At 45.7% G+C, this 71,064-nt stretch overlaps 2 protein-coding genes across 3 annotated transcripts; one reads left to right on the top strand and one right to left on the bottom strand.

Moving 5' to 3' along the window:
* Positions 1-38,094: 38,094 nt before the first annotated feature.
* On the top strand, positions 38,095-41,711 carry LOC123182497 (uncharacterized). The gene is made up of 3 exons (XM_044595077.1): positions 38,095-38,792; positions 39,686-39,790; positions 39,893-41,711. The coding sequence occupies exons 1-3, from the start codon at positions 38,478-38,480 to the stop codon at positions 41,444-41,446; spliced, it is 1,974 nt and encodes a 657-aa protein (XP_044451012.1). The 5' UTR covers positions 38,095-38,477; the 3' UTR covers positions 41,447-41,711.
* A 1,025-nt stretch (positions 41,712-42,736) lies between these two features.
* Positions 42,737-44,654, bottom strand: LOC123182496 (protein translation factor SUI1 homolog). Of its 2 annotated transcripts, none has more exons than XM_044595075.1 (5): positions 44,482-44,654; positions 43,681-43,788; positions 43,217-43,428; positions 43,087-43,140; positions 42,737-42,995 (listed from the first exon to the last, which is right to left on the bottom strand). In XM_044595075.1, exons 2-5 carry the CDS (start codon positions 43,715-43,717, stop codon positions 42,951-42,953), a joined length of 348 nt encoding a protein of 115 aa, XP_044451010.1. In that variant the 5' UTR covers positions 43,718-43,788; positions 44,482-44,654; the 3' UTR covers positions 42,737-42,950. The 2 variants fall into 2 exon arrangements, with proteins under 2 accessions (XP_044451010.1, XP_044451011.1); XM_044595076.1 differs by lacking the exon at positions 44,482-44,654 and adding an exon at positions 44,254-44,448.
* Positions 44,655-71,064: the final 26,410 nt, after the last annotated feature.

Raw genomic sequence — 71,064 nt, 5'->3', positions numbered from 1 at the left:
TGTCCTCATTGCTGCACAGAAGGCTTATGTCCTTAATGCACCGCTCGGTGTGCTGAACCTCGAGCGTCGTTTGTGGATGTTACGAAACATCTGACATACACGTTTTAATGACTACGTGATAGTTCAGTGCGTAATGCTAACGGTTTAGAATTGTGGCACCAAAGACGTTTTTGAAACGTCGCAGAACATATGAGATGTTCCAAAGACTGAAATTGGGATTTCAGACTAGTGCCCACGTCAAGAGGTATGAGACATCTGACAAGTTTCTTAAGCCTGCAAACTAAGGGAGAAAAGCTCAACCGTTGAGCACGTGCTCAGATTGTCTGAGTACTACAATCGCTTGAATCGAGTGGGAGTTAATCTTCCAGATGAGATAGTGATGGTTCTCCATAGTCACTGCCACCAAGCTATTAGAGCTTCGTGATGAACTATAACATATGAGGGATAGATATGATGATCCTTGAGATATTCGCGATGTTTGACACCGCGAAAGTAGAAATCAAGTAGGAACATCAATTGTTGATGGTTAGTAAAACCACTAGTTTAAAGAAGGGCAAGGGAAAGAAGGGATACTTCATGAAACGGCAAATCAGTTGCTGCTCTAGTGAAGAAACCCAAGGTTGAACCCAAACCCGAGACTAAGTACTTCTGTAATGAGGGGAACGGTCACTGAAGCTGAACTACCCTAGATACTTGGTAGATGAGAAGGCAGGCAAGGTCGACAGAAGTATATTGGATATACATTATATTAGTGTGTACTTTACTAGTTCTTCTAGTAGCACCAGGGTATTAGATACCGGTTCGGTTGCTAAGTGTTGGTAACTCGAAATAAAAGGCTATAGAATAACCGAAGACTAGCTAAAGGTGAGATGACGATATGTGTTGGAAGTGTTTCCAAGGTTGATGTAATCAAACATCGTACGCTCCCTCTACCATCGGGATTGGTATTAAACCTAAATAATTGTTATTTGGTGTTTGCGTTGAGCATAGACATGATTGGATTATGTTTATCGCAATACAGTTATTCATTTAAGGAGAATAATGGTTACTCTGTTTATTTGAATAATACCTTCAATGGTCTTGCACCTAAAATGAATGGTTTATTGAATCTCGATCGTAGTGATACACATGTTCATGCCAAAAGATATAAGATAGTAATGATAGTACCACATACTTGTGGCACTGCCATTTGAGTCATATTGGTATAAAACGCATGAAGAAGCTCCATGTTGATGGATCTTTGGACTCACTCATTTTTGAAAAGATTGAGACATGCGAACCATGTCTATTGGTAGATATGCATGAAGAAACTCCATACAGATGGATCGTTTGGATTCACTTGATTTTGAATCACTTGAGACATGCAAATCATACCACATGGGCAAGATGACTGAAAGGCCTCGTTTTCAGTAAGATGAAACAAGAGAGCAACTTGTTGGAAGTAATACATTTGATGTGTGCAATCCAATGAGTGCTGAGGCACGAAGTGAATATCATTATGCTCTTACTTCACAGATGATTTGAGTAGATTCTGAGTATATTTACTTGATGAAATACAAGTCTGAAGTAATTTCAGAGTGAAGTAGAAGATCGTCGTGACAAGAGGATAAGATGTCTATAATATGATCATATAGATGAATATCTGAGTTACGAGTTTGGTACACAATTAAGACATTGTGGAAATTGTTTCACAACTAATACCGCCTGGAACACCATAGTGTGATGGTGTGTCCGAACATCATAAATGCACCCTATTGGATATGGTGCATACCATGATGTCTCTTATCAAATTACCACTATCGTTTATGGGTTATGCATTAGAGACAACCGCATTCACTTTAATAGGGCACCACGTAATTCCGTTGAGATGACACCTTATGAAATATGGTTTAGAGAAACCTAAGCTGTCGTTTATTAAAAGTTTGGGGCTGCGACGCTTATGTGAAAAAGTTTCAGGCTGATAAGCTCGAACCCAAAGCGGATAAATGCATCTTCATAGAATACCCAAAACAGTTGGGTATACCTCCTATTTCAGATCTGGAAGCAAAAGTGATTGTTTCTAGAAACGGGTCCTTTCTCGAGGAAAAGTTTCTCTCGAAAGAAATGAGTGGGAGGATGGTGGAGACTTGATGAGGTTATTAAACCATGACTTCAACTAGTGTGTAGCAGGGCACAAGAAGTTGTTCCTGTGGCACCTACACCAATTGAAGTGGAAGCTTATGATAGTGATCATGAAACTTCGGATCAAGTCACTACCAAACCTCGTAGGACGACAAGGATGTGTACTACTTCAGAGTGGTACGTAATCCTGTCTTGGAAGTCATGTTGCTAGACAACAATGAACCTACGAGCTATGGAGAAGCGATGGTGGGCCCAGATTCCGACGAATGGCTCGAGGCCATAAAATGCGAGAGAGGATCCATGTATAAAAACAAAGTATAGACTTTGGAAGAACTACTTGATGGTCGTAAGGCTGTTGGGTGCAGATGGATTTAAAAGGAAGACGGACAATGATGGTAAGTGTCACCATTAAGAAAGCTCGACTTGTCGTTAAGATGTTTTCCGACAAATTCAAGGAGTTGAATACGATGAGATTTTCTCACTCGTAGCGATGCTAAGAGTCTGTTGGAATTATATTAGCAGTTACTGCATTATTTATGAAATCTTGTAGATGGGATGTCAAAACATTGTTTCCTCGACGATTTTCTTGAGGAAAGGTTGTATGTGATACAACCAGAAGGTTTTGTCAATCCTGAAAGATGCTAACAAGTATGCAAAGCTCCAGCAATCCTTCTAAGGACTGGAGTAAGCATGTCGGAGTTGGAATGTACGCTTTGATGAGATGATCAAAGATTTTGGGTTAATACAAAGTTTATGAGAAACTTGTATTTCCAAAGAAGTGAGTGGGAGCACTATAGAATTTTTGACGAGTATATGTTGTTAACATCTTGTTGATCAGAAATGATGTAGAATTTCAGGAAAGCGTACACGGTTATTTGAAAAGTGTTTTTCAATGGAAAACCTGGATTAAGCTACTAGAACATTGAGCATCAAGATCTATAAGGATAGATCAAAAACGCTTAATAGTACTTTCAAATGAATACATACCGTGACAAGATTTTGAAGGAATTCAAAATAGATCAGCAAAGAAGGAGTTCTTGGCTGTGTTACAAGGTGTGAGTATTGAGTAAGACTCAAGACCTGACCACGGCAGAAGAGAGAGAAAGGACGAAGGTCGTCCCCTATGCTTTAGACGTAGGCTCTATAGTATGCTATGCTGTGTACCGCACCTGAAGTGTGCCTTGCCATGAGTTAGTCAAGGGGTACAATAGTGATCCGGGAATGGATCACATGACAGCGGTCGAACTTATCCTTAGTAACTAGTGGACTAAGGAATTTTCTCAATTATGGTGGTGGTAAAAGAGTTCGTCGTAAAGTGTTGCGTCGATGCAAACTTTGACACTAATCCGGATGACTCTGAGTAGTAAACTGGATTCGTATAGTAGAGCAGTTATTTGGAATAGCTCCAAGTAGCGCGTGGTAGCTGCATCTACAAGATGACATAGAGATTTGTAAAGCACACACGGATTTGAAAGGTTCAGACCCGTTGACAAATAACCTCTCTCACAAGCGAGATATGAACAAACCCCATGGGTGTTGGATTCATTACAATCACATAGTGATGTGAAGTAGATTATTGACTCTAGTGCAAGTGGGAGACTGTTGGAAATATGCCCTAGAGGCAATAATAAATGGTTATTATTGTATATCCTTGTTCATGATAATTGTCTATTGTTCATGCTATAATTGTATTAACTGGGAACCGTAATACATGTGTGAATACATAGACCACAACATGTCCCTAGTAAGCCTCTAGTTGACTAGCTCGTTGATCAATAGATGGTCATGGTTTCCTGGCCATGGACATTGGATGTCGTTGATAACGGGATCACATCATTGGGAGAATGATGTGATGGACAAGACCCAATCCTAAGCATAGCACAAGATCGTGTAGTTCGTTTGCTAAGAGCTTTTCTAATGTCAAGTATCATTTCCTTAGACCATGAGATTGTGCAACTCCCGGATACCGTAGGAATGCTTTGGGTGTACCAAACGTCACAACGTAACTGGGTGGCTATAAAGGTGCACTACAAGTATCTCCGAAAGTGTCTGTTGGGTTGGCACGAATCGAGACTAGGATTTGTCACTCCGTATGATGGAGAGGTATCTCTGGGCCACTCGGTAATGCATCATCATAATGAGCTCAATGTGACTAATGAGTTAGCCACGGGATCATGTGTTACGGAACGAGTAAAGAGACTTGCCGGTAACGAGATTGAACGAGGTATTGGGATACCGACGATCGAATCTCGGGCAAGTAACATACCGATAGACAAAGGGAATTGTATAAGGGATTGATTGAATCCCTGACATCGTGGTTCATCCGATGAGATCATCGTGGAACATTGTAACGCCCCGAGACCGATACTTCAGAAGCCTTCCAGTTATTTCGTTGTTGCTGTGTGTTTTATTTGCTTGTTGCATTCATCATCGCATCATTCGCATTGCATCGGCACTCTGTTGTCGTCTTTGTTTTCAAACTTGCATCCCCTCGTAGTTGCGGCGTCCCCCTTGCTTACGTTGACCGTTCCGAGACCAACCTTGTTCTTCGTTTTCCCTCTTGCCTGGCTTCCTAACCTCTCTGCGCATCCCGCAAACCCCTCGAGTGTGTGTCCGAAAGTTGTCCCGAACCCGACCCGCTCTGTCGTTACCGATGGGTACGCGAGGGAAACGAGCGCCTCGCCCGCGTTGACCCCGTCCTCGACCGCGCCAGCGTGGCCAGCCTCCTGGGCCGCAAGCTCGCCCGAAGCCCAGATCTGCGCTGCTTGGACCGCCTCCTCTCCAGCTGGGCTTGGCCCATGGGTGAGCAGCTCCTCCAGCCCCTCTGCTCTGTTGTGGCCCAGCCAGTTTCGGCCCGTGTAGTTTTTTTTCCCAGATTTGCGATTTTAGCATTATCCGGAGAACTACAGTTTTACAGAAAAAGTCCTTCATGTTCATGCATTAATAACTCACAAACCGTGCATCAGATCAAAATGTTTTAAACATGTAAAGTGCTTAGAATTTCATCTAGTTTCATAATATGCAACTTTCATCCATGTTAAAATGTTTAAATTGCTGTTTGCTTTAATTTGCTCCAATGCCATGTTAAAATGATTTATTTCATAACTAAATAACCATAGCTCCAAATTTAATAAACTTTATATGTAAATGGGGTAGAAAAATGCCTAGTTTAACATGGTGCACTTTATTTGCTGTTTAACAACATTAAAATTGTGTTTAGGGCAGAACAGTAGCAAATTCAAAATATGCATATGGGGATTTTCCGGAATTGTTGTTTGTTGTTCCGGCCTCTTTTAAACTTGCCTAGATAGGTAGTATTATTATGCTTCACCTCTTGCCATGTTAACCAACTTTTAATCTTGTCTTGTTCCTAATCGAGAGAAAACTAAATAACTTGAATGTGGTGTTTCGTCAATATGCAACTCTTTGCATATTGAGCTCCACTTAACTTGTAGTATTGTTTGTTGCACTTTGCCATGCCATGCCTCATTAAACCGGACATGCATCATACTTGGTTGCGCATCATGCCATGTTTATGTGATGGTTGTTTACCATGTTGTTTGTTTCTTTTCGGGTTGCTTCTCTCGTTAGCTTCGGTTTCGTTCCGAAGTTGTGAGGATTCGTTTGACTACGTCCGTTTGTCTTCTTCACGGACTCGTTCTTCTTCCTAGCGGGATTTTAGGCAAGATGACCGTTACCCTCGATATCACTTCTATCTTTGCTTGCTAGTTGTTTGTTCTATTGCTATGCCGCGCTACCTACCACTTGCTATATCATGCCTCCCATATTGCCATGTCAAGCCTCTAACCCACCTTTCCTAGCAAACCGTTGTTTGGCTATGTTACCGCTTTTGCTCAGCCCCTCTTATAGCGTTGCTAGTTGCCGGCGAAGATGAAGATTGTTCCATGTTGGAACATGGATATGTTGGGATATCACAATATCTCTTATTTAATTAATGCATCTATATACTTGGTAAAGGGTGGAAGGCTCGGCCTTATGTCTGGTGTTTTGTTCCACTCTTGTCGCCCTAGTTTCCGTCATACCGGTGTTATGTTCCTTGATTTTGTGTTCCTTACGCGGTTGGGTGATTTATGGGACCCCCTTGACAGTTCGCTTTGAATAAAACTCTTCCAGCAAGGCCCAACCTTGGTTTTAACATTTGCCACCTAAGCCTTTTTCCCTTGGGTTCTGCAGACTCAAGGGTCATCTTTATTTTAAACCCCCGGGCCAGTGCTCCTCTGAGTGTTGGTCCAACCTGTCAGCCACCGGTGGCCACCAGGGGCAACTCTGGGCTTGCCTACCGGAAGTTTGGACAATCCGGTGTGCCCTGAGAACGAGATATGTGCAGCTCCTATCAGGATTTGTCGGCACATTCGGGCGGTTTTGCTAGTCTTGTTTTACCATTGTTGAAATGTCTTGTAAACCGGGATTCCGAGACTGATCGGGTCTTCCCGGGAGAAGGAATATCCTTCGTTGACCGCGAGAGCTTATAATGGGCTAAGTTGGGACACCCCTGCAGGGTATTATCTTTCGAAAGCCGTGCCCGCGGTTATGTGGCAGATGGGAATTTGTTAATGTCCGGTTGTAGAGAACTTGACACTTGATTTAATTAAAACGCATCAACCGCGTGTGTAACCGTGATGGTCTCTTTTCAGCGGATTCCGGGAAGTGAACACGGTTTTTGGGTTATGTTTGACGTAAGTAGGAGTTCAGGATCACTTCTTGATCATTATTAGTTGACGACCGTTCCATTGCTTCTCTTCTCGCTCTTATTTGCGTAAGTTAGCCACCATGTCTTGCTTAGTCGCTGCTGCAACCTCACCACTTATCCTTTCCATACCCATTAAGCTTTGCTAGTCTTGATACCCATGGTAATGGGATTGCTGAGTCCTCGTGGCTCACAAATTACTACAACAACAGTTGCAGGTACAGGTTTTGCGATGATCATGACGCGAGAGCGATGTTACTTGTTTTGGACTTCTTCTGCTTCTTCTTCGATCAGGGGATAGGTTCCAGGTCGGCAGCCTAGGCTAGCTGGGTGGATGTCGTTTGAGTTTCTGTTTGTGTTTCATCCATAGTCGGATGTTGATCTTATGTATGATGTATTCTTGCGGCATCTGTATGCCTTGTATGTATCCCCAACTATTATGTAATGTTGATGTAATGATATCCACCTTGCAAAAGCCTTTCAATATGCGGGTCTATCCTTGGTGGGACCTTCGAGTTCCTTGCGGATAGGGTCGCATATTGGGCGTGACAAGTTGGTATCAGAGCCATCCCCGACTTAGGAGCCCCCTGCTTGATCGAATCGCTGTCGTTGTTGAGTCTAGAACAAAATGTTTTGAGTCTTAGGATTATACATATCAGAGAGTAGGATTCTTTTTACTCCTCAGTCCCTTCGTCGCTCTGGTGAGGCCTCCTGACGTAGATGTTTTGTCTTTTCTCTCCTCAAATTTCACTAAAAAAAATTTTAGGATCACGCGGGTATCTTGGAATCGTTCCGATGGTTTTGTGACGAGAACATTGTTCTTGGTGCCTCCTGACATTTAGGGGTTGTGGCAGTGTCCCGGGGAGTTGAGCTCTGAGGTGTTGTCGTCACAATTTTATCGTTGCAGTTCTGGAATACCTGAGTTTTTTCCGCCGACATCGAAAATCTCTTTTATGCAGTTGTTGGTGAGATCACCTCGATGCCACCCAGTACTGGGGCGGGAGTTCGGGAGTAATGCCATAACTCGTATAACGGATGCTTTTCGAAGGTTGAGGTATACGATTTCCGGAGTTTTCTTGGTTATGTGTTGACGGATGGATACAGCTGGATCTAGGGATTGTTAGTTTGTGTGAGATATATTGCGTCCCCTGTATCCCCAACACCAGATTGCATAACCAGAAAGTTTCGGGAGTTTTATAGGTGGGAATTCAAGTAGCTCCTAGGATATCTTTTCGATGGATGTATGATTTGAGATTGGGGTCCAGCGTCTAGTGGTTCGCTTTTCACGGTCGATTTACAGTGGTCGCGAGGCGTCTTAAAGAATCCTTGGCTATGCCGATTCAGGGACGTCTTGTTTGTCATTCGTGACGTCCGTTGTACGTCGTGCCCATGGGGCCTCATCACGAACACTTTGGGCGAAATCTCTATCATATGTTTGTTTCCGGCTTATTCTGCGAGCCAATCCTTTGTTTTGTTTTGGTTTGTGGTATTCGAGTTGCTTCATTGTCTGGTGTTGATTCCATACCTTTTCTAAGTGGTGTTCTCATATTCCTATGTGGATACTAATCCTTCTTGATCATCGAGATTGCTGTCTTAATTCATTTTCCAACCGGTGCGTTTCTCTTCGAGATGATCCCATCATTCTCCCCATCCGCAAGATCAATTATAAGTTTTCTCAACGGTGTTTATTCCATATGCCCCAAGTTGCCTTTGTTTTTCCCGCCCTCCCACCCTCTTTCTTCAAGGACTCAGATTTCTTAATCATGTATCCATCTTATGGATGGGAAGTCTCTCCATTCTTTTCCGTCAATGTTCTTATCCGGTGATTTCCCATGAAGATGCTCAACAGTTTCGAGTTCATCATTCTTCGTTATTTTTCTTCTCTGATGGATTCAATTCAAGCTTTGTCGATCATATCCTTTCTCATTTCAAATGTTTTCTCATGCCGGTGCAACTCTTAATCATTCTTCGCGTGCTATTCAATTGTTCCGGAGTGCTGAAGATGCCTCAGGAGATTCGTGTTTTCATTCCTAATCCGTTCAAGCTATTTCGAGGTTGTTATCTCATTCAAGCCATTTAATTCAACCAGTGCAATCTCTCTTTTAAATCGTTCAACGGTGTTTTTTTAGTGGGCCCTAACCCACAGGTCTTTTCCCAGGATCTTACCTGACTCTTCTAATTCTTTTCGGAGTTATTCTCAAATTCATTGCAAAGTTTGACGTAAGAATGAACTATCATCATTCAAATGTCTTTCTCCAAGATCTTTCAAATTCTTTTCATCGTTGGTTCATCATTTCTATTATCCATTGTTCCGGAGTGTCTCAATAATTTTGGTGGTACTTCTCCTCGTCATTCTCGGATTTTGAAGACCGAAGAGGAGTTCCTCTTAAATCCTTAACCGTTCTTCCAAAGATTCATGGTTCTAGCTTCATGCCATCCTCTCATAATTGTTTCCGATTGTGAGAATTCTTTTCACCCATCCAGAGCAATTCAGGAGTCTTTTCATTTTGATTCTCCGGAGCCCATCATCTCAGAATTATTCATTCAAGCTTTCAGCTCTCGTTCTCCAAATCATACCGGTGCATCATTCAAGTATTATCTAATCAGCTCGGGATCTCTGCGTTCACTTGTATCTAAATTCTCTCAAGTATCGTCGTTCATTTTCTAATTCTTCCCGGTGTTTCTTTATCTTTTCTTCGTTCATTTTCAATTCTTACGGTGGTTCGTTCAAGAGTTCTCTTCCTTCGTTATCATATAGATTCATTCGTTCTTTCGAATCCTACCGGTGGTTCGTTGAAGACCTTCCCAAGTTTGCGCCATATATATCTTAATCCTTTCTACGAGAATAAGTAGTATGCCAAATCCATTGCTTGTCATCAATTTAATTGGTGAAGGATGAGCATAATGTAATTCTTATTCTTGTTTCATCGACTAAATTCAATTCCTTATTCCGGAGGTTCATCAAAATTCTTGATTTCAGATGCTTCATCTTTTCTTTCCCGGAGTTCCAAGTTTTCCGCTTTATCTCGTCGCGAAGCTCCACCTAAATCATTGCAAGGCTTCACCTTGTGTTTTCAACTTTTCTTTCTTTTTATCATCCTTTTATTACCGGAGTTCTTCATAGAGGCTCTACATGGTGCTTCGTCAAGGATTCCTTTCATTCTTCAATTGTTCTTCAAGATTTCTCTCGGAGTCAAGATCCGTCAAGCTATACTCTAAAATAAACATGGTGCTCAACACATGTTTGTCTTGAGGAGTTCAAGCATTCTTCATCTAGCATTCCGAAGTGCAATTCTTTCTTCCTTATCTTTTGAGGTGGTGTTATGTCCTCCTTGACAATTTCCATCCATGTTCCATGTTTCACATGTTGTCAAGAATGAGATATTTTAAATCCACCAATCTCTTCGTTGGAGTTATCTTGTGTCATGTTTCACCTAAAGTCTTCCCTAAGGAATGTTGCTATTATGGTGCTTATCAATGATCCAAGTTTTCTCCTATCCTCTTGGTGAAAGAAGGTTTTCATCGCCTTGGTGCTCTCACTCAAATCAATGGCTTCCTTTAGTGGCCGTTTGTCACCTCATACTTTTGAGATGTGTTCCATAAGCCCACAACAAGCTTGTTCTTTTCGTTGATGATTTTTTCCAAGAACTCCGGTCAATCCTTCCTTGCAAGGATGCTTTTGAAATTCAATTGTGGTGGAAGTTGATTTTCTTCTCCGTCCCTTTATCCCAACAACCTAGCTACTATTCTTTTGTTCCGGAGGCATTGTAAGGTTGCTCTCTTCGACCCATCATCTTGTTTTGTCAAGATCATGTTCTTTTATTGCTTATCCATTTAACCGGAGTGCTTGCATGTACTTCTTGTCCATCGTAACCATTTTTGTTTGTCTTTCAACCTACAGGGTTCTTGTAATGTTCCTTGTTCCTCTTTTCTAACGGAGTGTTTTCAACTTCGATCATCTCTGTTGCATTCTTTTCTCAAAATGGTTTAACCTCTCAAGGTTCTTTGGTTTCACTCGTTTGTCAAGAAGCAACTTTGGTTTACCTCTTCCTCTTCCGTTTCTCTCCAGTGCCATCCTAGATCTCGGGACGAGATCCTCTTGTAGTGGTGGAGTGTTGTAACGCCCCGAGACCAATGCTTCAGAAGCCTTCCAGTTATTTCGTTGTTGCTGTGTGTTTTATTTGCTTGTTGCATTCATCATCGCATCATTCGCATTGCATCGGCACTCTGTTGCCGTCTTTGTTTTCAAACTTGCATCCCCTCGTAGTTGCGGCGTCCCCCTTGCTTTCGTTGACCGTTCCGAGACCAACCTTGTTCTTCGTTTTCCCTCTTGCCTGGCTTCCTAACCTCTCTGCGCATCCCGCAAACCCCTTGAGTGTGTGTCCGAAAGTTGTCTCGAACCCGACCCGCTCTGTCGTTACCGATGGGTCCGGATCATCCCCAAACATCTATAAAATATCTCCGTTTTCTTATTTGGACTCGCGAAGCATTTTATTCTCGACAGCCCGATTATGATCGGATAAACGAGATAGCCCCTAACCTAATCCCACTACTATATAAACCGACCTAACCTAAAATCTCGGACGGCTGTCCCATCAATCCCCTCACTCGCCGCCGCCGCGCATCCCAAATCCTCCTCGGTTTCCTCAGCCACCCAACCAGCCTCCACCTTCCCGATCCACTCCACCCTAGCCAACCCGCAGCACCACCTACCTCCCTCGATCTGTGCGCCTGCCCAACCGGTGTTGCAGCTCTTCACCTGCTCGATCTAAGGAGAGGAGATCCTCCTCGCTCTCCCGAAGCCCCTGTCTCCTCCCGATCCAGGGAAGAGGAGCTTCTTCTGGAGCCCTTCCCGTATGCTTCCTCTGCATCGACCTCGAGCAGGAGGATCCCGCGCGCCACCTCAACCTCCCGAGCTCACGCCTGCGCCCCGCCGCCGTCCAGCCGACCGCCAGCACCAAGGCCGTGCCCCTGCCTCCTTCCCTCTTCCTCGAGTTCTCTCTCTCTCTGAATGCTCCCTCCCTGTCTTTCTTCCACAGGGAACTGACACCGCCCCTGAGCTCCACCCGCGCCGTTGTTGCACGGATCCGGCGCCGGCCAGCCGGATCCGCCCCGTCTCCACCTCGCCGGCCTTCCCTGCAGCCCGCTGCCGCTCGAGGCCGCCGTGCGCCAAGTCCCCGCTGCCGCCGTCGTGCCCTGCTTCTGCCTCGCCCGCTCATCTCTGTACGCGAGGGAAATGAGCGCCTCGCCCGCGTTGACCCTGTCCTCGACCGCGCCAGCGTGGCCAGCCTCCTGGGCCGCAAGCTCGCCCAAAGCCCAGATCTGTGCTGCTTGGACCGCCTCCTCTCCAGCTGGGCTAGGCCCATGGGTGAGCAGCTCCTCCAGCCCCTCTTCTCTGTTGTGGCCCAGCCAGTTTCGGCCCGTGTAGTTTTTTTCCCAGATCTGCGATTTTAGCATTATTCGGAGAACTGCAGTTTTATAGAAAAAGTCCTTCATGTTCATGCATTAATAACTCACAAACCGTGCATCAGATCAAAATGTTTTAAACATGTAAAGTGCTTAGAATTTCATCTAGTTTCATAATATGCAACTTTCATTCATGTTAAAATGTTTAAATTGCTGTTTGCTTTAATTTGCTCAAATGCCATGTTAAAATGATTTATTTCATAACCAAATAACCGTAGCTCCAAATTTAATAAACTTTATATGTAAATGGGGTAGAAAATGCCTAGTTTAACATGGTGCACTTTATTTTGCTGTTTAACAACATTAAAATTGTGTTTAGGGCAGAACAGTAGCAAATTCAAAATATGCATATGGGGATTTTCCGGAATTGTTGTTTGTTGTTCCGGCCTCTTTTAAACTTGCCTAGATAGGTAGTATTATTATGCTTCACCTCTTGCCATGTTAACCAACATTTAATCTTGTCTTGTTCCTAATCGAGAGCAAACTAAATAACTTGAATGTGGTGTTTCGTCAATATGCAACTCTTTGCATATTGAGCTCGACTTAACTTGAATTGTTTGTTGCACTTTGCCATGCCATGCCTCATTAAACCCGACATGCATCATACTTGGTTGCGCATCATGCCATGTTTACGTGATGGTTGTTTACCATGTTGTTTGTTTCTTTCCGGGTTGCTTCTCCCGTTAGCTTCGGTTTCGTTCCGGAGTTGTGAGGATTCGTTCGACTACGTCCGTTTGTCTTCTTCACGGACTCGTTCTTCTTCCTAGCGGGATTTCAGGCAAGATGACCGTTACCCTCGATATCACTTCTATCTTTGCTTGCTAGTTGTTCAATCTATTGCTATGCCGTGCTACCTACCACTTGCTATATCATGCCTCCCATATTGCCATGTCAAGCCTCTAACCCACCTTTCCTAGCAAACCGTTGTTTGGCTATGTTACCGCTTTTGCTCAGCCCCTCTTATAGCGTTGCTAGTTGCCGGCGAAGATGAAGATTGTTCCATGTTGGAACATGGATATGTTGGGATATCACAATATCTCTTATTTAATTAATGCATCTATATACTTGGTAAAGGGTGGAAGGCTCGGCCTTATGCCTGGTGTTTTGTTCCACTCTTGTCGCCCTAGTTTCCGTCATACCGGTGTTATGCTCCTTAATTTTGCGTTCCTTACGCGGTTGGGTGATTTATGGGACCCCCTTGACAGTTCGCTTTGAATAAAACTCTTCCAGCAAGGCCCAACCTTGGTTTTTAACATTTGCCACCTAAGCCTTTTTCCCTTGGGTTCTGCAGACTCAAGGGTCATCTTTATTTTAAACCCCCGGGCTAGTGCTCCTCTGAGTGTTGGTCCAACCTGTCAGCCGCCGGTGGCCACCAGGGGCAACTCTGGGCTCGCCTACCAGAAGTTTGGACAATCCGGTGTGCCCTGAGAACGAGATATGTGCAGCTCCTATCAGGATTTGTCGGCACATTCGGGCGGTTTTATTGGTCTTGTTTTACCATTGTCGAAATGTCTTGTAAACCGGGATTCCGAGACTGATCGGGTCTTCCCGGGAGAAGGAATATCCTTCGTTGACCGTGAGAGCTTATAATGGGCTAAGTTGGGACACCCCTGCAGGGTATTATCTTTCGAAAGCCGTGCCCGCGGTTATGTGGCAGATGGGAATTTGTTAATGTCCGGTTGTAGAGAACTTGACACTTGATTTAATTAAAACGCATCAACCGCGTGTGTAACCGTGATGGTCTCTTTTCGGCGGAGTCCGGGAAGTGAACACGGTTTTTGGGTTATGTTTGACGTAAGTAGGAGTTCAGGATCACTTCTTGATCATTATTAGTTGACGACCGTTCCATTGCTTCTCTTCTAGCTCTTATTTGCGTAAGTTAGCCACCATATCTTGCTTAGTGCTGCTGCAACCTCACCACTTATCCTTTCCATACCCACTAAGCTTTGCTAGTCTTGATACCCATGGTAATGGGATTGCTGAGTCCTCGTGGCTCACATATTACTACAACAACAGTTGCAGGTACAGGTTTTGCGATGATCACGACGCGAGAGCGATGTTACTTGTTTTGGACTTCTTCTTCTGCTTCTTCTTCGATCAGGGGATAGGTTCCAGGTCGGCAGCCTGGGCTAGCAGGGTGGATGTCGTTTGAGTTTCTGTTTGTGTTTCATCCGTAGTCGGATGTTGATCTTATGTATGATGTATTGATGTATTCTTGCGGCATCTGTATGCCTTGTATGTATCCCCAACTATTATGTAATGTTGATGTAATGATATCCACCTTGCAAAAGCATTTCAATATGCGGGTCTATCCTTGGTGGGACCTTCGAGTTCCTCTGTGACGCCCCCGATTTGACCGTACACTAATCATGCACGCAAATGTGTACGATCAAGATCAGGGACTCACGGGAAGATATCACAACACAACCCTAAAACATAAATAAGTCATACAAGCATCATAATACAAGCCAGGGGCCTCGAGGGCTCGAATACAAATGCTCGATCACAGACGAGTCAGCGGAAGCAACAATATCTGAGTACAGACATAAGTTAAACAAGTTTGCCTTAATAAGGCTAGCACAAACTGGGATACAGATCGAACGAGGCGCATGCCTCCTGCCTGGGATCCTCCTAACTACTCCTGGTCGTCGTCAGCGGCCTACACGTAGTAGTAGGCACCTCCAGTGTCGTAGGAGTCGTCGTCCGGTGGCGTCTGGCTCCTAGGCTCCAGCATCTGGTTGCGACAATCGGGTAGAAAGGAAAGGGGGAAAAAGAGGGAGAAAGGCAACCGTGAGTACTCATCCAAAGTACTCGCAAGCAAGGAGCTACACTACATATGCATGGGTATATGTGTAAAGGGCCATATCAGTGGACTGAACTGCAGAACGCCAGAATAAGAGGGGGATAGCTAGTCCTGTCGAAGACTACGCTTCTGGCAGCCTCCATCTTGCAGCATGTAGAAGAGAGTAGATTGACGTCCTCCAAGTAGCATCGTATAGCATAATCCTACCCGGCGATCCCCTCCTCGTCGCCCTGTTAGAGAGCGATCACCGGGTTGTATCTGGCACTTGGAAGGGTGCATTTTATTCAGTATCCGGTTCTAGTTGTCATAAGGTCAAGGTACAACTCCGGGTCGTCCTTTTACCGAGGGACACGGCTATTCGAATAGATAAACTTCCCTGCAGGGGTGCACCACATAACCCAACACGCTCGATCCCATTTGGCCGGACACACTTTTCTGGGTCATGCCCGGCCTCGGAAGATCAACACGTCGCAGCCCCACCTAAGCACAACAGAGAGGTCAGCACGCCGGTCTAACTCCTATGCACGCAGGGGTCTGGGCCCATCGCCCATTGCACACCTGCACGTTGCGTACGCGGCCGGAAGCAGACCTAGCCTAGTGGCGTTCCAGTCCAATCCGGCGCGCGCCACTCAGTCGCTGACGTCACGAAGGCTTCGGCTGATACCACGACGCCGGGATACCCATAACTACTCCCGCGTAGATGGTTAGTGTGTATAGACCAAATGGCCAGACTCAGATCAAATACCAAGAGCTTGTTAAGCGCGTTATGTCGAAGTAACCGCGGACGCCGTCCAGGGCCAGGCCCACCTCTCACCTAGGCGGTCTCAACCTGCCCTGTCGCTCCGCCACAAAGATCCAATTGCGGGTACTCCTACGAGCCGACCCGACTTTAGTCATCACATGTGTCATGTATATGGTATATAAGTATATACCCGTGATCACCGCCCAGGTGATCACGGCCCGATAGTATAGCACAGCAGACGGACAAGAATGTAGGGCCACTGATGGAAAACTAGCATCCTATACTAAGCATGTAGGATTGCAGGTAAAGGTAACAACAGTAGAAACAAGGACAGGCTATGCATTAGGATAGGATAACGGAAAGCAGTAACATGCTACACTACTCTAATGCAAGCAGTATAGAGAAGAATAGGCGATATCTGGTGATCAAGGGGGGGCTTGCCTGGTTGCTCTGGCAAGTAGGAGGGGTCGTCAACTCCGTAGTCGAACTGGGCAGCAGCAGCGTCGGTCTCGTAGTCTACCGGAGAGAAGAGGGGGGAAGAAACCGTAAATACAATGCAAACATAAGCATGACGATGCGTGACATGACAATGAGCAGTGCTAGGTGTGTCCTAACGCGGCAGTAGGTGGTACCGGCGAAGGGGGGAAACATCCGGGAAAGTATTCCCGATGTTTCGCGTTTTCGGACAGACGGACCGGAGGGGGAAAGTTCCATGTTCGCTATGTTAGGAACGTGTGGCTGACAAACGGACTGCGTATTCGGATTCGTCTCGTCGTTCTGAGCAACTTTCACGTAGAAAGTATTTTCATCCGAGTTACGGATTATTTTATATGATTTTCTAAAGATTTAATCATTTTCTGGAATTAATTAATTTATTTAATTCAACATTATCCAGAATAGTGCCTGCTGACATCAGCATGACGTCAGCAGTCAACAGGGCGTTGACTGGGTCAAACTGACGTGTGGGACCCACCTGTCATTAACTTATTAGGGTAATTAGGGTTAACTAATTAATTACTGCTTAATTAAATTAACTAATTAATTAGATTAATTTAAACATGATTAATTAACTTAATTAATTTAGTTAATTAATTAATTAACTAAATAAATTTATTATTATTATTTAATTATTATTATTATTTTCGTTCTATGGGCTGGGCCCCACATGTCTGTGGCCCAGAGGGGCCTTAGCGGGCGTGTGGGCGTTGCGGGTGCGGGCGTAGGGCGCCGCAGGCAAGGCGCCCATCGGGGCGGACCCGAACGTGACGGGGCGGGCACTCGCCGGCGTGTGGCGACAGGTGAGGCCCAACGCGAGGCCCCGACGCCACCGGCAGCACGGGCGCGTGTGCGACGAGTGCAGCGGCGAGCGGGGAGAGGCAGAGCGGCGTGGGGAAGGGGCGGCCAGGGGCAGCGGTGGCGGACGCCGGTGGAGCCGCGAGCAGAGGCGTATGGGGAGGCGGGCGCGCGTGCGCGTGGAGCAAGGCGACTGCGGCGAGCGGCAGCAGGGCGCAGCGTGGCGCGGGCGGCGCGTGCTCGCGCGGCGAGGCAGAGGCGAGGCCAAGAGGGCGCGGGGGAGGTCGACGCGGCCGCGGGCCGAGCGCGTGTCCATGGTGGATGGCGGGCGAGATGGCGCAGAGAGGAGGAGTGCGGTGAGCGCGCGCGCGGGAGCTGCGGCGACGAGCGCGAGCGCGCGAGGGAGAGGGAGGGAGCGAGGCTCACGGCGAGATGCAGGGTCCGTGGCAGTGGTGCGCGAGGAGGGTGACGGGGACGACGGCGCCGGAGATGGAGCAGGCCGGCGAGGGAGCGCGGGCTCCAGGGGGGGGGATATTTCGTGGGGGGAGTGTCGGTGGAGTGGGTGGGGGTGGTGAGTGGATAAGGTAATGGGTGGGTTGGCCGGCTGGGCCTGGGGGTTGGCCCAGTTGGGCCACGGCCCAGGGGGTTTTCTCTTTTTTTTTCTGTTTTGTAATTTCTTTTCTTTTATTTATTTTCTTTTCTGTTTTATTTCAATTTAAATTATTTAGGCATTTTATAAAAATGTGTTTACTACACCATATTTACTTATGCAAAATATGGCACCTCCCGAACATTTTTTTTTTAATTTTGAAAAACTTTTATCGTTGACATTAATTTGAATTTGAATTTTTAAACGGTTTGACCTAACGGTAGATTAGCAAAGTAAATGTGGTGACGTGGCACCATTAGCGTGGGATTACTGTAGCTTGATTATCCGGGCGTTACAAAACTCCTCCACTACAAGAAATCTCGTCCCGAGATTTAGGAGGTAGAAGGAAACAGTGCGGGGTATTCATCACGCAGGCGATCCTCGCGTTCCCAAGTGGCTTCATCCTCAGAATGGTGCGACCACTGGACTTTGAGGAACTTGATCGCCTTCTGACGTGTGCGGCGTTCAGCTTGGTCGAGAATGCGGATCGGATGCTCCTTATAGGAGAGGTCCTGCTGCAATTCGAGCACTTCATGATCCACTGCTCGGATTGGGTCCTTGAAGCAACGGCGGAGCTGTGACACATGGAACACATCGTGAACCTGAGAAAGGTTCGGCGGAAGCTCCAGTTGGTATGCCACTTTTCCACGCCTTTCGAGAATAGTGAATGGGCCAATATAGCGAGGAGCTAGTTTGCCCTTGATTCCAAAGCGGTGAGCACCCTTCATTGGTGTGACTCGAAGATAAGCTTTTTCGCCAGGTTGATAGACCATGTCTTTATGATGACGGTCATACTGACTCTTCTGACGTGACTGAGCAGTCTTGAGATTCTCACGAATAATGCGGACTTGTTCTTCGGCATGTTGGATAATATCCGGACCGAAGAGTGGACGTTCCCCTGTTTCTGACCAGTTCAGAGGGGTTCGGCACTTTCGTCCATATAACACTTCGAAGGGGGCCATCTTCAGACTAGCTTGATAGCTATTATTATAAGAGAACTCAGCATACGGGAGAGATTCCTCCCATTTCTTGCCGAAGGAAATAACACAAGCTCGAAGCATGTCTTCGAGAACTTGGTTGACGCGTTCAACTTGCCCTTGCGACTGAGGATGAAACGTAGTACTGAATGACAGATGAGTTCCCATGGCTTCTTGGAAACTTGCCCAGAATCTTGAAGTGAATAAGCTGCCACGGTCTGAACTGATAACCAATGGAATACCGTGGAGTGAAACAATCCTGGACATATAGAGCGTTGCCAGCTGACTAGCAGTGATCGTTTCTTTGACCGCCAGGAAATGTGCAACTTTGGAAAGCCGGTCAATGACGACAAGAATAGCATCATTACCTTTCTGTGATTTGGGAAATCCAGTGACGAAGTCCATCTCAACATGGTCCCATTTCCATTCAGGAATAGAGATGGGTTGCAGAGTTCCAGCAGGCCTTTGATGTTCTGCTTTGATACGACGGCAAACGTCACACTCAGCAACATAACGAGCAATGTCTTGCTTCATATTAGACCACCAGAATCTCTGACGGATGTCTTGGTACATCTTTGTACTACCAGGATGGATACATAGAGGCGTATCATGAGCTTCTTTCATAACTTCCTGTGTCATATCCAGGTTTTTCTCTGCACATGGCACCACTAGGCGGCCCTTGAAGTATAAAGTGCCATCTTCAGCAATAGTGAAGAATGAGGGCTTTCCTTCTGCGAGGTAGCGCTTAATCTTGTGGGCTTCAGAGTCATACTTCTGTAGCCTTTTGATGCTGTCCACGAGATCTGGTTTAGCAACTAGGGTATTGAGGGAACCCTGGGTAACAACGTGGAGGTTCACCTTGCCAAACTCCTTAGGAGGGGGAGCGAGTGCACCCGGAGGAACAATATGGAGGTTCAGCTTCCTGAATTCTTCAACAAGCGAGGGCTGAACTTTGTGAACCTGGAGGTGGTTGCAGTAAGACTTGCGGCTCAAGGCATCAGCCATTACATTAGCCTTGCCTGGCATATAGGAAATACCCAAGTCAAAGTCTGCAACAAGCTCCATCCATCTCTGCTGACGGAGGTTCAGGTCTGGCTGAGTAAACAAATACTTCAGACTTTGGTGGTCAGTGAAGATCTCGCAACGATTACCGAGGAGGTAATGTCGCCACTGCTTCAGCGCATGAATGACAGCAGCAAGTTCGAGGTCGTGAACTGGGTAGTTCTCTTCGTGAGGGCGCAATTGCCGAGAGGCATAAGCAATCACTTTGCGGTCTTGCATTAGGACACAGCCTAATCCTTGACGGGAAGTGTCACAGTAAATGACGAAGTCCTTCTTAGTATCAGGTGGAGCTAGAACTGGGGCAGGAGTCAACTTGTCTTTGAGTGCCTGGAAACTTTCCTGACATTTGTCTGTCCATTGGAACTTGACGCCCTTATGCAACAGGTTAGTCAGAGGCCTGGCGATCTTGGAGAAGTTCTCGACGAATCGACGGCAATAGCTGGCGAGACCGAGAAAACTTCTGACTTGCTTAACGTTCTTGGGAGGAGTCCAATCAAGGATAGCCTGGACTCGTTCAGGGTTGACGGCAATACCATCCTTAGAGAGGACATGCCCAAGATAGGTTACTTCGGGTAGCCAGAATTCACATTTGGAGAACTTGGCATATAGTTGATGCTCTCGTAGCTTTTCCAGCACAAGCCGAAGATGTTCAGCATGTTCCTCTTCGTTCTTGGAAAATACCAGGATATCATCCAGATAAACCACGACGAACTTGTCGAGGTAATCCATGAATATATAGTTCATCAGATGAGAGAAGGTGGCGGGAGCATTGGTTAAACCGAAAGACATGACGGTGTACTCGTATGAACCATAGCGAGTCACGAAGGCGGTCTTTGGGATATCCTCTTCGCGAACACGGATCTGGTGGTAACCCAACCTCAAGTCGAGCTTAGAGAACACTGACGAACCCGCCAGTTGATCATACAGATCATTGATCCGAGGAAGAGGGTATTTATTCTGAATGGTAGCTTGGTTTATAGGACGGTAGTCTTGAACTAATCGGTTTGTCCCATCCTTCTTCTTGACAAAGAGAGAAGGTGCTCCCCAAGGAGAGCAACTTGGGCGAATGAATCCTTTGCGAAGAGAATTGTCGATTTCCTCCTTAAGCTCAAGGAGTTCATGCGGCGGCATCTGTAGGGTCGCTTGGCTATAGGAGTGGTGCCTGGTTTCAAGTCGATGATGAATTCGACAGCTCTAGCAGGGGGAATCCCTGGAAGTTCTTCAGGGAAGACGTCGAGGAATTCACGCACGACGGGAATGTTTTCAATGCCCTCGAGTGGTGCAGCGTTCAATGCATTCAATGCATAGAGCCTGGCCTCAGCATTTTGCAGCAGATGAGCTTGGTAAGCAACTATTTCATCTGAAGGGTGAAGTAGATGAACGGTCTTAGTGGCGCAAACTATAGAAGCAGTATGCGCTTTCAGCCAATCCATCCCCAAAATGAGGTTGATGTTAGACGACTTCAGGATAATGGGAGAGGCATAGAATTCCAGCCCTTCGATTTCCACGGGGACATCGATGCCAACCAGGGAGGTTTGACACTGTCCCACGGGGGTTTTAACCAATACCGAGGTGTTCATCTCCTCACATTTAACGTCGTGCTTGTATGCAAAATCTTCTGACATGAATGAATGCGATGCACCTGTATCAAATAAAACGGATGCTGGTACTGAATTTACGAGGAGTGTACCCATCACAGTAGCAGGCTGGTCTTGAGCTTCGTTGAGATCAACGTGGTTGGCATGAGCACGACCATAAGACTTAGCATTGTTGTTGCGGGGCTGGTTGTTACCACGGCCAGTTGCTGGAAGGGCCAGTTGATTCTGGTTCTAGTTGCATTCTCTAGCACGGTGTCCTGGTTGACCACACCTGAAGCACAAGCCATTATTGGGAGTGGGAACAGGAGCTTGGGACGGTGGAGCTGGAAGTCTTGACTGCCTAGATGGTGGTGGAGGCAGATGAGGTGCAGCATAGGTCTGCCTTGGGGCAGATGCATTTGGACGGTACATGCTATTCGGGATCCATATCTTACGCTTCTGTGAGGGCGGGCCCGAAGATGAGCCCGTGTCACGGTTGCGCCTGTGAGAGCTCTGGTATTCCTGCAGGCCAGTTTCGACATTGATGGCCTTGTTCACCAAGGTGGCGAAATCAGCAAAGTCATGCACTAGAAGTACGAGCTTGATGTCAGCTTGAAGGCCATCACGGAACTTCTCCTGTCTGCGTGCATCAGTTGCAATGTCCTCTTCAGCATAGCGAGACAAGTCCAGAAACTCCCGCTGATAAGCTTCAACAGTTTTGTTGCCTTGGGTGAGGTTGCGGAACTCACGCTTCTTCCGGTCCATGACTCCCTGAGGAATGAAGCGGGCACGGAAAGCAGCTTGGAAGTCTGGCCAGGTGATGATTGTTCCAGCTGGCAGAGTACGCCTGTGGGTGTCCCACCATTGAGCTGCGGGTCCCTTCAGAAAGAAGGAAGCAAAGTTGACATAGCTGGCAGGGGCTACATTGGCAGACTCCATCTCATAGGTGATGTCACGGAGCCAGTCATCAGCATCCAGAGGCTGAGTTGAGCTGCAGTACACAGTTGGCTTCAGGCGCATGAAATCCTGCAGAGTTACTAGGGTTGGTTGCTGGTCCATATTGGGGCGAGGAAACTGAGCCATCATATTTTCCATGAATTGGCGGTTCAGTTCAAACTGTTGGATCATACCAGCCATGTACTCAGGTGGTGGTGGGGCATTGCCACCACGACCACGACCACCTGGTCTAACCATCCTGCTAATATATAACAGGGGTAGTTCAGCATTGAGAAAATTTGCAAAGACAAGAATCATTCATGATGAAACATGCATAATGAAAGGAGCACGATAGCTACTACATAGTAGTCGGCATAACTTACAAAAGGGGTCATGCATAGAGTTCAGTACATAGACTAAAACAACATAGGTGGCACACAGGCTCGCGGCGAATGCATCTAACACTAACAAGCAAGACTACTTCAGTCCCAGGAGGAACTATGGAGGTAATCGTAGCCCGACAGCTGGTAGTGAGTCAACGGATAGCCCTCCACGTCAGCAGACTGGGGGCCGCGTAGGATAGCCCTCCATGTCAGCAGACTGGGGGCCGCGTATACTCAGGTGTAGAGCCCGACGCTCAGGTGGCAGAAGAGGACCAAGTGCGGGAGAGTAGCCTCCCACCTCTGGCCAACCGACACCGTGGGGCATCACGGTCCTGGCTGGGTAGATCGCAGTATGTGGTAGCTGTCCAGATCGGACAAAGGGGTGCACAGGGTCAGAGCACGGTAAAGGTGCTGACGGGTAGTGTACATCTCGTGGCGAAGAGCTCGGTTAGCTCGATCCAGCCCATCAGCATGCAGAACCAGGTTCTGATGGTAGAAGGGCTCTCGGGTGACAGTGGAGCAGGCAGCAGTATAGTATCCCTCCGCACCAACATCAGATGCGATAGCAATGTGCCTGAAAGGGGAGGTGTCCAACTCCCGATACTCTCCACGAAGACGTGTCAGAGCAGCATAGGCAGCATCATGGACAGCCATATCGATGGTCACACCAACACCATGAGCGGTGTGCAGCACAGTAGTGGAGTCATACTCCCGCGAGTAGAGGTGGACGATGGCACGGTACTGCTCCTGGTTAAAGTCCTGGTACTCCTCGTAGTCGGTGTACTCAGGGTGCCAGCGATAACCCAGATAGGTCATCATCTCAGCTAGCACAGCCGGTGATCCCGAGGCACCAATGGCCGTCGTGTGGCGCACGACCTGCCTCGTGGGTTCCATCTGAAAGCAAAGACGTTTCAAAGGAGTCAAATGACAGTGTGTGAATTGTTCAAAATACTATTCTAAGAAACAACTATGGCTTATCCAACTTTGGGGTGAATGCGGTCACGGGATCCTAGTGTTAGAGTTAGCAAATTCGTTTAACCCGAGTAGAAGAGAGTTCAGAGTCCCAGAGTAAAGGTCGAGGATTAAAAGATCCTAGTACCACCCAATGGCGACGTGGGCCCGTAAGCCACACAGCCATGTTAGTAAAAGTTTTGTAATGTCTAGACTCGACTTCGGCCAAGGAGTGTGGAAAGGGGGATTCCTACAGGCAGTCGGCTCTGATACCAACTTGTGACGCCCCCGATTTGACCGTACACTAATCATGCATGCAAATGTGTACGATCAAGATCAAGGACTCACGGGAAGATATCACAACACAACTCTAAAACATAAATAAGTCATACAAGCATCATAATACAAGCCAGGGGCCTCGAGGGCTCGAATACAAATGCTCGATCACAGACGAGTTAGCGGAAGCAACAATATCTGAGTACAGACATAAGTTAAACAAGTTTGCCTTAAGAAGGCTAACACAAACTGGGATACAGATCGAACGAGGCGCAGGCCTCCTGCCTGGGATCCTCCTAACTACTCCTGGTCGTCGTCAACGGCCTGCACGTAGTAGTAGGCACCTCCAGTGTCGTAGGAGTCGTCGTCGACGGTGGCGTCTGGCTCCTGGGCTCCAGCATCTGGTTGCGACAACCGGGTAGAAAGGAAAGGGGGGAAAAGAGGGAGAAAGGCAACCGTGAGTACTCATCCAAAGTACTCGCAAGCAAGGAGCTACACTACATATGCATGGGTATATGTGTAAAGGGCCATATCAGTGGACTGAACTGCAGAACGCCAGAATAAGAGGGGGATAGCTAGTCCTGTCGAAGACTACGCTTCTGGCAGCCTCCATCTTGCAGCATGTAGAAGAGAGTAGATTGACGTCCTCCAAGTAGCATCGTATAGCATAATCCTACCCGGCGATCCCCTCCTCGTCGCCCTGTTAGAGAGCGATCACCGGGTTTTATCTGGCACTTGGAAGGGTGTATTTTATTCAGTATCCGGTTCTAGTTGTCATAAGGTCAAGGTACCACTCCGGGTCGTCCTTTTACCGAGGGACACGGCTATTCGAATAGATAAACTTCCCTGCAGGGGTGCACCACATAACCCAACACGCTCGATCCCATTTGGCCGGACACACTTTTCTGGGTCATGCCCGGCCTCGGAAGATCAACACGTCGCAGCCCCACCTAAGCACAACAGAGAGGTCAGCATGCCGGTCTAACTCCTAAGCGCGCAGGGGTCTGGGCCCATCGCCCATTGCACACCTGCACGTTGCGTACGCGGCCGGAAGCAGACCTAGCCTAGTGGCGTTCCAGTCCAATCCGGCGCGCGCCACTCAGTCGCTGACGTCACGAAGGCTTCGGCTGATACCACGACGCCGGGATACCCATAACTACTCCCGCGTAGATGGTTAGTGCGTATAGACCAAATGGCCAGACTCAGATCAAATACCAACAGCTCGTTAAGCGCGTTATGTCGAAGTAACCCCGAACGCCGTCCAGGGCCAGGCCCACCTCTCACCTAGGCGGTCTCAACCTGCCCTGTCGCTCCGCCACAAAGATCCAATTGCGGGTACTCCTACGAGCCGACCCGACTTTAGTCATCACATGTGTCATGTATATGGTATATAAGTATATACCCGTGATCACCGCCCAGGTGATCACGGCCCGATAGTATAGCACAGCAGACGGACAAGAATGTAGGGCCACTGATGGAAAACTAGCATCCTATACTAAGCATGTAGGATTGCAGGTAAAGGTAACAACAGTAGAAACAAGGACAGGCTATGCATCAGGATAGGATAACGGAAAGCAGTAACATGCTACACTACTCTAATGCAAGCAGTATAGAGAAGAATAGGCGATATCTGGTGATCAAGGGGGGGCTTGCATGGTTGCTCTGGCAAGTAGGAGGGGTCGTCAACTCCGTAGTCGAACTGGGCAGCAGCAGCGTCGGTCTCGTAGTCTACCGGAGAGAAGAGGGGGGAAGAAACAGTAAATACAATGCAAACATAAGCATGATGATGCGTGACATGACAATGATCAGTGCTAGGTGTGTCCTAACGCGGCAGTAGGTGGTACCGGCGAAGGGGGAAAACATCCGGGAAAGTATTCCTGATGTTTCGCGTTTTCGGACAAACGGACCGGAGGGGGAAAGTTCCATGTTCTCTATGTTAGGAACGTGTGGCTAACAAACGGACTCCGTATTCGGATTCGTCTCGTCGTTCTGAGCAACTTTCATGTAGAAAGTATTTTCATCCGAGTTACGGATTATTTTATATGATTTTCTAAAGATTTAATCATTATCTGGAATTAATTAATTTATTTAATTCAACATTATCCAGAATAGTGCCTGCTGACATCATCATGACGTCAGCAGTCAACAGGGCGTTGACTGGGTCAAACTGACGTGCGGGACCCACTTGTCATTGACTGATTAGGGTAATTAGGGTTAACTAATTAATTACTGTTTAATTAAATTAACTAATTAATTAGATTAATTTAAACAGGATTAATTAACTTAATTAATTTAGTTGATTAATTAATTAACTAAATAAATTTATTATTATTATGATTTAATTATTATTATTATTTTCTTTTCTTTTATTTATTTTCTTTTCTGTTTTATTTCAATTTAAATTATTTAGGCATTTTATAAAAATGTGTTTACTACATCATATTTATTTAGGCCTGGGGGTTGGCCCAGTTGGGCCACGGCCCAGTGGGGGTTTTCTCTTTTTTTCTGTTTTGTAATTTCTTTTCTTTTATTTATTTTTTTTTCTGTTTTATTTCAATTTATATTATTTAGGCATTTTATAAAAATGTGTTTACTACACCATATTTACTTATGCAAAATATGGCACCTCCCGAACATTTTTGTTTTAAATTTTGAAAAACTTTTATCGTTGACATTAATTTGAATTTGAATTTTTAAACGGTTTGACCTAACGGTAGATTAGCAAAGTAATCGTGGTGACGTGGCACCATTAGCGTGGGATTACTGTAGCTTGATTATCCGGGCGTTACATCCTCGCGGATAGGGTCGCATATTGGGCGTGACACATGTGGGAGCCAATATGGGTATCCAGATCCCGCTATTGGTTATTGGCCGGAGAGGTGTCTCGGTCATGTCTGCATGGTTCCCGAACCCGTAGGGTCTACACACTTAAGGTTCGGTGACGCTAGAGTTGTTATGGGAAATAGTATGTGGTTACCGAAGGTTGTTCGGAGTCCCGGATGAGATCCCGGACGTGACGAGGAACTCCGGAGTGGTCCGGAGGTGAAGATCGATATATTGGACGAAGGGTATTGGAGTCCGGAATTGTTCTGGGAGTACCGGGTGACGACCAGCGTGACCGAAAGGTGTTTCGGAGGCCCCGGCAAGCGTTGGGGGGCCTTATGGGCCAAGGGGAGGGGGCACACCAGCCCACTAAGGGGCTGTGCGCCCCTCCCAACCCCTCTCACGTAACGTGGAGAGGTGGGGGCGCCTCCCCTAGGGCAGCCACCCCTCCCGGCTTGGGGGGCAAGTTTCCCAGGGGTGGGGGCGCCCAAACACATCTAGGGTTTCCCCTGTGGCCGCCGCCCCTCCCCTAGGGAACCCTAGGGCGCCTCCTCCACCCCCCTTCCCCCTATATATAGTGAGGGAGAGGGAGGGCAGCCGCACCCCTTGCCTGGCGCAGCCCTCTCCTCCTCCAACTCCTCCTCCTCCTCCGTAGTGCTTAGCGAAGCTCTGCCGGAGAACCACGAGCTCCATTGCCACCATGCCGTCGTGCTGCCGGAGTTCTCCCTCAACTTCTCCTCTCCCCTTGCTGGATCAAGAAGGAGGAGACGTCCCCGGGCTGTACGTGTGGTGAACGCGGAGGCGCCGTCCGTTCGGCGCTAGATCGGATCTTCCGCGATTTGAATCGTCGCGAGTACGACTCCATCAACCGCGTTCTTGTAACGCTTCCGCTTAGCGATCTTCAAGGGTATGAAGATGCACTCCCTCTCTCTCGTTGCTAGCATCTCCTAGATTGATCTTGGTGACACGTAGGAAATTTTTGAATTATTACTACGTTCCCCAACAACCTCGTGGTAGTAGGCGGCTACCACTGGATGAACGAGACCCCGAGGAGGCAGCCACACCCCAGCCGGTTGGGGGTGGATGAACAGGACCACATGTAGGCTTTATGAACAGTAGCCGGTGGGGCCTGGAGGACGATGGTGGATAAAGAGTACCCCGTGGAGGCTGGAGCGAGAGGCAGTAAACGGTGGATGAACAGTAGCCCGTGGAGTCCCTTTTTGCGGTACGCCACACCCCTCCCGATGAACAGGACCCTGTTTCGACCGTAGGCGCTCGAACAGAAGTTTGTTTCCTCCGTTTTGCGATATGCCACACCCCTCCCGATCAACAAGACCCCTTTCGACCGTACGCGCTAGAACAAAAGTCTGTTTCCTCTGTTTTGCGGTACGCCAAACCCTTCTCGATGAACAAGATCCCGTTTCGACCGTAGGCGGTCGAACAGAAGGTTGTTTTCTCTGTTCTACGGTACGCCATGCCCTGTTGCGGCTGTTGCGTCCAAGCCGGTTGGCCCCCGATGAACAGGATGCTGTTGCTGTCGTCCATTGCCTCTCCATGTACACGAGCCTTGGCCGTACGTATGCGCGAGTACGCGTTTGAGACCCCACCCGTATGTATGTATGTGGTCGTATTTTTTGGCACGTGGTTGTACGTACGTGTACACGGTTTAGACGGGACTGCCTGAACTGCTGCGTCGGGGGCTCTACTATAACACGTGCCGCTACTTACTCGGCCACGGTTCATCATTGCAAAGAGACCGATACACCAGTATGTACGTACACGTTTGTGACCAGACAGACAACGCTACGTATGCTTCGACCTGGTGGGTCCCAGTTGTCAGGGGGCATAAGGACGCACTTCCTTGCGTGCGAAGATATAGCTACTGGGTCCTAGCTATCAGGGGAGGAATCATTTTTATTTTGCGAGTAATAAGGAGACACTTCCTTGCGTTCCAAGATGTAGCTGGTGGGTCCAGCTTTCAGCCTCACCGCCTAAAGTCCTCTTCCGATGGTTGTCGTTCGTTGACCTCGTTGACCACGCCGCGCCGAGAGCATCAAGACGGTGGATGACGGCGAGGCCTAGGAAGGGAACGACGCGGAGCTAGGGAAGACGATGCAGGTGGATGCCCACGCGGAGGGGAGTACGAGGGTTGACTGATCCGGCTGCGGTGTGAGGCTACCGTTGCCGGAGAATAACAGGAGGTGTGAGTGAGTAGAGGGATGGCATGGCCAGCGATGACAGCACATCCGGCTACGGGAGGCAGGAGCAGACAGTCCCGCCGGCGCTGATTTCGGCGGCTGGAGCAAGAAGATCAGATATTAAAGAAGCAGCGCAGCCGTTGAATGTTAATCCAACGGTCACTGCTGCTGCATGTTGAGCTCAAAAGAACTCATATGAGAAAGACTACCAATATGAAATGCTAAAAATACTGACGCGTTTAAAGTATTCACAAATAACATGGGAAATTCATATACACTTTTAGTTGTTGCGTTAAAAAGAGAATTTCCTTTTTCTTTTGTGAGAACGCCGGTAATTTTATTCAAACACGAGAATCATCATTTTGGATCTCCAAGAGTAACTCTTAAAATTAAGAATTGGAATATAAAGTTGATTACCTATAAAAAGCTTAGAGAGCCATGAGTAATAAACGAACTTAGGTCAGGGATGATCTCCTAAAAGTGTGGGATGTTGAACCACAAGATCTTCACCATGTGCCCAAGAAAGATTCCAGATTCACACCCAAGAAAATAAGAAAAGCAGCAAAACACAATGACAAAAATTCAATAGATCCTAAAGATCAATATCACCGGGACACAAAACTAAACTCCACAAAAACAGTTGTAGCAAACGTGCTGAGAAAATAAATAAAAGTCTTTACACGAGAGCACTAGAGTTGCTTACAAGGCTAGATGGTTCTTTTGTTATGAATTGCACCAAATTGATTTACTTTACTCATATGCATAACCCTTGTATTCTCTGATTGTTGGATGGGATGAACATCAGTTGTTTATTGTTTATTAAAGAGTAATTTTTATGTAATCATTACTTTATTTCGGAAATGAAAAGCTGTTGTTCCATGAGAGATACCACCAAAATACAAAATAAAAAAAGAATTTCAAAGTTGCCATGGCGATGGTTAGCACTAGGTTGTACTCTCTCCTCCCATAATATAAGAGCGTTTTTGTCCCATAGTATAAGAGTGTTTTTGACACTAACGTAATTATGGGACGGAGGAAGTACGTAGTAGGCTGGCTAGTTCATCCCTGTAGTACGCCCTATACGGGATTTGCATGTATTACCTAACAACAACAATCTTGGCCTGATGCAGTTTTCATTGAGAGATACCCGTACCGGCATTGGATCCGAAGATCTGCTTCCATCAAGTGCCGAACCTACAATTCTTTGCAATACCATTCAGTAGACCAGCAGCAATAAAGAACCTGCGTGATCTTTCTTTATCTTGTTGCCAACCCGCACACTCATATCCTTTGAAATTCAAATTTCAAACTTGAACGCACAGCCATAAGAGCGAGTGCCTGTCAGTACCGATGCTGCTAATGAATCGGAGCAGTAATCACTGCCTGGGACATCAGACACTGTTACGCTTAACTAAGCAAAAAGTGCAGGGGTTTTAATTACTACTCTGGTGGTTCCCCCTGGAATAAACAACAGCCCCTGTGAAGAGTAAAATAAAAATAGAGTTGGTTGACGTCGTAACAGACATGGAAAAATAACCAGCTACTGGTATCTGGACTGAGCACCCAAAGAGGAAAAATAAACAACAGCCCGGGCGTCAGATTGCAACAGTGCAAGTGATCTCTGATCAACATAGTCATGTGTTCTTGCAGCCCAGCCAGTAACGAAAAATGCAATGTATAGATTCTACAATTTCGTACGCACTAATCAGGCCTGAGCAGCCATGATGGAGCGCCTACCGTTTTGCCCGTGCCAAACCACCACCAGAGTACCAGACAGAGGCAGACAGGTATCAATGGATGGAGATGGAAACGCCGGTTTAAATGCAATGCTTGGCGTTTCTCTGAATGAGCTAGTAGCATGTCAGATCGCAACACTGCAAGTGATTTCTGATCAACGTAGCCATGTGCTGCAGCCCAGCCAGTAGCAGGGCAATGTAAGTGCTCCCTCCGTCCCATAATGTTAACGGGGATGGATACGCCGATTTGAACGCACTGTCAGAGATCGTGGTTCCATCCAGGCATCTAGTTTCTCTGAAGGACGAAGTGCCTGAAGATTTCCTTTTTCCCAGTGTGTGAGGAAAGAAGTGCTACGTGTAGTGTATCTGAAGATTACAGAATGAAGCAGCTAGTGAGTCGGCCAGGGTGGTACGGCATGACTGACAGTAACGACGGCCAGGATCAACCACGACGGCAACGCCGATAAATCTCTCTGAATGAGCATGGAAACGCCGATTCAAATGCAACGTCAGAATTCGTGCATGGATCACGAGGTTACGGCATGCCATTAACAGCGTCGACGGCCAGTGGCAGTACGGAACAACCAGTGGGCAGTTTGAACCTTGCCACAGATGTAAAATGGAAAATGCCACTCAGATAAACAATCAAGTGGCCTGAATCCCGCATTAACTCCATCAGCCGCTCCGTATTATCTAATCTCATCCGCAATTAACATCTCCTGGAGCTAGCCACGCAAACGGAGGTCAAAACAACACATGCGCATGCAGACATGCCGCCATACTTAACTGCCCACTAATCCGTTGACTAATTAAGGTCTCCAGCGCCCGTGCGCTCGTTGGCCGTCGGGTCGATCCAAAACATCCGCGATCTCGCGCGCGCCCCGGTGGACTCGGCCGCCCATCGATGCTTCCGGCTCGAGAAAAGATGGTTCGAGCTTCTCAAAACCCGCGCTCTCTGATCCCCATGCGTGGCGCCATTAATCGTCGCCCGATCCCAGAAGAGCGCCGCAGAGCATCTCACTCTGTTCGAAGCCAAGTGTGAGAGGGAGAGCTCCAGAATATGCACTGCTTCAGCCCGGATCACCATGTTTGAACTCGCATTTTCACTCCAACCAAGAGAAGTTTTACTGCACGCAGAGGCTCGCCGCAGAGCATCTCACACTCTGTTCGAAGCCAAGGGTGAGAGGGAGCGCTCCAGAACATGCACTGCGTGAGCCCAGATCACAATGTTTGAACTCTCGCGGCTTTAACTACACCGCACCGCAGAGGCTCACCGAAAACTCTCTGCACACTTGCAGAAGCACTCCACTCATCTTCGGCGAGAGGATCATGTTGCATTTGCCTAACCGGCGAATTATTGCGGATACTCCTACTACAATCAATCATCGATGCCGTGGCACCACATGGCTGCGTGATGGTGGCCTTGACCACGCCGTGCGAGGGAGCCTGCGAACGGCGGAAGGGAAACGTTTCTTATTGTGGCGTGGGTTTCCTGGACCTTTTTGAGATCGGGCTAGAGATTAAGGCGGGTGGGCAGGTATGATTGCGTGCTCCCCTTTCCGCTTGTTAATCTCCCAACTTGCATGCGGCTCAACCATATTATTTATGAACGGGCTAAAGAGAGCAATGCATCATCCTTGAAGACCAGTTGCTCTTAGAGCATCTAAGGCGGACTTAGCAAATCCGACCCCTCAAACGCCCCGCGGACGTGCGTTCGCGAACAGTGACCGATCACGCCTTAAAAAATGCATTCCCCATCGGATACCTTAAATTAGAAACCTCAAATCCATACTATTACATGCAACGCAACAATTTTTTAGCGGAGTTTCGTCCGGTTTCGCTCCCCGCTCGCGCGGCTCCATGGCCATGTCCGGTGGCCGGTTGCGCCCCTCAGAGTGTTGGTCTGGTCGCCGGCAAGATAGAATAGGGCATGGGAAACGAGCCGGCTCACGGGACTCAAGGCGCCGCCGTCTCCATACCCTACTTTTTCTCGTCGGAGCCTGTAACCCGAACGGTGCATGTGGGTGTCTGATCAATGACGGATCCGTCCTGGGACAAGCCGGCGACGTCCACCACGATGCGGTTGCGGCGCCTGGACTGATGCGCCATACAAGGGGCCGGAGAATGCGACTCCACCTCGCCGACGTCCACCGCCGCGAGCTCGAGGGCTGCCGCCGCCTCCCACGCTCGGTGTCTAGCACAACGGGGCACGACGTGCCATGTTCTCGTCAGACGAGGCCCATGGTGTGTCCGATGCTCGGCGCGCCAATGAAGGGGTTGCGTATTCGCCACCGCGTTTGGACGCTAGACGGACCGCACCGCCTCCGGCGAGGCAGCTATGGCTGGCCTAGCACCAGATCCATGCATCATTTGGGCGGACGCAATGGATTTTCGACGGAAGGAGTCCGAGCGCTGCCGTGCACGGGCCTCCTCCCGGGCGCGGCGGAGCACAAGCTGGACGACCATCTCCTCCTCGGAGCCGCGGGGGATGAGCTCAGGGTCGACGGATCTGGAGATGAAGGACTCGGATTCGCTGCCCGTCATGCCGGAGTGGCCGGAAGGCGCCGGAGACAAGCTCGGGTGGCGAGTGAAGTGGCTAGAATTTGGTCCGGCGAGCGGATGGGGAGGAATATATGTGGGGTCGGGTGGGCCAGCGTGGGCCGGGTCCGACGTGACGGGCGTCTCGGGCGCCCCATATTTGGGCTGGATACGAGGGGTGCCAGTCAATCCAGGCGTTTGAGGCCCATTTGAGGCGCCCAGACAGTGACCGGATGGCCCGTCCGGACGTATAAGGCGGGTTTGAGGCGCCCTACTGTAGATGCTCTTAGTAGCTTCCCTCGTGCACACATTATAAAAAAAAACAAGACCAACCCGGGCTAGACTAGCCCGTTGGCATTTTTTATAAAAGAAAACTCCGTGAGCACCAAACGCTCAAGCCGAGACTTGAATCCTGATGGGTTGGCTGCGAACTCGCGCGCCTTGCCAACTGAGCTACGCCCAGTTCTCCTCGTGCACACATTATTAAGCCCCACGCTTTCTTCAAACGATTTGATTAGCTGCACAAAAGGAGTGCAACTTCATGCACGGTGCCGGAAGCATAATTATCCGCCTTCAAAGTGACATAACGTACCTAAAACAGAGTGCTAGTACAACTACCCAAATCATCTGATGTGGTACAGAGAGTTCAGGGTGGTGCGAAGACGCAGGATGCTAATTTCAAACGAGAGTGCCCAGTGGAGAACCAAAATGGCATACTGTAACACAAGTGTCATGCGAACCTTGCACTCCCTCCGTACTGCACCAAAATGACATACCGTACAGAAGTGTCACGAGGAGAACCTTCCACGCATTGTGACTTGTATATATTTTGAAATAACACGAAATTTTCATTAGATGCCCTGTGCTGTGCACCTGGACGGCGGGAGTGCAAAATTTCGGTCACACGAAACCGGTCCCGACACCGAGGAACGAAAATGCGGTTGTCTTTTTCAGGTTCCTGCCTACCGCTGGCCGACGAATTTGTGATTGGAAATTTCGAGGTTTGCACAAATTCTCCAGAGCCCGATCTTGACCGGATAATCATGGATGGGTCGGATCCTCAAAAAAAAAAAATCATGGATGGGTCGCACCCTAAAAAAAATCATGGATGGGTCGCTAGGCGCGCACGCATAAGCGGCCAAGCCAATCAAGTGACGACGACGGGCGGACAGGTTCGGCGAGGAAACGCCGCCCCCACTCCGCGGACCCGGACGACACCGCCGTACGTGCCACGCCGCGCCATGCCGCCCGGAGAAGGTGCATGCATGCATGCATGCGTGCGGTGGAGTACTTGCCACCATTTTTAAGGCATCAACGAGAAAACTGGAACCTCGTTCAATCGAGACTCGCAGCAGCTCTCCACGGGAGAGTGGACACGAGGTGGCCATCAATTTCGTCACCCACGATAATGTTGCACGGGCGGAAGCGTAACCATTCGTCAGCGCAGGTACTACCTACAGTCCAAAATAATTCAAGTGACAGGTTTGTTTCTTTTTGTATTTGATTTTGATTTGAGTTGGGACGGGTTCGTTTCAAATTAATTAATTTTTTTTGCGGGTAAAAAATTAATTAATTTATGTCTATATATGTTTGATCAAGTCTATAAAAAATATTAGTAACATCTAAACACACCAAATTAATCTCATGAAATTTCCTATGAAATATACTTTCGTACAATGTGTATTTGATGTTGTAGATCTCAATACTTTTCACTATGGGGTCGCTCAAACATAAGCAAGTCTAACTTAGAATAAATTTACAACTTCAATTATTTCATTGGGTATTTTCCCTTATATCGTTGCTTTCATAAATCAAGACTTGTGTCACCTACGATACACGTTTTGGAACCCTCTTTATTCTCGCAGGAAATGGATGGTCTTTTGCGTGTCTATAACTAGGTCGATTTAAAAATAAATATTGGGAATTTCCGAATCCACATTGATAACTGGCTGACACAAGTTTATTGCCTATTTCATACTTATACACGAATCTTTTGTATAGCCCATATGGTCCTTAGCGGTGACTTATTTAAATCATCTCTCGATCGAGCGAGGAAAGACAGCACCATCACAATTATTTACCGTAAACACGTAAGCAACGAGATGCTAAACTAGTTTCAATCAGCCTAATGAAGTAGCCAGTTGGTCTACTAATCGGTTGGTAGAATGTAACATCATAATCTTCCGAGAACATTGCAAGACTTACAAACATGGCAAGACTTTGAGACGCAAAGACATGACAAAATCTCCAAGATATGCTTATTTTGCATTGGTTGGTAGACTCCTCTCCTTTGCAGTAGTATGGCCGTAGGCATGCCTCAGCATTTATGCAAAGTTTCATGTGAGCACTCCCTCCAATTAAAGGCCTAGAAAGAGGCAGGCCATGCTGGCGCGAACTCCGTGACCGGCGGCGTAGCCTAGGTGCTCCGCACGTCGGTCTGGTTATGATTCGGAGGTTGATATGCATGGGAGCATCGTATCCGGGTTTTCTTGGCCCGATGCCGATGGATCGAGGGAGAGTGGAGGCCATGTTCCACGTTGTTAGGTTTTACGGGTGGTACGTGCTTATATCTTGTAGTGGTACGTTGGGTACGTTGGTTGGTGTTATGCTCTGCGACCGTACCATGCGAGAGGCATTCAAAAGTTGGAGGCTGTCTCTCTTGTAGGGCATGCATCAAAAAATTGCTGAAACAGGCACTTTCTCTGTTCACTTTTACTATAAGACGTTTTACATAGTTCAGAGAGCTGTCAGGACAGTTCAAAATCAGGTGTCTAAAACGTCCTATAAAAAGGAACCGAGGGAGTAGTAGTTATGGATTAGTGGGTGGCTGCAATGCTCACTAGAGGGGCACCGATCCAGTACAGCACCTACTGAACTGAACACGCCCTAAATTGACTTTTATGACCGATTGGTACATGCCAGCTACTGTACATACGTACTCCCTTCAAGTCTTTGTAGAGTACAGTAGTAGTAGGACGGATGCCTCTGCAGTTGCTGCAAGATACGGAGGACCACGCAGATTCATGGAACGAGTCCGTTCATGGCTGTATTGTACCACCACGTGTACATGCACCATCGTGCCATTCATGTGCCCATAACCAAATAACCCCCTTTGACGAGCCACCTTGGAGGTCCGCAAAACTGCATATCAGCGATGGAGCCGCGTCGAGCTCGGGCGAGGAGGTGATTCGTCATTCTTTTCTTCGGTGGCTGTTGTGGTGGTGCTGGAGGCAGGTGACGGACGTTGGTGTTAAGCTCAGAGATGTTCTGCTATCTTTTCAGTTTTGTCATGTCGGTCTTTACGTGACTTGTACTTTATTCTTTATGATATGAATGATACACGTATTACCATGCAAAAAAAAATCCCCTTTCGGCTTGAGCTAATTTCATATGCCAGTCCATATCAGGCCTTTCGCAGGCAGAAAAAGTACTACCTCCCAGCCGAATTAATTGACATGGCCTCTATTTGCAATTAATTTACATCGAAGTAAGTACTATACCCAAATTAATTGATTTACCAACGCTGTGCATCTAAAAATGGATTTACCGACGATGGCACGCTGGAATTTAAAGTGTCGGTCACTCGTGTTGGTCTAATTAACGTGTAGGAGGCGCATGGCGTTCTCTCCATCTCTCGAGGATTAGCACTGCCTGCCCCACACTCTCCCTACCAGGTCCTCGCCGGCCATCATCAACGTCTCCGGCGTGGGTGGTGCACGGAGATTCTCGTTGAACCACGACCCTGCTCCTCCTTTTGGATCCATGGGTCTTCGCCGGCCACCACTCGAACTATCTTTTCCAGCGACATCCTCATAGCGTGATGTGGTCCACGGGGCATGTACGGCGGCGTTCTCATTGAAACTGTCCACTTTTGGTTCCCCGTTTTGTGTTATTAAACCGCGTCCCTTTATAATAACCAAACTAAAATTAACTTGAGTCGGAAAATTCACTGTCTGTGTTCTCACAGGAAAACTAGTTTTCAGATTTTTGCACGCACACCGACGAAGGAGAAGAATGGGGAGCGCGTGTTTATGAGGTACTTGATTTTTCTTTTGAGCAGTCACTTTTCTCTCGTCCGTCCGATCAACATCCAACGCCGAATGTGCGTGCACTGTTCTTCTTCCTCTGCGCGTGACGGTTCGTCCTTCACCCCCGCGACCTACCTACCCTTAACTACTTTCCTCCGCCTCCCGGCCCGCGGGCGCTGTCGCGCCTAGTCCTCTCTCGCCTTGACCTCCCCCCACTGTTGTGTTGGCCACCACCTTGACCATCCCTCTAAGCCCTTCGACCCACGACAACTCCGGTGACCACCCCATCCCTTCTCATCAACCTGCACCCGTCAAGTTTTGGACTCACTCCTGTCAGCTATCGTCGGTTGCCGCTCGGCCTCGCCGTCCCTGGTGATGCTCATGCTGCCCCCGTTTCGGGCTCACGCTAAGCCGAAAAGGGGACTTGATGATTAGCAAATGCGAAAAAATTCAATTAGTTGGGCGCACACCTCCATGAAGTCAAAATACCATATGGTACATTGTGAAAAGTCGTAGCAAAATTTGTGAACTGCATGAGGTCAAATTTAATATGCATAGTTTTTGTTTTGCGAATATTTTTGTATGTGTACTCGCTACCATAATCCCTCGCCCATTTCCATTCTTTTTCTTAGCACACGAAAAGTCATATTCATTCAAATTTTAGCAAGTGATATTGCTACTAAATTTTTGTTCTAAAACTTTGAGGTATATACTCTCACAAACACAACTCACTGTGGATATCCCATAAGCCCTAAATCACTATTGTGTCTTTTATCCAAACAGCTCAACTTAGACCATTTTTGACTCAACCCAAAAACATTTCACCATCACAAGCCACAAATTCCAAATCCCAAATTACTACCAAATCCACGAGAGAAGAGAAACAAAAGCAAAACAAATCCTTCCATTCCATTCCATCCATCTCCCTTTCCCCTTCCCTTTTCCCTCATCCCACGTTCTCCAGCCTCCATCACGAGCCTACGCAGCTACCCCTACTACTACTACTAGTACTACTCGTAGCACTACCGCCAGTCGTATCAAAACCACCACTGGGCACACACACACCACGGCGTCCCCTGCCGTGGCACCAGCAGTACTGGATCTCGCCCGCAGACCCGCACGCGCATCCGCCTCCCTCCCTCCACCGGTGAATGCCACCGCCCCCGCCCGCCGCCGACGCCCACTGAGCGAGCGAGCGAGCCCGCGGCCAATGGCGCGCTCCCGCCGGCCCCGCACGCCGCAGGCCAAGTCCCCGCCGCCCAGATCGAGGGAGCCGGCCGCGGTCGCTGCGGCTTCCCCGGGGCCCGCCTCTCGCCCCCGCCCCCGCCGCCGGCTGCGCGTGCAGAGCCCCTCCCTGGCGGCGTCCGCGCGCCGCGTGGCGGCCGCGCCGCCCGCCACCCCGCCGCTCCGCTGGCCCGGGGACGCCGCCGCGCGTGTCGGCGCGGGGGCCGCCTCCGTGAGGAAGATCGCCGCGGCGCTCTGGCGGGTCCACCCGGTGCCCGAGGAACCGCGGCGACGGCCCGAGGTAGGGGTTTGTCTCCCAGATCAGCGTGGATCTTCTTTCCCCGTGGCTGCGTGCGTCTGTGCTGCTGTGGCGTTCTAGGGTTTCGTTGTGGCCGTCCTCTGGTGGAATGCAACCAGCGACGAACTAGTTAGAATTTTGGTCGTTTGGTGCTCTGTCACCCTTTTTCTACAAGTTTTGAGCTGATTGTTCTGAAAGCTAGGTGTCCCCGCATCCGATGGGCGAAGGGAATCGGGTGCCATGGCTGCGAATTTTGTCACAATGTTACTGTCTCGGCACACCGCGTCGCCGATTCGACGGACGAAGGGACCATTTTGCCGCTGAGCATTTTTAGTTGGAGGTGGAATGTGACTATCTAGCATAAATGTTGCTTATTGCGTCATAATGTGTAGCAAGCTGTGCATCTACTTCGCTGGGTAAATTTTGGTATTTAGGGAGAGATAGCAGGGTCCATGTTTCCGCATCAATTTGGTACCACTATCATGTCGGGTTTTATGTTAGATTTGAGCATGTCCATGTCCTTTGTTGATCCAATTGGTGATCATTGCCGTCCTAGATTGCTTAGTGTTAGCTGTATCTCCATTAATCGGGCCCAGGGATGTCACATCTCCATGTTTCCATTATTATCTACCCTCTAATCAGGGTCCTTGTGGTCCCTATATATTGCTGTTAGTGTTACTATCTGTAATGGTGACCATCCAATGGGTGGCTTTGAACATTTTTTTCTCCATTTGACTTGTAGATTTTGTAACATATACTCCCTCTGTCCCCAAATAACTGTCACCTACTTAGTATAACTTTGTACTAAATCAGTGACGACACTTATTTTGGGACGGAGGGAGTATTAATATGTGGTTTTGAAGTGTTGGTGATGAGCTAACAGAGATAATTTGCAGCCTAACCCGAAGCCTCTGCATACGCCGGATCGGTGCAATTACTACAAAGCTGTCCTGGAAGGCAGGTCAGGAAGAAAACCTCTTGGCAACGGCAGCATTCATGAGGTATATTCCTTGTTCACAAATTATTACTACTTAAGAGTACAGTTCACCATTTTCTTTTCTGATCTTGTTTTATTAATGAGAATGATTTTGATCCTAAATTAGGTGGGAGCTTACTCTCCATCACCTCGAATCGAAATGGAGGTGGCAACCAAGTGGGACCGTCGTTGCTTGAACACGTCGAGGGATGCTGACTGCGATTCCTTTGATCGTTATCCAGTGAGTGCTGATGCAGAAATCTCTGCACTAAGAGCAGAGCTTATGCAGGCTCACAACAGGATTCATGAGCTTGAAGCTGAGAGTCGGTCTGCAAAGAAGAAGCTTGATCACATGTTAAGGAGCCTTTCTGAGGAAAAGGCTTCCTGGAAGAGCAGGGAGCATGACAAGGTTCGAGACATCTTTGATGGTGTTAAAGAGAGTCTGAACCGGGAGAGGAAGAACCGACAAAGGGCAGAAATTATGAATTCCAAGTTGGCCACTGAGGTATCCGAGTTGAAGTTGGTGGCAAAGCGATACTTGCAAGATTATGAAAAGGAGAGGAAGGCCAGGGAGCTTATGGAGGAGGTGTGTGATGAATTAGCAAAGGAGATTGCGGAAGACAAAGCTGAGGTTGAGGCTCTGAAGAGTGAATCTATGAAGATGAGAGATGAGCTGGAGGAAGAAAGGAAGATGCTGCAGATGGCGGAGGTTTGGCGCGAAGAGAGGGTTCAGATGAAGCTCGTTGATGCAAAGCTGACACTAGACAGCAAGTATTCACATCTGAGCGACCTTCAGTCTGAGGTTGAGGCTTTCCTCAGTTCCCACGGAGGCAATACTGCAGATAAAGAGATGGTAAGAGATGCAGAAAGGCTAAGGGAAGCAATTTGCTCTATGAAGTTTCATGATATTAAGGAGTTCTCTTACAAACCGCCACCTGCGTCAGAGGACATTTTTGCTGTATTTGAGGAGCTCAGACAGAGGGAAGACACTGACGAGAAGGAGATTGGGCAGTGTAATGGAGATATCCCCATCGGTCATGCAACAAAGATCCACACAGTTAGTCCTGAAACTGACATCTTCCTGGAAAAACCATCAAAGAGGTATCCCCATCAACCCTGTGCCAGAAATGAAGAGGAAGATGACAGCGGATGGGAGACTGTCAGCCATGTCGACGAGCACGGCTCGAGCAACTCACCAGGTGGGAGTGAACCATCAGTCAACGGCTTCTGTGGAGGAAACGGCGCATCGGTGAGCGGAACGGACTGCGACGACAATTCTGAAAACTGCAGGTCCATCAGCGGTATCAGCGAAGTATGTTCGACCACAGCAGAGAAGTACCGGAAGAGAGGGCCTTCTTTCGCCAGACTCTGGAGATCATCAAACAACGACAATGGCCGCAAGAAAACAGGATCAGAGTTGTTGAACGGGATGCTCTCCAGCGGCAGAATGTCGAACTCCGCTCTCTCGCCCACCCTGAAGGGCAGCGAGGTGTGCACGGTTTCGCCGAGCGTGGGCGAGTGGAGCCCGGAGCTGGTGAACCCCCACGTGGTGCGCGCGATGAAAGGTCGCATCGAATGGCCCCAGGGCGCGAAGAAGCAGAGCCTGAAGTCCAAGCCTCTGGATTCGAGATTCGACGGCCGCAAGGTCCAGCTGCGCCAAGCGTTGAAGCAGAAGATATAGGATGGCCCGGCCACACGCTGTATCCTACTCGTATTTCTGAATATAGGACGATCTTGCCTTGTACACGGGGTGGGTGCCTGATCTGGAAGAAGAAATCACTTGTAGTAACATTGGTCCCTGAAATGGGTGCTATCATCGGCTGTACCTAATTGATGTTCTGATAGCCCTTTAGCTCGCATAGAAAATTTCACGACGCCCTTGTAATCAAATGTAGTATCAGTAGTATTTTTCAATCAAACGCATTACTTAGGCATGTCTCTAGACACTTTGACCGTGGCTGCTTCTGTCTGTTTCTTGTCCTGGTGATGATGTATGTTTCTTGAGCTGGACCGAAACTTTGCGTAGGAACTGGAGGTGCTGTGACCAAACTGATTTGAGAGGTCATCTGCTGTAGAGGAGCTTCGCATTTATAGAGAAGTTTGCGTGTGCTCATCTGGATGCTGGAGCTATCTTACTATGTGAAAGTGTGAGACTCATCATCTGCACCCTTGGGCTGTGGAGTATTCGGTTTTGCTAAATCTCAGGTGCCTAAACTTATTTGTGGCGTCAGTCAGTTTTCTCTGCCAAAGCGCGAAGCTGAAGGCGGGACAGCATGAGGAGCACCGGCCACAGCAAGGCCGAGCCGTGTGCGAGTGGGAGCCGGCAATGGCGAGTCCGAAACTTAACCAGGGGTGCAGGAGAGGGGCTGCCGGAGGTGTTCATCTGGGCGATGCTTAAGAGGGACGGTGGCCAACATGGCGATGGGGGAGGGGGGCGGCAGGTAGGGAATTATGGCTATAGGTAGGCCACAGGGTAGGAGGAGGAACCGTCACAGGGAAGGAGGAAGAAGATGAACAGATGGCGGCGTGCTCCTGACAGTTGGATATTGATCTGATGACCAGAAAGAGAAGTGACTGACATGCATCATTTTTCAGGTACCTCACGTATAGGTGCTCCACAGTAGATGACCCCGTGACTTCGCATTGACTATACGCTTTCTGTAGTTTTGCTGACAGATGATTAACGTTTGGAATCTGGGAACAGTAAACGTGGAGCACATGGTTAACTACAGTGTCGAGCCAGCGCCATGAGATAAGCTTCCCCTTAGCGGTGTGGTCTCAGATGACTCGTCCTTGTCTGCGACCTACTGCCGACTAAGGATTCGACAAAACGATGTGGGCCAAGAATCGGCAGATACTGGAGCAGTAGCAACCAGCACGCAGCACATTAGGCTCATCAGACGAACAAGAAAACAAACATCCACGATCGCGACGACGAAGGAAACGAAACTTGGGACCAAAACCAGAGCCATAGCCAAACGATACAGATTTTTATTTAGTCGGCAACATCTTAGACAAACCATACTGATATGCTGGTACTGCAGCAGCATAGTAATCAGGTGACAACACAACTTGCATCAAGCAAGACACGGTTCAACAAGCGGGCGGCAGTATATATGCCTTATGTCTTCAATATAGAGAAGAACTGGCTGGCGGTTCGAGCATTTATCGGAGGCGGCTAAGGCTTAGAAGCCGTGGATCTTGATGAGCTCCTTCTTCGCAATCCCAGCCTTTGCAAAACAGAAAGGATGGTATAATCAGTCACAAGAACGTTTGACAGAATGATAAATGGTGTTCGTCTTGTTAGACGTCGGAAGGTACCTGGACTAGGAAAGTAGCAACATTCTTACGCTGATCACCCTGAAGCTGAATGACCTGCAGAGGGCAAATCATAGTCAGTATAACAGCATCAGGCCGAAAAGCAATTGAAGCACGGCCGGCAGTATCATACCTGGCCTAGCTCCGGATCCTGGACTACTGTGCCATTGCAGCAGAATTCCTTCTTGAGATCCTTGAGGATCTTGTTGTAGCTGAACTCCTTCTTCAGGCCCTGGACAGTGGTCAGACTCTTCCTGCCGTTGCGCTGCTGGATGCGCACATGCACATAATCTTTTGCGCCGGGGCCTGCACCAGCATCCTCAGCATTTGCCTCAGCAAAAGGATCTACGGAGGAAGACACCATATCAGACAACATGTAGGTAGAGCTCATGTACATACCAAGGTCACGATGAGTAACATGAAAGTATCATAACAAGGGGACCAGATTGAACACCAAACCCTTGTTTAGGATAATCAGGTGACTACAATTTAGTTTTGAGAAGCTCAAAGTGACTAAATTACATACATCAAACTACAGAATGTTCAATTTAGCATTTATTTCATGAGAAGCGAGACATGGATGCAATGGAAGCATACCGAAGGCAGATGGCAGAGTAACGTCGAGATCAGACATGAAACTTTGTTGTTGAGGTTTGACTGGCACCGAACAGATTAAGGTTTCTCTTGTTGGTCCTTATGTGGAAGCTGCGCAGCATCACAATATCCATCACATGCCATTCATTGAATTTGATGATTAAATGGAAACAAATGACAACTGAAAGCGATATGCAGGACCTAAGCAAATCAGGCACCCTCGTGCCTAGCCGAGACCTAGTAACTTCATCGACCAAAACGAAACAGATCTACAGACCTCCCGGGGGACAGATGAACAGAGATGAAACTCTCCGAGGATTACGGGAATCCGAGATGCGCATAGCGCGACAAATCGACGCATCGAAACATTTCCCCACCAATAACGAGACCAAGTTCTCCCGTACGCGAACGAATCGCGTCAATTTAAGCTATACACGGAGTTCTACCGGAACAGATCACGAGAATAACCATCGATCCGTAAAAAATTAATCCCCCAATTTTTTTAATCACCAAGATAAGAAATTCCCGAGAGCCTGACCACCCGACAACTAAACCGACACAGATCGCCTCACCCACCCCGACTCCTCAGCAGACACGAACGCGAAATCAAGAACAGATCGCTTCAAATCCGGGCACCAAAAATTTCCCCCAGGCCCCCGCCGCCAGATCCGCCGGCCTCCGGAATCACTAACCGCGGGAGCGCGGAGCGATCGAGAGAGCTCGCGACGAGACGCCTAAAGATCCCCAAATCTTGGAGGAAGCTAGCACGCGGATTTAATCGGGGAGGGGAAAACGGGTGGTTACCTTTTGCTGGCGGAGCGCACGCGACAGGAGAGGGAGGGGACGCGGTGCGGTGAGAGGAGAGAGAGAGAGAGAGAGAGAGAGAGGCGGATGTGAGCTTGGCCGGCCGGGAGGCGTCGCGCACTTATAGCGGGAGGAAACGTATAATTAGGCAAACCGCCTTATGCAAAGAGAGGGGGGCTGTACACGGCTCTAGGGTTCTGGATTCCCTCCGACCCATCCAGAAAAGCCTTTTTAATAGATTTTATTATTCATGACTATTCTTTAATTGCCAGGAAATTGTCATTACACAGAGTAATTAATTAATTAATTAATTAAGGACGCCGATAACCACCGAACGTTCAAATTCGAAGGGACCTCCCGATGAAGGATACATCGATGGAACACTCGGATTGGAGAAGATTGTTAACATTGTCTTTCAAGCCAAAATATGCATCGATTGGATTTAAGATTTTTGCCAAGCTGGGTTGCCCTGCTCGTGTGCTTCCCCGTTATATTCCCGATCATTCGGCTAAGGGGCAAAGGGAGCACCGCTGTGATTGTTACTCCCGGGTCAGCGGTGTAGTACCTCTGACGGACAGAGCCGAAAGCTAGCACTCTTAAACGTTTGAATCGGTCGGCCATGACATAGGAATAAAGTAGAGGGGGTCTTTCAAACCACGACCAGGGGCTTTACCCCCGAGGTAACCCGTCTTCGGACTCATGTGCTGTTTTCGAGTTACATAAGTATGATCATTGTTCGAATTATTATAGACTATTATGTTTTAGACAGATTCTGTTTTTGTTGCGTTGTTTGCTTGTTTTGATGAATCTATGGATTTATATAGGGGGTATAAGCCATGGTGAAGTTAGAATACAGTAGGTATTATGCAATAATAAAATGTGAATGAGTTTACAACAGTACCTAAAGTAGTGATTTGCTTTGTTATACTAACAGATCTCACGAAGGTTTTTGTTGAGTTTTGTGTACTGAAGTTTTTAAGTTTTGAGTGAGATCATAATGGATGAAAGAATAAGGAGTGGCAAGAGCCTAAGCTTGGGGATGCCCGAGCCACCCCAAGGTAATATTCAAGGACTCCCAAACATCTAAGCATGGGGATACCCCGGAAGGCATCCCCCTCTTTCTTCTACCAACTATCGGTAATTTTACTTCGAGCTATATTTTTAATTTTTATTCATCACATGATGTGAGTTTTGCTTCGAGCGTCGTGTATTATATGAGTCTTTGCTTTGTTTGCTTTTTAGTTTGTCACAATCATCTTTGCCGGACACACATTTTTTAGTGGGACACACATTATTCGTGATTTGTTAGAATACTCTATGTGCTTCACTTATATCTTTCGAGCTAGGCAGTTGCTCTAGTGCTTCACTTATATCTTTTAACATGGTGGTGGTTATAATTTTAAAGAAATAGTTGCATTCTCATGCTTCACTTATATCTTTTTGAGAGTTGAAAATAGTAATGGCAATTAGTACAAGTTATGAATTTGGTCCTAATATGATAGGTATTCAATAAGGATATAATAAAAACTTTCACGTAGATCACTGAATATGATAAGTTTGATTTGTTGTAATAGTTTTGCAATATAAAGGTGGTAATATGTGGGTTGTGCTAGTGATTAATTATGGTTTAGTAAGAATATTGGTGTTAAGGTTTGTCATGGCCGAAGCATGCACGTATATCTCTCGTTATGCTATGAAGTTGGAGCATAATTTATTATTGATTGTCTTCCTTATGGTGGCGGTCGGGGACGAGAGATGGTCTTTTCCTACCAATCTACCCCCCTAGGGGCATGCGTAGCAGTACTTTGCTTCGAGGGTGAGTACATGGATTATACGCACTCTCACCTTTCCGCAATTTGCTAGCCTCTTCGGTACCGTGCATTGCCCTTTCTCACCTCGAGACAAGTTTGGGGATATCGCTTATCGGGAACTTATCGGTCGACCTATGATAAGGGGTAAATCGGCCAGTTTATCGGCATATCGGCCGATTTATCGCCATATCGGTTGATTTATCGGTCAATATATCTTATCGGCCAGACCACGATAAGCGATAAATCGGCCGATTTATCGGAATATCGGAAGATATCTTGAACAGTGCCTCGAGATGTGTTGCAAACTCCGTCAGTGCATCCAAACCCCGTGATATGATACACTCTATCACACATAAGCCTCCTTATATCTTCATCAAAACAGCCACCATACCTATCTATTATGGTATTTCCATAGCCATTCCGAGATATATTGCCATGCAACTTCCACCATTCCGTTATTATGACACAAATCTTCATTGTCATATTGCTTTGCATGATCACATTGCTGACATAGTATTTGTGGCTCAGCCACCATTCATCATTTTTTATACATGTTATGCTAGATCATTGCACATCCTGGTACACCTCCAGTGGCATTCATATAGAGTCATATTTTGTTCTAGTATCGAGTTGTAACTTTTGAGTTGTAATTAAATAGAAGTCTGATGATCATCATATTCATTATTAGAGCATTGTCCCAAGTGAGGAAAGGATGATGGAGGCTATGATTCCCCCACAAGTCGGGATGAGACTCCGGACGGAAAAAGAGAGGCCAAAAAGAGCCCACAAAAAAGGAAAAAAGGCCAAAAAGAGCCCAACAAAAAAAGACAAAAAAAGAGAGAAGGGGCATTGTTACTATCCTTTCCACACTTGTGCTTCAAAGTAGCACCTTGTTTTTCATATAGAGAGTCTTCACTACTAGGGAAAACCCTAGTAGTAGCGCGGGTTTAAAGCCCACTAGTAGCGCGGGCAGCCGCGCTACCAATAAGGCGCTACAGCTATTACTTAGCAGTAGCGCGTGCGACAAGCGCTACTGCTAAGACACATAGCGGCAGCGCTTGTTCTGTCCCGCGCTGCTGCTAATCTAGCTAGTTGTAGCATGTTTTGTATCCATCGCTACTAGTACTATTTTTTTTTCATTTTTAGTGTATTTATACGCCGTTATATAAATTTTGGTACAATACCAATTATGAGGTTTATATCATTATGTCCATGACAGTGTGTCAAATGAAGGTGGATTAGGTTCAAGTGGAGGCAATATGTGGTGCATGTCAAAAGTATACTACTAATCCAAACTTGATCTAGTTTGGACTAGTAGTACTTTCGATGTGCACCACATGTTGCCTCCACTTGAATCTAATCCGCTAGCACAAGCTATTTAATCATCATCATAGTCATTACCACCAACAGTATTTATTTAATCACCATAGTCATAGTGTAGCACATCATCATCTTCAAACTCATTCTAGCTAGCCAATCACCACCAACAGTATTTATTTAATCATATAGTCATTACCACCAACACTAGCTATTTAATCATCATACTCATAGTGTAGCACATCATCATCTTCAAACTCATTTCTAGCTAGCTAATCACTCCTACTGCTCTCTCTCTCAGGTAAAATAACATAAAACATGTGTAGCTCTCCTCCTTCATCAAGTTGGAGCATGCAGATGAACCTGTCTCCTAATCGTGGGCTGCGCTTCTCATTGCTGCTCCCTAGTACTTCTCTGCGCTCCTCCATCACAAATTTGGTCCAGTCTTTCACTATTAAGACTTCCTCGCTCTTAGAAATCCTGAATGCACTAAAGTGCATTGTAGGATATCTTGGCCGTAAGCTAACAATACTCATGGTACCATTAGTCTCGATCCCATGAGGCACAACATTCATCGGGAGTCCCTGTTGAAGAACATCGTATAGTAACATACTTAGCAATGAAGTTTAGCTTAAAAAATAATGTATGCAAAAGATGCACTGAGGACAAATAGTAAAAATCTTACCATCTTTCCTAAATAGATGTGACCGTAGTTCATTACGAACACTATTGGTCGCACGTTTTCAGTACTAACATTTCTAAATGCAGGAAGAAAATTTGTCTTGACAGTATCAAGATCCTCAAGCCATGAAACATAATGACTTAGCTCCTCGTAGTTTAGTTCAGCCCCGGGACAGTAGTAGGTCCTGTCTACCAAGCGCTGGACATGTTTGCTTGAACTGAAATAAGCTGACAATAGAAATTAGTTGTCAACTATTTTTGAATAAACAATATCAAAGACATAAATATGGTTGAGAAACTCACATAATGGTATAACTGGAGGCGTCTGAACATCGACCCAGATGTCGGTATTACCTTCAATATCATCTTTCGGACGAATATCAAAGGTGATGACCATATCAGGCTCAAATGCATAAGTCTTGCATAGTGCTTGCCAAGTTTTGCATCCAAAATAGGTGTAGTCGTCTGCGTTGTATAATTTTGCGTGGAAAATATAACCATGCTCGGTCTTCAAGTAAACTTTCTTTACCACCATAGTACGACTGAAACCTATCTTATCCAAGACAAAAACTCTTGCATGGCAGGGGATACGCTAGTAGAATAGTAAAAAAATTAAATTATAAGTTGAAGCAAATGAAGCAGATGTCATGCTTAATTACGAAAAAAGACTTGTCGTTGTGACTTACTGTATCCACTTCGAAGTTCACGTCCAGCTTGATGCTGAAGCGCCTATCATCATCTAGGAAGATTCCGTCGCACAGGCCGCGCTCGTCTTCGCAGTATTTGCAAATACCGAAATCCTTTTCGTTGTCAGACATTTCCTATGTTCATAGTTGAAACATCAATTGAAAATCGATCGAAGACAACTCCAGGATACTCAAAATATCTTATAGGACTCATATTGACATGAGCATTCAATAAGCAAAACCAAATCGTAAAATAAATAAGTATTCAAATTAGCATGCATTCAATAAGCAAAAGTAAATCATCTCATGCGTCCATACATCGTCGAATATTATCACTAATACATCCCGAATAGTATCATACATATAACATCACTAATACAACTAAAACCCTAGCGCACGACGGGTATCGGCGCGGGCGGTGGACACCCAAAGAGAAGGAACCATCACAGGATCATAGCTCCAGTGAGATCCCTGGAGAACCTGCCAGGTATTGGAGAACATGTGCTCCAACGCAAACAAGTAGCGACGGACGTGTGCGTCCTCCTCACTGACACAGTGACGCACCACCTCCGCGGGGTCCTCGAGCCTCTGGACCGTCACTGGCCCACGCGACCGCCACCAAAGAAGGTTTGGGTCAATGACAGGCTGGCTCCTCACCAACCTGCGCCCCCCGGTAGGTAGCGCCTCCCAGTACCACCCCGACGGAGCCCGGTCCCGGACATGGCCCATCTGGTGACGCAGGTGTCCTCCGCCGACTCGACGACGAGGATGCGGGATATGCATCGTCGACGTCGATGCGGGAAAAATTGCTTTAACTAAAAAAATAACAACAAATGTGACATGTTCAACTAGTTCTTACGATTAAATCTAGTCAATTAATTCTATACCTAATAAAATGAATAACGACATAAAAAAAAGTCCTATGCTTTGCAGGAACGTTGACTCCTTCCCGGTGCGGCAAATCCTGGGCACTCGATATGTCCTAGTTTGTAGCACAAGTCATGCCGAAATTCACGGAAATTTTTGGCATGACTTTTGCTAAAAAGTGGACAAATCGAGAACCTGAAATTTGCCGGAACGGAAATGAATCAACATTTCGGCAAAACATAGGCCACTCGGCTTCATTTCCTGGAAACAACAAAGCCACTCGGCTTCATTTCATCAATGACATATATCATATAACAACAATATGCAAATGAAATTACTGTTTAGGCATTTTCATAAAAATTTGCCCTAGCTAATTTCCTAAAAAAAATTGCTAATCATTTTTCCTAAATGCTAAAAAATGCCTACTGCCCTAAACAAATCTAGGGTTCATATGGAACACCTAGGGTTCATATGAACACCTAGGGTTCATATGAACATCAACACAACATCAACACATATATAAATTGCCCTAGCAGAGAGAGAGAGGAGGGTAGGGGAGAGGAGAGGCAGAGCCTTACGGTGACTGCGGCGAGGGAGGGGCAGGCGGCGTCGAGGTCGGGGTCGGGGTTCGGGCGCGCGACGGAGGGCAGCCTCGAGGTCGGGGTCGGGGGCGGCGTCGAATCCGGGGTCAGGGGCGGCGTTGAGGCGGGAGAGCGACGGGAGAGCGCGCGGCGGCCGACGGGTGACGGCGGCGGCGACAGCAGAGGAGTTGCGTTTTGGGGGAAGTGGCCGTTGGGAAGAACGAATCGAGCGGTTAGGTCAGAAGTAGCAGTAGCGCGTTTCAGGAAGTGCGCTACTGCTAACATAGCTACAGCGCGTTCCCATATACGCGCTACTGCTATACCATTCTCTTTTTTCCCCTTTTCATTTATTTTTCTTTACATTTTATTTTTTTCCTTTCACCTTTTTGTATTTCTTTCATTTTAATTTACTTTTCTATTTGCTTTCCATTTAATTTTATTTACTTTGGCAGTAGCGCCTCTCAGCGTAAACGCGCTGCTACAAAGCAAATAGCAGTAGCGCGGTTTGACGAAGATCGCTACTACTATGTGCAGTCTATCGGCTAAACCGTGGGAATTTTAGTAGTAGCGCTTTTGTACTCGGGCGTGCTACTGCTATAACTGTATCTGTAGCGCCGTTTACACCACTGCGCTACTGCTAATTAGCACCAGCGTGCGTTTTTAACATGCGCTACTGCTAATGTTCTGTGTATAAGGTTTTCCCTAGTAGTGCTCATATGCTTTCACTTTCATACAACTAGTGGGAATTTTTCATTATAGAACTTGTCTTGTATATTCCAATGATGGGCTTCCTCAAATGCCCGAGGTCTTCATGAGAAAGCAAGTTGGATGCACACCCACTTAGTTTTCGTTTTGAGCTTTCATACACTTATAGTTTTTAGTGCATTCGTTGCATGACAATCCCTACTCCTTACATTGACATCAATTGATGGGTTGATTCGTCTCCAATGTATCTATAATTTTTGATTGTTCCATGCTGTTATATTATCATTCTTGGATGGTTTACAATCACTTTACAGCAAATTTATATCTTTTTTGGGACTAACCTATTGACATAGTGCCTAGTGCCAATTGCTGTTTTTTGCTTGTTTTTTACTGCGTAGAACATCAGTACCAAACGGAGTCCAAACGCAGCAAAACTTTTTGGAGAATTTTTTTGGGCCAGAAGACACAGGATGGGCCAAAGAAGTACCAGAGGGGTGCCCCGAGGGGGCACAACCCACCTGGGCGCGCCTGGTGGGTTGTGCCCACCTCGGTGGCCTCCCGCACCGCCTCTTCGCCCTATAAATACCCAAATATTCCAGAAACCCTAGGGGAGTCGACGAAACACAATTCCAGCCGCCGCAAGTTCCAGAACCACGAGATCCAATCTAGATACCATCACGGAGGGGTTCATCATCCTCATTGGTGCCTCTCCGATGATGCGTGAGTAGTTCATTATAGACCTACGTGTCCGTAGGCAGTAGCTAGATGGCTTCTTCTTCTCTCTTTTTGATTCTCAATACAATGGTCTCTTTGAGATCTATTTGATGTAATTATTTTTGCAATGTGTTTGTTGGGATCCGATGAACTTTGAGTTTATGATCAGATCTATTTTATCCATGAAAGTTATTTGAGTCTTTGATCTCTTATATGCATGATTACTTATAGCCTCGTATTTCTTCTTCGAATCTTTGGTTTAGTTAGGCCGACTAGATCGATTTTTCTTGCCATGGGAAGAGGTGCTTTGTGATGGGTTTGGTCGTGCGGTGTTCTTTCCCAGTGATAGAAGGGGCAACAAGACACGTATTGACCATTGCCATTAAGGATAACAAGATGAAGATGGGGTCTATTCCTACATGAATAGATCTTGTCAACATCATGTCATCGTTCTTATTGCATTACTCCGTTTCTCTATGAACTTAATACACTAGATGCATGCTGGATAGCGGTGGATGTGTGGAGTAATAGTAGTAGATGCAGGCAGGAGTCGGTCTACTAATCTTGGACGTGATGCCTTGATACGTCTCCAACGTATCTACTTTTCCTAACGCTGTTTCCTCTTGTTTTGGACTCTAATTTGCATGAGAATGAAACTAACCCCGGACTGACGCTGTTTTCAGCAGAACTACCATGGTGTTATTTTTGTGCAGAAATAGAAGTTCTGGGAATGGAACGAAACTCTGCGAGGATTTTTTATATCAATAAAGAGAATTTCTGGAGCCAAGAACCACCGGAGGGGGCACCTGGGTGGGCACAACCCACCAGGGCGCCCTCCCCCTCCAGGCGCGCCCAGGTGGGTTGTCCCCACCTGGTGGCCCCGCAGACTCTGAAACCGACGCTATAAAATCACATATTTCCAGAAAAAAACAGGGAGAAAGAATTATCGCGTTCCACGAGATGGAGCCGCCGTCACCTCCTGTTCTTCATTGGGAGGCCAGATCTGGAGTCCGTTTGGGGCTCCAGAGAGGGGGATCTTCGATCTTCGTCATCACCAACCCTTCTCCATCGCCAATTCCATGATGCTCCCCACCAGGAGTGAGTAATTCCTTCGTAGGCTCGCTGGTCGGTGAGGAGTTGGATGAGATTCATCATGTAATCTAGTTAGTTTTGTTAGGGCTTGATCCCTAGTATCCACTATGTTCTGAGATTGATGTTGCTATGACTTTGCAATGCTTAATGCTTGTCACTTTGGGCCTGGGTGACATGATTTCAGATCTGAACCGTTTATGTTATCACAATTATATCCATGCTCTAGATCCGACCTTGCAAGTTGTAGTCACCTACTACGTGTTATGATTCGGCAACCCCGGAGTGACAATAGTCGGGACCACTCCCGGTGATGACCGTAGTTTGAGAAGTTCATGTATTCACCGTGTGTTAATGCGTTGTTCCGGTTCTATATTAAAAGGAGGCCTTAATATCCCTTAGTTTCCAATAGGACCCCGCTGCCACGGGAGGGTTGGACAAAAGATGTCATGCAAGTTGTTTCCATAAGCACGTATGACTATTTACGGAATACATGCCTACATTATATTTATGAACTGGAGCTAGTGTCGTATTGCCCTAGGTTATGACTGTCACATGATGAATATCATCCAACAAATTACCAATCCAATGCCTACGAATTTATCTTATATTGTTCTTGCTAAGTTACTACTGCTATCTTTATTGTTGCACTTGCTACAAAATCACTACTATCACCGTTACCGTTACTATTGCTGCTGCTACTATTATCCAAACTATCATACTACTTTGCTACAGATCACTTTGCTGCAGATAATTAATCTCCAGGTGTGGTTGAATTGACAACTCAGCTGCTAATACTTACAAATATTCTTTGGCTCCCTTTGTGTGGAATCTATAAATTTGGGTTGAATACTCTACCATCAAAAACTCTTGCGATCCCCTATACTTGTGGGTTATCAAGACCTTTTTCTGGCGCCATTGCGGGGGAACATAGCTATATTTGTTGAGTCAATTGGGATTATTATCAATTTATCACTATGAAGAATCTGAAGGATGCTAAGACTATGATTTTTCCCTCTAAGACGAGGGGAGAAAATTGTACGCGAATATGATGAACCTCTTCGGAAGGAGGTCTTCGAAGAGGAGATCCTCGGAGGCATTTTCTAGTGACGGTTCCGTTCGTCGGTCTTATGTTGAACCAAGTGAAAGCTCCATTCGAGATGCCGCCACCAAAACATGCCTATGGCCATGCGATGATTATATGGTGAGTGTGGGCATTAATGAAGGAAATATTCCCTAGAGGCAATAATAAAGTTATTATTTATTTCCTTATATCATGATAAATGTTTATTATTCATGCTAGAATTGTATTAACCGGAAACATAATACATGTGTGAATACATAGACAAACATAGTGTCACTAGTATGCCTCTACTTGACTAGCTCGTTGATCAAAGATGGTTGAGTTTCCTAGCCATGGACATGAGTTGTCATTTGATTAACGGGATCACATCATTAGGAGAATGATGTGATTGACTTGACCCATTCCGTTAGCTTAGCACTTGATCGTTTAGTATGTTGCTATTACTTTCTTCATGACTTATACATGTTCCTATGACTATGAGATTATGCAACCCCCGTTTACCGGAGGAACACTTTGTGTGCTACCAAACATCACAACGTAACTGGGTGATTATAAAGGTGCTCTAAAGGTTTCTCCGAAGGTACTTGTTGAGTTGGCGTATCTCGAGATTAGGATTTGTCACTCCGATTGTCGGAGAGGTATCTCTGGGCCCTCTCGGTAATGCACACCACTATAAGCCTTGCAAGCAATGTGACTAATGAGTTAGTTGTGGGATGATGCATTACATAACGAGTAAAGAGACTTGCCGGTAATGAGATTGAACTAGGTATTGAGATACCGACGATCGAATCTCGGGCAAGTAACATACCGATGACAAAGGGAACAACGTATATTGTTATGCGGTTTGACCGATAAAGATATTCGTAGAATATGTGGGAGCCAATATGAGCATCCAGGTTCCGCTATTGGTTATTGACCGGAGACGTGTCTCGGTCATGTCTATATAGTTCTCGAACCCGTAGGGTCCGCACGCCTAAAGTTTGGTGACGATCGGTATTATGAGTTTATGTGTTTTGATGTAACGAAGGTAGTTCGGAGTCCCGGATGAGATCGGGGACATGACGAGGAGTCTCGAAATGGTCGAGACGTAAAGATCGATATATTGGACGACTATATTCGGACATCGGAAATGTTCCCAGTGATTCGGGTATTTTTTGGAGTACCGGAGAGTTACGGGAATTCGCCGGCGAGTATATGGGCCTTATTGGGCTTTAGGGGATAGAGAGAGGGGAGGCTGCGCGCCCCCCAAGGCTTAGTCCGAATTGGACTAGGGGGAGGGGCGGCGCCCCCTCCTTCCTTCTCTTCTCTTTTCCCTTTCCTTCTCTCCTACTCCTACTACTTGGAAGGGCTCCTAGTTCTACTAGGAAAGGGGGAATCCTACTCCCGGTGGGAGTAGGACTCCCCTAGGGCGCGCCATAGAGAGGGCCGGCCCTCCCCCTCCTCCACTCTCCTTTATATACGGGGGAGGGGGCACCCCATAGACACACCAATTGATCTCTTGATCTCTTAGCAGTGTGCGGTGCCCCCCTCCACCATATTCCACCTCGATCATATCGTAGAGGTGCTTAGGCGAAGCCCTGCGTTGGTAGCAACATCATCACCGCCATCACGCCGTCGTGCTGACGGAACTCTCCCGTGAAGCTCTGCTGGATCGGAGTTCGCGGGACGTCATCGAGCTGAACGTGTGCTGAACTCGGAGGTGCCGTACGTTCGGTACTTGGATCGGTCGGATCATGAAGACGTACGACTACATCAACCGCGTTGTGCTAACGCTTCCGCTTTCGGTCTACGAGGGTACGTGGACAACACTCTCCCCTCTCGTTGCTATGCATCACCATGATCTTGCGTGTGCGTAGGAATTTTTTTGAAATTACTACGTTCCCCAACAGTGGCATCCGAGCCAGGTTTATGCGTAGATGTTATATGCACGAGTAGAACACAAGTGAGTTGTGGGCGATACAAGTCATAGTGCTTACCAGCATGTCATACTTTGGTTCGGCGGTATTGTTGGATGAAACGTCCCGGACCGACATTACGCGTACGCTTACGCGAGATTGGTTCTACCGACGTGCTTTGCACACAGGTGGATGGCGGGTGTCTGTTTCTCCAACTTTAGTTGAACCGAGTGTGGCTACGCCCGGTCCTTGTGAAGGTTAAAACAACACTAACTTGAGGAACTATCGTTGTGGTTTTGATGCGTAGGTAAGAACGGTTCTTGCTTAGCCCGTAGCAGCCACGTAAAACTTGCAACAACAAAGTAGAGGATGTCTAACTTGTTTTTGCAGGGCATGTTGTGATGTGATATGGTCAAGGCATGATGCTATATTTTATTGTATGAGATGATCATGTTTTGTAACCGAGTTATCGGCAACTGGCAGGAGCCATATGGTTGTCACTTTATTGGATGCAATGCAATCACCCTGTAATTGCTTTACTTTATCACTAAGCGGTAGCGATAGTCGTAGAAGCAATAGTTGGCAAGACGACAACGATGCTACGATGGAGATCAAGGTGTCACGCCGGTGACGATGGTGATCATGACGGTGCTTCGGAGATGGAGATCACAAGCACAAGATGATGATGGCCATATCATATCACTTATATTGATTGCATGTGATGTTTATCTTTTATGCATCTTATTTTGCTTTGATTGACGGTAGCATTATAAGATGATCTCTCACTAAATTTCAATATAAAAGTGTTCTCCCTGAGTATGCACCGTTGCCAAAGTTCGTCGTGCCGAGACACCACGTGATGATCGGGTGTGATAAGCTCCACGTTCATCTACAACGGGTGCAAGCCAGTTTTGCACACGCAGAATACTCGGGTTAAACTTGACGAGCCTAGCATATGCAGATATGGCCTCGGAACACTGGAGACCGAAAGGTCGAGTGTGAATCATATAGAAGATATGATCAACATAGTGATGTTCACCATTGAAAACTACTCCATCTCACGTGATGATCGAACATGGTTTATTTGATTTGGATCACGTGATCACTTAGATGATTAGAGGGATGTCTATCTAAGTGGGAGTTCTTAAGTAATATGATTAATTGAACTTTAATTTATCATGAACTTAGTCCTGGTAGTATTAGCATATCTATGTTGTAGATCAATTGCTCGCGTTTAGCTCCCCTGTTTTATTTTTGATATGTTCCTAGAGAAAACTAAGTTGAAAGATGTTAGTAGCAATGATACGGATTGGATCCGTGATCTGAGGATTATCCTTATTGCTGCACAGAAGAATTATGTCCTTGATGCACCACTAGGTGACAAACCGATTGCAGGAGCAACTGTAGACGTTATGAACGTTTGGCAAGCTCGATATGATGACTACTTGATAGTTTAGTGCACCATGCTTTACGGCTTAGAATCGGGGCTTCAAAGACATTTTTTGAAACGCCACGGAGCATATGAGATGTTCCAAGAGTTGAAATTAGTATTTCATATTCATGCCCGTGTCGAGAGGTATGAGACCTCTGACAGTACTTTGCCTACGAGATGGAGGAGAATTGCTCAGCTAGTGAGCATGTGCTCAGAATGTCTGAGTACTACAATCACTTGAATCAAGTGGGAGTTAATCTTCCAGATAAGATAGTGATTGGCAGAGTTCTATAGTCACTATCACCAAGTTACTAGAACTTCATGATGAACTATAAAATGCAAGGGATAACGGAAACGATTCCCAAGCTCTTCGTGATGCTGAAATCGACGAAGGTAGAAATCAAGAAAAACATCAAGTGTTGATGGTTGAAAAGACCACTAGTTTCAAGAAAAGGGCAAAGGGAAGAAGGGGAACTTCAATAAGAACGGCAAGCGAGTTGCTGCTCAAGTGAAGAAGCCCAAGTCTGGACCTAAGCCTGAGACTAAGTGCTTCTACTGCAAAGGGACTGGTCACTAAAAGTGGAACTGCCCTAGATACTTGGCGGATAAGAAGGATGGCATAGTGAACAAAGGTATATTCGATATACATGTTATTGATGTGTACTTTACTAGTGTTTATAGCAACCCCTTAGTATTTGATACTAGTTCAGTTGCTAAGATTAGTAACTCGAAACGGGAGTTGCAGAATGAACAAAGACTAGTTAAGGGTGAAGTGGCGATGTGTGTTGGAAGTAGTTCCAAGATTGATATGATCATCATCGCACACTCCCTATACTTTCGGGATTAGTGTTGAACCTAAATAAGTGTTATTTGGTGTTTGCGTTGAGCATGAATATGATTTGATCATGTTTATTGCAATACGGTTATTCATTTAAATTAGAGAATAATTGTTGTTCTGTTTACATGAAAAAAACCTTCTATGGTCATACACCCAATGAAAATGGTTTGTTGGATCTCGATTGTAGTGATACACATATTCATAATATTGAAGTCAAAAGACGCAAAGTTAATAATGATAGTGCAACTTATTTGTGGCACTGCCGTTTAGGTCATATTGGTGTAAAGAGCATGAAGAAACTCCATGCTGATGGGCTTTTGGAATCACTTGATTATGAATCACTTGATGCTTGCCAACCATGCCTCATGGGCAAGATGACTAAGACTCCTTTCTCCGGAACAATGGAGCGAGCCACTGACTTGTTGGAAATAATACATACCGATGTAAGCGGTCCAATGAGTGTTGAGGCTCACGGCGGGTATCATTGTTTTCTAACCTTCACAGATGATTTGAGCAGATATGGGTATATCTACTTGATGAAACACAAGTCTGAAACACCTGAAAAGTTCAAAGATTTTCAGAGTGAAGTAGAGAATCATCGTAACAAGAAAATAAAGTTTCTACGATATGATTGTAGAGGCAAATATTTGAGTTACGAGTTTGGCCTTCAATTAAAACAATGTGGAATAGTTTCACAAACTCATGCCACCTGGAACACCACAGCATAATGGTGTGTCCGAACGTCATAACCGTACTGATACGTCTCCGTCGTATCTATAATTTTTGATTGTTCCATGCCAATATTCTACAACTTTCATATATTTTTGGCAACTTTTTATACTATTTTTAGGGACTAACATATTGATCCAGTGCCTAGTGCCAGTTCCTGTTTGTTGCATGTTTTTGTTTCGCAGAATATCCATATCAAACGGAGTCCAAACGGGATAAAAACGGACGGAGATTATTTTTGGAATATTCGGAGAATATGGGAAGAAAAATCCATGCGAGACGGTGCCCGAGGGAGGCACGAGGCAGGGGGGCGCGCCCCACCCCCTGGGCGCGCCCCTGTGTAGGGGAACGTGACAGAAAACAAAAAATTTCCAACCTACGCACCAGCCCAGGACCACTATGGAGACTGCATACATGGTTTGATCTTTTTCGTTACCGACTCGTAGCGCAGCGGGAAGTAGAGTCGATGACGATCGGCGGTGCAGATCCCCGCAGCTAGGATTTTCAACCTCCCAACTGCGAGGATGTATACCCTCATCTGCTCCTCAGACAGCCCTCCGGGAGACGGTCGAACAGCCCCCCAGACGGTGTCGCGGACAGCCTTTCGGGAGGACCTTCGAAACTCGAACGGTCACTCGGACAGCCCTTCGGGAGGACCTTCGAAACTTGGACGGTCACACGGACAGCCCTTCGGGAGGCACTCACAAACTAAGACCGAAACTACAATCTCTCTACAGAGTTGCACACATACAGTGTCATTTATCCGGCAGGGCTTCGCCGTCCAGAACTAGTTCCTGCCGGAACCCAGACAGCCTTACGGCTCTACGAAACTATTTCGTTGGGAGGGAGAGAGAAGCCAGATCATGCATGGAACTTGTATGTGAGAAAGAGTGAGTGTGGAGGGCTGCCCCTCCACCTCTATCTATAGGAAATCCCAAGGGGTAGGGTAGTTTAACACAAAAACCCCAAATGCACATGAATGAAGTCCTTCCTCAAGGGCATAAGAGTGAAACCAAGGAACAAGAGGGGCTCCAAGGTGGAGCCCCAAGTGTGGCTGGCCACACCCCTTGGGGGGCCCCCATGAGGGCCTCCCAATCCATCCATGTCATCCCTAGATCTTTTGGGCAAAGCCCCAAAAGGTGGCTTTCCATAAAATATCCCAAAAAGCACTTTCATTATTCACGACGACATTTTTCAGCGTCCGTTCGAACTGAAAATATTTATGTGGGCTTAGAACATTTCCAGTACCCACCATAATAATTTTCAACATGTTCTGGAACAATTCCAGTTTAGTGATTTTCATCTGCGAAAAGCATCTGAACCGGTTCCTGCAGCTCCGGAACATTTCCGGTTTTTATTTCTGAAAATTCCAAAAAGTTTCCAGAATGATTCTGGCACCCTCCAATAATTATCAGGCATGTGCCGAAACCATTTTGACTTAATGGCATACCCCGAAACAACTATTTCGGTTTCACCGAAACTCATCCGGTGACCTCTCTCTGCTGAACATTTCCGCTGTCCGAAACTTTTTCGATGATTTTCTCTCAGACTCCCTGTCTAGTATTCAACAGATAGATGACCCTTAAGCGTGTGACCCTATAGGTTCAGTGAAGTATAGACATGACCGGGAACCCCTTCCGATCAATGATCAACATCGGAGCCATGGACACCCATATTGACCCCCTATACCCACACGAATGAATATTCGAGTGAACCTCCAGTTGCAGTGAGATATTCCTGTTGCTTCGCGATATGTCACAAACACCCGAGGTGAGATTTGTTGCATCCCCGTGGACGAACAATTTGTCCACCATGCAAGTTACCTCGTTACCGGTTTTGTTCTCTTTTCTCGTTTCCGTGTTCCGGCATCCCAGTGATCAAATCACACTGTGTCTGGCCAGACGATGATGGATACTGTAATACCGAGAGGGCCCGAGAATATCTCTCCATCGTCGAAGGAGCAAATCCCAATCTTGAGCTATCAAGTTACTTGACACACTTTTCCATGAACCCGTAAGCCGCCGTAATAGCCACCCATTTACGGATGACGTTTAACAAACCCCAAAGTTCATGAAGCAAGCATGAAGAAACTCGATACTCTCATGGTCTAAGGAATCATGCAAACGTTAACCATCTCTGTATTATGCACCATTAACTTGTGACGAATGAATCTCTTAGCATAACATCAATCCGGGTCGATTCAACACAAATGATCTCTTAATATTGTGCCCTCAAAATTGCTGGCATAGACATGCCCATGATCAGGAAAACAGAACCATCATGCAACACTTGAGCTAGTCTTAGAGGCCAGATTAGGAATACTTCTTACCGTTTATTATTCCACACGTGCATATGAGTCTTCCTTCGAGCCTCGTGGATATTGCAGACTCGAGAATCATTGCAGTTATAGCATGGAACATAAACATAATTATGAACTCGGAGATAAATAATATCATTTATTATTGCCTCTAGGGCATATCTCCTACAGACTCCCACTTGCACTAGAGTCAATAATCCAGTTAATGCTAATGCACTTCACACCTATGGCATACTGGTGTAAAAAATGCTTCGCATGTGGTATAGCCTGATGTCCATCGGATCTGACAACTTCAGCTCCGTGTCTATCTCTGCATATCCTCGCATTTTCACGCTTTCACAAAATTCATATTTTGTGCGGACTTGGCTTTTATGTATGTGAATCACAGGTCGAACCTGGATTCCTCAGACTGAGTTATGGAGAAACTACCTGCAGTAGTGTCCCATTGACAAAAGCCATCTTGGAACCATACTAAGTTCATGAATGAACTATATGATTCAACATCTTGTTTGTCGATTCTAAAGCGTCAACATACTTAGTCATTTGTTATAGAATTCGCCACAGTATCCTGTTGGGAACAATTTCCAACTACCATGCCACCATATTGTGTATTACACAAAACCCTTAACTTAAATCGAAAATAGCATGGAGAAAATATGAAGACTGTATCGATGTAACATTTTACAACGAACTCTTCATGATCTCCGCTTGCGAGAAAACATATCATCAGTACTTACTCTAGTACTCAATGACATCTTTCACTGTTATCCCACGATCAGTACTTTGATCACTTTAGTATCCATACTCGCAACACCTTGGGAGTATCGGACATATCTGGTTGTTTTACATACCATGGAATACATGATTAATACAAACACAAAAGTGTGTGGAATCTGCATCATGTAGTTTGCTCATCCGTGTTTTGCGACACCGAGTCTTGCAAAAAACTCTTCCATGTGACTCCGGCAAGAATCACTCCTTGGCGGTTTTAAATGCTAAAAGGTTTTAGCACCTTGTCAATATGTATTCATTGCTTAGCCCTATTAGGTAAATCTATCTCCATAGATCATTATGCCTAATATTGAGGCTATTTAGCCTATGCACTTAATCAAAAAACTATTTTCAAATGAAGTCCTAATTCGTGTCAAGAAATTTATTTCCAATTAACAATGTGTCAAGCACACAAGGTTTTTAGAAATATTATTATGCTCCCACTTACTTTCTTGAATTACAAGCATCTTCGTTACCCATTGATGAATTCAGAACCCTTTGACCATTTCATCAAAGCACGAAGATTCAAACTCCATTTTGCTCTCTTCTGTCCATCGCTAGAACTCTGAAGTTTGCACCCTTACTAACATCCTCTGGATAGACAAAATGCCTTGGACTGTAACACATGCAAGTCCTTGGTTTCATTTCCATCAGATGGAAATCCTATTGTCATCCATGTTTCATATCTCATGATTGAAATATGTATTAATTGCTAGTTCAACCTGAACCGACTTTAAACATCGCTACGATGAAAACAACCTCATCGTAGTCAACTTTTGAACTTGTTATTTCACCAAGTCGAGCATTATGGATAAAACATTTTTATCCGTATCAGTTTTAAGTTCCATAAATATTCGTTAGACTCCAAGTCTTCCGAAAGGTGTATCAAGGTTTTAATCTTGAATCACTTATATGGAAACTAACTCGGGTTGTATTGGCATTTAGCCAATTCCGGAGTTAGGGCCCATCAACGCTTCCTTGTGTATCGTAGGTATAATGTTGTCTAACAACAATATCTCGTTTGCGCACCTGAGAGGTTTGCACGAGCCTTGCCTATGTGGTTCAGCTGCAAGTTCGACCGAAGTTCATACATTTTATTGTAGAGACTTCCGTATCAGTCGCAGTAGGAAACTCTGGAATTACTTCCAAGGTCTCTTTCCTTTGATCTGATGACGAAGACACTGTTTATCTCGTCGAGTCGCACTATTCTCCCACTCACCTTTTTGAAAGAACCATTCTCTTTAAAAGCACACCGTTTCGCGGCAAAACTATTTGCCCCGGTATAGTGAGGGAGGAATACCCAACATTTTGGTATAACCTACAAAGTAGCACTTGTCTGATTTGGAATAGGTTTGTAACCTTTTACACAAGCCCCATATTCCAAATGTTAAGAAAAGATATAACATGGTTGGGCGTACCATACCATGCCGTCATTTCAACAGACCTGATGGAGCTCTTTTCAGTGTAAAAGCCGTAGTCTCTAAAGCATTACTCTTCAAAAGTGATAATGGCAAATTTATTTATGTCATCTTTGATCTTACCATGTCATAAATGGTTTGATTACATCTCCACGGACTTTCCACTTGTAGTGGTGTTCCGGGAGGTGCAAGTTATGGAACCCCTTTCACAACTCATCAGACATTCGCTAAACATGTAACTCAAATATTCCTTTGTGCAATCAAATTGCAGAAACATAATTTTCTTGTTATAATAACTTCTACTTCATTTTTGAAAACCTTCCGAATGATTTCAAAAGATCCAGACTTACGTCTCATCAAGTACATATCCATATATCTACTTGAGTCATTTCTGAAGATAAATAAATCCACCACTAACAACACTTATCGGACTACACACATCAAATGTATGATCACTAATAAGTTTGTTGTTCGTTCCTTATGGCCTTTGAACGGTATTTTAGTCACTTCACTTTTCGGAGGAAAGTTGCAAGTGTCAGATGATTCAAAATCAAAAAGACTTCAAAATCCATCATAATGGAACTTTCCTTGCGGATTTCTCCAATGTGACCAAATGTAGTGCCACACTTGTGTGGTATTCTTTTAGTCTTGCGACATTTAGCGTCAGTGTTATGGATGTATCATATTACCATCAATATTCATAACATACATCCCATCTTGGATGGAAGCATGGCCCTTCATGTTATTCATAATACTTAACAACAATTATTGTTTTTATGAACAACTCTTTTGCAACAAACATTGTGCAATGGGCTAGAGTGTATGAAACTCTAAAATGAATTATGAAAGTAAACCCAGAGGTATTGTATTATTATCAATATTCATAACATACATCTCATTCATAATGAAAGTATGGCCCTTGTGTTATTCATAACATCGAACGTAAAAAGTTCTCTTATGAACAACCTTCTTGCAAGATACCTTATGCAATGGGCTAGAGTTTGTAAAACTCTAAATGAATTATGAAAATAAATACAGATGGCAATACACCGATGGAAGGTATAGTAACATTTACTATGTCCCCTGTGTATACCTTAACCTCATTTCTGGCTAGTCTCTTTAGGCCATAGTAGCTCTTACATTGATTCGTAACAGAATGCAGTCGAGCGGGTATCCTTGTGATTAACTCACAATACCCAAGAATTAGTGATTAACATGTTTAACCATAATTCCCAAGAACTATATCTTTGACCAGCCTACTATACATCAAATTTGTTGCTCTAGGATGAAGTGGTATGCTCGGCAAGTATGCTTGAGATATGATTATACTTGTTGCTCTAGGATGAAGGCTCCACACCTTCCCTTTTCTTGCAAATTTAATGATAATGAAACTTTGGCTTCTTATGCTAGAGGTATATATGATTACTATGATGTGGAACAAATAGAAGAATTTGTTGCTTTTATGGGTGCTTATGAAATTGAATCTATGTTCAAAGAGTTTGAAAATCTTTATGATGCTGTTTATAGACCTGAAAATTTAGCTATCCTTAAATATTGCTATGCCAATTATGAATTCAACTTCGATATTGATGCATTTATTGAGAAAGTCTCCGCTATCCAAGAAGAGACTAATATTTTGCAGGAGCCTATGGAAGAAGAAATTGATGAAACTGTGAGCTCATTGGATGAAAAAGATGAGGAGGAGAGCGATGAACAAAAGGAGGAAGAGCGGATTAGCTACCCGTGCCCACCTTCTAATGAGAGTAACTCTTTAACTCATACATTGTTTAATTTCCCTTCGTGCTTACTGAAGGATGATTGCTATGATGATTGTTATGATCCCGTTGATTCTTTTGAAGTACCCCCTTTTGATGATGCTTGCTATGCTTGTGGCCAAGATGCCAATATGAATTATGCTTATAGAGATGAACTTGCTATAGTTCCTTATGTTAAACATGAAATTGTTGCTATTGCACCCACGCATGATAGTCCTATTATCTTTTTGAATTCTCCCAACTACACTATATCGGAGAAGTTTGCACTTATTAAGGATTATATTGATGGGTTGCCTTTTACCGTTGCACATGAGGATTTTGTTGAATATAATATGCATGTGCTTGCTGCTCCTACTTGCAATTATTATGAGAGAGGGACTATATCTCCACCTCTCTATGTTTCCCACATGATAAAATTGCAAGAAACTGTTTATACTATGCATTGGCCTTTACTATGTGTGCATGAATTGTTCTTTTATGACATTCCGATGCATAGGAAGAGAGTTAGACTTCGTTGTTGCATGATATATGTTACTTTGTGCTCACTACTAAATGCCAAATCTTTGCTAATTAAAATTGGCTTTGATACCTTGGGATCCGGGTGGATTCACTACTTGAGCACTATATGCCTAGCTTAATGGCTTTAAAAAAAGCGCTGCCAGGGAGACAACCCGGAAGTTTTAGAGAGTCATTTATTTCTGTTGAGTGCTTTTATAAAGTTTAAAAACAAAATAAATAAATAGGGGAACCTAAATCTTTTTCAAAAAGAAAAGCAAAAGTGAGAAAGACGAGCATTGTTGAAGTGGGAGCTAGCCTTGAACTTTGTTCATGCCCATGGAAACTTTGTGAATCTTAATTACGGAAACTTTTCAACAAAAATAATTATCCCCTTGTACAATTCCATTGTATTATAAAAATAATGTGCCAAGGTTTGCCTTTAGGATGTTTACAATGCTTGTTGGTTTGTGCGGTGCAGGACAGAAACTTTTGCTGTAGTGAGCGATTTTACGTTTTTTACTGGAACGTCAAATGGTTCTGATTCTTTTTGCACTTTATTTATATACAATTTTTTTATTTTTCCTAATTTTTGCAGAATTGTTCAAATATCATAAGTATGGTGAATGTTCAGATTATTGCAGACTGTTCTGTTTTAGACAGATTCTGTTTTTGATGCATAATTTGCTTGTTTTGATGAAACTATCGATTTATATCAGTGGATTAAGCCATGAAAAACTTATATTACAGTAGCTACAATGCCAAAAAAAAATATGAATTGGTTTGCAACAGTACTTAGAGTAGTGATTTGCTTTATTATACTAACGGATCTTACCGAGTTTTCTGTTGAAGTTTTGTGTGGATGAAGTGTTCGATGATCGAGAAGGTCTCGATGTGAGAAGAAGGAAGAGAGGCAAGAGCTCAAGCTTGGGGATTCCCGAGGCACCCCAAGTAAATATTCAAGGAGACTCAAGCGTCTAAGCTTGGGGATGCCCCGGAAGGCATCCCCTCTTTCTTCAACAAGTATCGGTATGTTTTCGGATTCGTTTCGTTCATGCGATATGTGCAAATCTTGGAGCGTCTTTTGCTTTAGTTTTCATTTTTCTTTTATGCACCATGCTGGTATGAGATAGTCCTTGGTTGATTTATAGAATGCTCTTTGCACTTCACTTATATCTTTTGAGTATGGCTTTATAGAATGCTTCATGTGCTTCACTTATATCATTTGAAGTTTGGATTGCCTGTTTCTCTTCATATAGAAAACCGCCATTTGTAGAATGCTCTTTTGCTTCACTTATATCTGTTAGAGCGTGGGCATATCTTTTGTATAAAGAATTAAACTCTCTTGCTTCACTTATATCTATTTAGAGAGATGACAGGAACTGGTCATTTACATGGTTAGTCATAAAATCCTACATAAAACTTATAGATCACTGAATATGATATGTTTGATTCCTTGCAATAGTTTTGCGATATAAAGATGGTGATATCAGAGTCATGCTAGTGGGTAGTTGTGGATTGTAGAAATACTTGTGTTGAAGTTTGTGATTCCCGTAGCATGCACGTATGGTGAACCGTTATGTGATGAAGTCGGAGCATGATTTATTTATTGATTGTCTTCCTTATGAGTGGCGGTCGGGGACGAGCGATGGTCTTTTCCTACCAATCTATCCCCCTAGGAGCATGCGCGTAGTACTTTGTTTCGATAACTAATAGATTTTTGCAATAAGTATGTGAGTTCTTTATGACTAATGTTGAGTGCATGGATTATACGCACTCTCACCCTTCCATCATTGCTAGCCTCTTCGGTACTGTGCATTGCCATTTCTCACCTCGAGAGTTGGTGCAAACTTCGCCGGTGCATCCAAACCCCGTGATACGATACGCTCTGTCACACATAAGCCTCATTATATCTTCCTCAAAACAGCCACCATACCTACCTATCATGGCATTTCCATAGCCATTCCGAGATATATTGCCATGCAACTTCCATCATCATCATCATATACATGACTTGAGCATTTATTGTCATATTGCTTTGCATGATCGTAAGATAGCTAGCATGATGTTTTCATGGCTTGTCTGTTTTTTGATGTCATTGCTATGCTAGATCATTGCACATCCCGGTACACCACCGGAGGCATTCATATAGAGTCATATCTTTGTTCTAGTATCGAGTTGTAATATTGAGTTGTAAGTAAATAAAAGTGTGATGATCATCATTATTAGAGCATTGCCCCAGTGAGGAAAGGATGATGGAGACTAGGATTCCCCCACAAGTCGGGATGAGACTTCGGACTTTAAAAATAAATAAAAGAGGCCAAAGAAGCCCAAATAAAAAAAGAGAGGCCAAAGAAGCCCACCAAAAAAAAGAAAATAAAAAATGAGAGAAAAAGAGAGAAGGGGCAATGTTACTATCCTTTTACCACACTTGTGCTTCAGAGTAGCACCATGATCTTCATATAGAGAGTCTCTTGAGTTATCACTTTCATATACTAGTGGGAATTTTCATTATAGAACTTGGCTTGTATATTCCGATGATGGGCTTCCTCAAACGCCCGAGGTCTTCATGAGCAAGCAAGTTGGATGCACACCCACTTAGTTTTCAGTCTGAGCTTTCATACACTTATAGCTCTTAGTGCATCCGTTGCATGGCAATCCCTACTCACTCACATTGATATCTATTGATGGGCATCTCCATAGCCCGTTGATACGCCTAGTTGATGTGAGACTATCTTCTCCTTTTTGTCTTCTCCACAACCACCATTCTATTCCACCTATAGTGCTATGTCCATGGCTCACGCTCATGTATTGCGTGAAAGTTGAAAAGGTTTCAGAACGTCAAAAGTATGAAACAATTGCTTGGCTTGCCCTCGGGGTTGTGCATGATTTGAATATTTTGTGTGGTGAAGATGGAGCATAGCCAGACTATATGATTTTGTAGGGATAACTTTCTTTGGCCATGTTATTTTGAAAAGACATGATTGCTTTATTAGTAGGCTTGAAGTATTATTGTTTTTATGTCAAATGATAGACTATTGCTTTGAATCACTCGTATCTTAATATTCATGCCATGATTAGATACATGATCAAGATTATGCTAGGTAGCATTCCACATCAAAAATTATCTTTTTTACCATTTACCTACTCGAGGACGAGCAGGAATTAAGCTTGGGGATGCTGATACGTCTCCGTCGTATCTATAATTTTTGATTGTTCCATGCCAATATTCTACAACTTTCATATATTTTTGGCAACTTTTTATACTATTTTTGGGGACTAACATATTGATCCAGTGCCTAGTGCCAGTTCCTGTTTGTTGCATGTTTTTGTTTCGCAGAATATCCATATCAAACGAAGTCCAAACGGGATAAAAACGGACGGAGATTATTTTTGGAATATTCGGAGAATATGGGAAGAAAAATCCACGCGAGACGGTGCCCAAGGGAGGCACAAGGCAGGGGCGCGCCCTGACCCTCGTGGGCCCCCCGTAAGGCGGTTGATGCCCTTCTTCGGCCGCAAGAAAGCTAACTTTTAGAAAAAAATCACGGCGAAGATTTCAGTCCAATCAGAGTTACGGATCTCCATATATATACGAAACGGTGAAAGGGCAGCCGACCAGAACACAGAAACAGAGAGACACAGAGAGACAAATCAATCTCGGAGGGGCTCTCGCCCCTCCCATGCCATGGAGGCCAAGGACCAGAGGGGAAACCCTTCTCCCATCTAGGGAGGAGGTCAAGGAAGAAGAAGAAGAAGGGGCCCCCTCTCCCCTTCTCTTCCGGTGGCGCCGGAACGCTGCCGTGGCCACCATCATCATCACCGCAATCTTCACCAACTCTTCCCCCCCTATGCAGCGGTGTAACCTCTCTCTTACCCGCTGTAATCTCTACTTAAACATGGTGCTCAACGCTATATACTATTTCCCAATGATGTATGGCTATCCTATGATGTTTGAGTAGATCCGTTTTGTCCTATGGGTTATTTGATAATCAAGATTGGTTTGAGTTGCATGTTTTATTATTGGTGCTATCCTATGGTGCTCTCCGTGTCGCGCAAGCGTGAGGGATCCCCGCTGTAGGGTGTTGCAATACGTTCATGATTCGCTTATAGTGGGTTGCGTGAGTGACTGAAGCACAAACCCGAGTAAGGGGGTTGTTGCGTATGGGATAAAGAGGACTTGATGCTTTAATGCTATGGTTGGGTTTTACCTTAATGATCTTTAGTAGTTGCGGATGCTTGCTAGAGTTCCAATCATAAGTGCATATGATCCAAGTAGAGAAAGTATGTTAGCTTATGCCTCTCCCTCAACTAAAATTGCAATAATGATTACCGGTCTAGTTATCGATTGCCTAAGGACAAATAACTTTCTCGTGACAACAAGCTCTTTACTAATACTAATTTAGTTGTGTCTTTATCTAAACAGCCCCTACTTTTTATTTACGCTCTCTTTATATTCTTGCAAGCCTATCCAAAAACACCTACAAAGTACTTCTAGTTTCATACTTGTTCTAGGTAAAGCGAACGTTAAGCGTGCTTAGAGTTGTATTGGTGGTCGATAGAACTTGAGGGAATATTTGTTCTACCTTTAGCTCCTCGTTGGGTTCGACACTCTTACTTATCGAAAGAGGCTACAATTGATCCCCTATACTTGTGGGTTATCACGTACTTTATTGGATATAGTGCAATCTATGATGTCTCTTACCGATTTACCACTATCGTTTTGGGGTTATGCATTAGAGACAGCTGCATTCACGTTAAATAGGGCACCATCTAAATCCGTTGAGACGACACCTTATGAACTGTGGTTTGGCAAGAAACCCAAGGTGTCGTTTCTTAAAGTTTGGGGTTGCGAAGCTTATGTGAAAAAGTTTCATCCTGATAAGCTCAAACCCAAATCGGAGAAATATGTCTTCATAGGATACCCAAAGGAGACAGTTGGGTACACCTTCTATCACAGATCTGAAGGCAAGACTTTCGTTGCTAAGAATGGATCCTTTCTAGAGAAGGAGTTTCTCTCGAAAGAAGTGGGTGGGAGGAAAGTAGAACTTGATGAGGTAACTGTACCTGCTCCCTTATTGGAAAGTAGTGCATCACAGAAATCTGTTCCTATGACTCCTACACCAATTAGTGAGGAAGCTAATGATGATGATCACGTAACTTCAGATCAAGTTACTACCGAACCTCGTAGGTCAACCAGAGTGAGATCCGCACCAGAGTGGTACGGTAATCCTGTTCTGGAAATCATGTTACTAGACCATGACAAACCTACGAACTATGAGGAAGCGATGATGAGCCCAAATTCCGCGAAATGGCTTGAGGCCATGAAATCTGAGATGGGATCCATGTATGAGAACAAAGTGTGGACTTTGGTTGAA

This window comes from Triticum aestivum, chromosome 1D, assembly GCF_018294505.1.
Source record: "Triticum aestivum cultivar Chinese Spring chromosome 1D, IWGSC CS RefSeq v2.1, whole genome shotgun sequence".
In the NCBI taxonomy this organism is placed as follows: Eukaryota; Viridiplantae; Streptophyta; class Magnoliopsida; order Poales; family Poaceae; genus Triticum; species Triticum aestivum.
This window is presented reverse-complemented; position numbering and strand designations above follow the sequence as displayed.

Excerpts from the sequence above, each read along its gene's own strand:
- LOC123182497 (XM_044595077.1), top strand. The coding sequence starts at position 38,478 with ATGGCGCGCTCCCGCCGGCCCCGCACGCCGCAGGCCAAGTCCCCGCCG. Across the intron at positions 38,793-39,685 it reads AACCGCGGCGACGGCCCGAG|CCTAACCCGAAGCCTCTGCA; the intron begins GTAGGGGTTTGT and ends GATAATTTGCAG. Across the intron at positions 39,791-39,892 it reads GCAACGGCAGCATTCATGAG|GTGGGAGCTTACTCTCCATC; the intron begins GTATATTCCTTG and ends ATCCTAAATTAG.
- LOC123182496 (XM_044595075.1), bottom strand. The coding sequence starts at position 43,717 with ATGTCTGATCTCGACGTTACTCTGCCATCTGCCTTCG. Across the intron at positions 43,429-43,680 it reads TACTCTGCCATCTGCCTTCG|ATCCTTTTGCTGAGGCAAAT; the intron begins GTATGCTTCCAT and ends CTTCCTCCGTAG. Across the intron at positions 43,141-43,216 it reads AGGATCCGGAGCTAGGCCAG|GTCATTCAGCTTCAGGGTGA; the intron begins GTATGATACTGC and ends TGCCCTCTGCAG.